Raw genomic sequence first — 72,089 nt, 5'->3', positions numbered from 1 at the left:
AGGGCTGGTGCTTTATCCACTGCACCACCTAGCCACCCCTGTTCATTTCTTTCAGTCATGTCCAACGCTTTATGACTTTATTTGGGGTGTTCTTGGCAAAGATACTGTAGTAGTTTACCTCTTCCTTCATAGCTAATTTTACAGATAAGAAAATGAGGCAAATAGGGTTAAATGATTTGCCCAGGATCACAGCTTTAGTAAATGTATGAGGTGACATTTGAACTCAGATCTTCCTGATTCCAGACCTGGCACAGTGTCACTTAACTGCTTCTCAACAGTTTTAGAATTAAATTTGAAGTTACTCTCTGATGATGACTCATGGATTCTATCATTCTGCACTTAGCCCATTCTTTTCAATACCGCTGAGCAATTTTCTTTTATGATTCCTGAAATATATTCTTCAAATTCTTCATTTCTTCATGTTGTTTTTGGAGGATGGGAGTTTTCTGAATAGACTCATCCTTTAAATAATTTACCTTCATTTGAGAGAATCCAAATCATGTTCAAATTTGTGCTGTTTTAATTTTGTTTTCTTGACAGACAACATCGTATAACAGAAACTTAGTTTTGGAGCTTAAACTAAACTTCTTGTGAGATCCTGAACTAATCACTTAACTTTTTTTTTAACTTATTTATTTTTATTTATTTATTTGCTTTCATCCATATGTACACATATATTTTTAAGGTACAAAATTTCCTTCCCTTCCCCCCCTTCCCTTCAGCAGCAAACAGGTTAGTATTGTACATACATATTTTTGATAAACATACTTACAGATTAGTTGTTTTTGGTATGAGGAATTAGGATTAATGTAAAGAGATAATTTTTATGAAGTGTTCATCAGATTCTAAAGTATTTTTTTTTGTGTTTTGTTTTGTTTTCTTCCTCTGGATAGGGATAACATTGTCTATAGCCGGTCTAATACAGTTGTCCCTGTTATTTGAACTGCTGAGAGGAGCTGCTTCCATCAAGGTTGTTCATGAGACAATGTTTTTGCTGATATTTACACTGTTCTCTTAGTTCTGCTCCCTTTGCTCAATATCAGATCCCATAAGTAATTCCATACTTCTCTAGAGGCCAACCATTTATGGTTTCTTATATAACAATAATATTCCATAGTATTCACATACTATAACTTGTTTAGCCATTCCCCAATTCATGGGCATTCCCTCAATTTCCAATTTCTAATTCTTTGCCACTACAAAAAGAGCTGCTATGAATATTTTGGAACATGCAGGATTTTTCCCTTTTTTGATAATTTATTCTGGATATAGACTTAGAATTGGAATTGCTGGGTCAAAGGATATGAATAGCTTTCTTTATTGCTCTTTGGGCATAGTTACATATTGTTCTCCTGAAAGGTTGGATCCATTCACAACTCTACCAGCAATGCATCAATGTCCCAATCTTCCCACAACCTCTCCAACATTCATCATTTCCCCTTTTTCTCATCTTGGCTGATCTGATAGGTGTGAGATGATACCTCATGGTTGTTTTAATTTGCATTTCTCTGGACAATAATGATTTGGAGGATTTTTTCATATGATTATATATAGCTTTAATTTCTTCATTTGAAAACGTCTATTCATATCCTTTGACTATCAATTAGAGAATGACTTGTAACCTTATAAATTTGATGCAATTATCTATATATTTTAGAAATGAGATCTTTATCAGAACTCAGTTGTGAAGATTGTTTCCCAGCTTTCTACTTTCCTTCTAATTTTGGCAGCATTGATTTTCACTGCAAAAACTTTTTAATTTAATATAGTCAAAAAATCATTTATTTTGTAGTTTATAATTTGTTCTAATTCTTGTAAAGTCATAAATTTATCCCCTTTCCATTGATCTGATAGAGTATTTCTTTTTTTTTTAGGTTTTTTTTGCAAGGCAATGAGGTTAAGTGGCTTGCCCAAGGCCACACAGCTAGGTAATTATTAAGTATCTGAGGCTGGATTTGAACTCCTGACTCCAGGGCCGGTCCTCTATCCACTGTACCACCTAGCCTCCCCTAGAGTATTTCTTGTTCTATTAAATTATCTATGGTGTGATCTTTATTATCTAAATCCTGTACCCATAATCACTTAACTTCTTACTGTTTTGGAAAAATTTTTAAGACTCTAAGTGGTAGAAAAGGTACAAATTTGCACTAGCAGAAGAAGGTTCCTCCCCTCTAAGTTTATTATACTAATAAATCACAGGACTAGTTATTCTCCCTATCTTTATTTTCCTAAGTCAATTTTGCATTTTTGTTCTCTATCTGCAGCATTCTAATCCTCAAAAAACTTTCAAATATATTAAGATTTTTCCATGATCTCTTCCATGTTCTCAAGTCTGATATTCTTTGTCATGTCTCACCTGGCTGCACAACTTTTGGACTTTTCTGATTTTTCCATTGTGCCCCCAGGAAGTTCATTATTGTGAAAACAGCATCGTTCATGAATCCATCAACCTAGACACTACTAGGTTGTTGCTGTCTCTGCTTCTCTGTCTATAGGGTAAAGTCAAGAACTCCAAAACTTTAATCTAAGAGATCTCAATTCAGAATATTTCTTTTCTCATCTTGCTGCACTACTTGGGACTTCTCTGACTTTTTCATCATGCCCCCAACTTCAAGAACCCTCCCTTTTCTCCCCATCCCAAGATTTTCAGGTTTCTTTTGTTTGCCTTTCCATGAGATTATAAGCTCCTTGAGGGTAAGAACTATCTTTTTTATTTCTTCCTTACATTTTTTTGTATTTATATCTCCAGTGCCTAGCAGAGAGCCTAGCACATAATAGGTACTTGATAAATGTTTATTGATTGATTTTCCCCCTCTCCCTTCATAAATTTTATATTGATCTTGAGAGATACCTTATATTTCTTCCTTTCTCCTAATGAATTAGTAATCATTCTAATTTCTTTTATTGAATCCAATTTTTGTTTTCAGATGTCATTATTGCTATATTGTTCTTCCTTTCTGGAGACCTCTCTATTTTCTTTCACCCTAAAATATGTATTCATTTCATTGTGGTATTTTTATCTTACTCATTATTTAGTCATTTATTGTATTGATTTTCCTTATGAGAATTTTCTCCCCCATCTTTTTTGTTGTTATTGTTACTTTATTTTATTTGAAACTTCTATTGCTGTTTTGAGGTGATAAAGGGGATAATAATCACTTATTCAATTATCCAAATGAAGAGATAGCATTGAAACAGTGAAAAGTGGGCTCAATTTGAAGTAACAGATTCTTTATTACATCCCAGATCTATCATTTAATGCTTGTTTGAACTTGGGAAAATAATTTACTCTTTGTGGTCCTTAATTTTCTCATCTATAAAAGAGAGCTTTCTACTCAGTGACCTATTAGATCACATCCAATTTTTAATCTTTGATCTTATGCTCATAGTTGAATTCCCCAGTACAAAGACTTTTCCAGACCCTCTTTCTACCCTTCTTGACTTTCACTCCTTCAAAGGGTCATCCTGAAGAAGTCATAAGTTAATATATGCTTTTCTTTAGAACTATTTGCTTTTTTCTCAAAAGACTACTGGAGACCCCAAACTAGATGGAAAGCTAACTAGGGAGATCCATACAGTACTTTATAGTCAGACTATCCAGTCCCCTAAAATATAAGTTCAGTTCTGCTAATATAAAAGATAAAGGCATGTGACTAATGAATTTTATAGGGAGAATTTTACTACTCTCATTAATCTTCCTTTTCTTTAATACTAATTTCTCAAGAGCATTTCCAAAGGCCATATCCTCAAAGGTGTACTATGAAGCTAAAATGATTATTTCTTGAGCCCATCAATGAGGCCCTGAATAGATAAAGCATGATTTTCTCTGTTGTTGTTTTCAATTATTAGCAAAATGTAAGATTATGAGTACTATACAGTCAAAGTAGTTACCACATCCTAGCATCAGAAGTCTTAGATTCATAGATTTTCAGCTGAAAAGTACCTTAGAAAATTAATTAATTACAACCCTTTCATTTTATAATTGAGAAACTAAATAACTTGATACATCTAATAAGTTTCTAAGGCTGGATTTGAATCTAGGTTTTCTTGATGCTAAATCAAATATTTTATGTACCACATCAATATGTCCCTAACAACTATAGTTGGGTCAATGAATTTTTCTTTGAAATCAAATTGAGAACTATCTGAGAAATATTTTCTATTAAACCTGAACACTTTGAAAAGTAAAATGGTCATGTTAATTAGGAAATGTTATCTCCCTTTATCCAGCTATAATTTTCCTACAATATGTGTTTTTATTTTCATTCTTAAAAAGACCTAGAATGAAGAATTGGTGGCTCATTACAATGGAAAGAGACAGTGATCAGAGTTCATTATAATAAGCTTTCAAGGATCACCCAACTCTTTATATGAGTCTAGGATTTTGTTACAATCAATACTATCCAAGTAGACTGAGACAACTTTAGGTTTGGGAATGTTTGTTTTTTTTTATTGTAATAACATTTCCATTTATAAAGCTATTTGTTGTAATTGTATTTGACCTGTATCTTTCTCTTCAACCTGAAATTGTAAATTAATTCCTTGAATGGAGCAGTGAAGCCTTGTTAGTAAAATCTGCCATTTTAAGTGGAAACAAACAAGCCCAAATCCTGTCTTACTCATGGTCACCAGAGAGAAGGTTAAATCTTCCTCAAGTAGAGATAAAGACATATTTGAAAATGCACCTTAAACCAGCAATTAAATAAAGTTATACAAGGAGATTCAAATTAATCATTCATGCAAGACTCAAGATGCTGTTCTTTCTGAGTTAATTTTAAGAAGTTTATCTGTTCCCTCCTGTGAATAATGAAATGAAGGATCAAAAGGGGATTAGCTGATATAAGACAACAGAGAGCTAGCTATTCCTTTGAATGTGAAAAAGAGTTTCCTTCCCTAATAAAATGACAGAGGACTATATCAAGGCTTTTACAATCTCATGGCTTGGATAGATGAGTAGCAATCAGACCATCAACCTTAAATTTCTTATACAAAAAAAATCTGGATAATAAAAGGACAAATTTTCAAATTAGCAATGGTGACTGCTATCTAATTAAATGACCTTGGGAAAACAAATCATGGCATAAGAATACTAATCATCCTAAATTGTCTCCCAAACTGGGATATGATATTGTCAAAAGCAGCATGTAAAATACAGATAAGCATCTAGTATCATTCACTTGCTCTGCTATTGCATGAGAGGACGCATTCTGATCATGCTACAAGTTTGTTTAGGGCTATTCAAGGAGAGGAATAGAAGGTGATATACTAGGTAAATATGTTTATTTTCTTTAAGTTAGAAGTCTAGAATAGGATATCATGAATAATCCTCATAATATTTAACTTAATTGAACACCCAAACAGGTATAGAGAGAGAGAAGAGAGAAGAGAGAGAGAAGAGAGAGATAGAGAGAGAATTTATTAAATATTCACTATTTGCTGGGTGCTATACTAAATACAGGAAACAAAGAAACAGGCATTAGAAAAGTATTTAAGGCCACCACTACCCACCTCAAAAAATATTTCTTGTTTCCCTAGGACCCTCATAGTTCCTTGAATATACTATCTTAGTAAAAGTTAGTTCAATTTCATTGAATTGAGGTGCCCTGCTTAGTATACAATATCTGGAGAAAGCTTAACATCTATGTAATAAAGTGAATCTTGTTATGTGTCAGCCTTTCTTTCCCAAAAGCTGTATATACTGATCAGTAAATTCGATATAGCCAGGACTAAAATCAGAAGGGAAAAAAATGGAAAATGAAATTCTAAGACAAATACCAAAGGGGTGGGGGGGAATGTAAAGGCTTATCCCAGAGCTTTGTTAGAGAGATTTTGAAAATGGAAGTCCTGGAACTGCTTATTTTCTTCCCCAAATCCCTAAATTGTCATGAGACAAATCAAGTGCTTTCATGCACATGCATGCACAAACACACACACACACATACACACACACACACACTTTAAAAAGAGATCAGCCCAGCCTGTTGTGAACCAACTCAGCTGACTCTCTTTTGAAGTTACATAGATAAACAAAAGGCCTTTATTCAGATAACCTTGAATTTGAAGCTTGGAAGATCAATTCCTCAACTCTAGCAACAGAAACAGGCATCTCAGAAAATAACAGTATCTGATCTTTGCGAGCTTAAAAATGAGCCTCAAATTTGTAAAAGATGCAAACTCCAAGTAGTTCTTCTGATGTCAAGTTAATCAAAAGGGAAGCTTTAGTTTTGCAAGCTCAACATTTTCTCTCTTCTAAGTAATACTTTACAAACAGAACAAAATGCTTTGATTTGGGAAAAAGAAAATTCAGCTTCCCACACTAATCAAGGTCCCCAAAGTAATTCAATTCAGAATTGAATTTTTCTTTTTGAGACTGAATCTTCCCATCTCACCCATATTGGAAGTAGAACCATCACTCCTAGGCTTGATTCCATTGCTAATTGGCACATTTTCTGATCTGGATCATCTTATCTAGCTGGTCTCCCCCAGCCCATCACCTTTTCTGTATTGCCCTCCCAGATCCCCACTATTGTTACTGTTTTCTCTCTCCTCAATTTTTCCAATAAAAAGGATGTTCATCTATATTGATGATCTATTTTGTGAAGATACCTGGTGAGTGTGCCTAATGCTGCTCATCCACTAGTTTCAATCTACCTAGAAGCAGAGATTATGAGCAAATGCCACCAATTCCATATTTATTAATAACCACCATTTGCAAGGCATGCAAAAGATACAAAGGTGAAAAAAATTATCTTATCTTTATGTAAATGAGCTTCCAATAGATGCTCTGACAATCTTAGGCTAGGTAGTATGCTAAATTTAAACTAGAAAGATGTATCCCCATCCCTGTCCCAATTCATCACTGAGAGTATACAGTCAAAGTTACAGTTGACAAAGATCAGAGCAACATAAAACTCAAAATTAAGAAACAATGTTTTATCATTCACTCTCTTATCTTCAACTTTTTCCTTCATATTATTCCTGCTTTCTCCTCTCCCTAATACCTAGTACTATGTCTGGCACAGAGTTGGCATTTAAGAAAAGCTTGTTAATTGAGCAATTGTTTTATGTTTATTACTATTTAAATATCTTTTTTCTAAACTTGTATTCAAGGAGAGGATTTCCAGCAATGTGTTAGACATTTCCATTTGGATGACTCTCTGAAACCTTAAAAGCAACATATATACTACCCTTCTACATTCTAACATTTTGAAAATAGCTCAAGTCTTAGAATTTATTATCTGACCATGTAGCGCTAAATTTGGAAAGAACCTTAGAGTTAAGTCAAGAATTTATGTGCTGGCACAGTGTCCCAGTGTAAGTAAACACTAGGATATAATACAAAAAGAAAGACAGTCTTTGACCTCAAGGATTTTACATTCTTTTTAAAATTTTTTTTATTTCTTTTTCCAACTACTTGCAATGGCAGTTTTTACCAATCTTTTTTTGCAAGTTTTTGGGTTTTACATTTTTCTTCCTCCCTCTCTTCTCTCCCCTGTCCCTCTGATATAGGCTCTACATTTGTAACCCATGCTAAATATAGATGCATATTGATCATGTTGTGAGAGTAAAGTCAGATCCAAATGGAAAAAAAAAAACATTAGAGAGAAAAAAATGACATAACACATAAGACAATTTTTAAAACTTGAAGATAGTAAGCTTTAACCTGCATTTACATTCCACAGTTCCTTCTCTTGATGTGGATGGTATTTTCCATTACAAGTCCACTAATTGTCTTTGATTATTGTACTACTGAAATGAACAAGTTCATCAAAGTTAATCATCACCCTATGTTGTTCTTAGTGTATTTAATATACTACTGGTTCTGCTCATTTCATTCAGTATCAATTCATACAAATCCTTCCAGGTTTTTGTAAAATCCTGATTCTCATGATTTTTTAATAGAACAATAGTTTTCCATCACATGCATATAATACAATTTGTTCAACCATTTTCCAGTTGATGGGCATCCCACTACAAAAAAAGAGTTGTTATGAATATTTTTGTACATGTAGGAATTTTATACTTTTCTATGATCTCTTCAAAATACAGACCCAGTAGTGATATTGCTAGATCAAAGAGTATGCACAGTCTTATTGCCCTTTGAACATAATTCCAAAGTGTTCTCCAGAAAAGTTGGATCAGTTCACAGCTCCACCAGCAATGCAAAAGTTTCTCAGTTTTCTACATCCCCTCCAACACTGATCATTTAAAGAGTTAATGTTCTAATGGAGAATTACAACACTTTTCAGAAATCTGAAAAGGAAGAGGAGTATCTGTGAGAGGCAGGTAAAGAAAGTCTGGACAGGAATGAGGATATACCTGTCAAGAATTTTTCAAAAAAAAAGAAAGACATCATGAGAAAAGGCAACCAATCAGATAAAGATCCCCCAGGGGCAGAGAATAATTCCACTGAAAGAAATTCAGTGGTGAAATAAACTTCTATAATCAGGAACCTTCTGTGGCATGATAAACAAAGTTAGAGATTGAGGTCTAGTCATAGAGAATCATTGACCTTAGAGATCATTTAACCCAACCTTCTCAAGTTACAGGGTAGCTAAGTACTGCAGTAGATGGATTGCTGAGCCTAGAATCAGATAAGACTTCTATTTCTGAAATCAAATTTGGCTTCAGACACTTACTAAATGTATGACCCTGGGCAAGTCACTTAACAGTGTTTGCCTCAGTTTCCTCATCTTTAAAATGATCTGGAAAAAGAAATGGCAAATCCTTTTGCCAAGAAAACACCAAATAGAAAAAATGATAATTCTGATATAACAGAAACAACTGAACAACAGCCTTGGGCTGTGGGTAGGTGAAAGGCTCTAATCTCGCATGAGGGATGAGCCTGTTCAACCTTTTCCAGGGCTTTTTCAGATTCCCAGGGCCTCAGAGAGACTGAAATCCCTTCTTTGGAGGCATGACTACAAAAAAGGATGATGAAGAGGAAGAGGAAGAAGGAGGAGGAGGGGGTACCTGAAGTCACAGGTTTAGAGGCCCCAAGTCCCCCAAGGACTTCACTTTTGACTTTAGTTTTGACCCTGGAGATAAGATATGTTTCCATAATAACTTTGGCTTTGACAAACTAATTCAGGATTTCGATCAAATTCTCGAAGACATGGACCTGGACCCTGCCCTCCTACCCACCCCACCCCCAGAGTTCTCAGACCCAGAGCCAGAGGCTCCAAATGAGAGATGCCAGGGGTTGGGGGTTGGGGGAGGGAGACCACCCAGGATTCAATGCGCACATATCCAGATAGTCATGAGGCTAGGATTTTCAGCCAGGACTTGGAGAGTGATCTGGGACCCTCATCTTCCAAAGTAGTTCCAGAATGGGCCTCTAAGAGACCTGTGCATGGGTTTGATGATGTGTGGCCAGATTCTGATGTTAGAACCATAAAAGAGAAGCATCTTATTTCCCAGGTCTCACAAAGGGCCTGGGTCAAGTTCAACAGCCCCAGCCTAAATCATACTTCAGAAGCATCTCCATTACTAAAATAACTAAACCAGATGGGATTTAGGCAGCTCACAGCCTCCAGACTTGGGGGGCAGCTCTTCCATCCTGGATACATTCCTAGGACAGTGGTTCTGGTGTTGGTAACTCAACTTGAATCCATAGAGGACTCAATCTCACCCCTCCTTTGCCACATTCCCTGCCATCTGGAGCTTCTGAAATCACTAACTGGCTCAGCTGCTCTTCTTGCCACAGTGAAGGTATCTTATGGGATACCTAAATCCCATCTGGTTTAGTTATTTTAGTAATGGAGATGCTTCTGAAGTATGATTTAGGCTGGGGCTGTTGAACTTAACAGGTAAAGAAAAAGCTAACTTCCACTCTTCCCCTCTAACCCATGCTGTCCCCCAATAAAATCTTTATTTATGCTATTGCCTCAGGCTTTTGGTGTGCCTAGTTCCATCTAGGGCCTATCCTTCACTTTTTGGTTTTCTTTAATCTTCCCCTATCTAGTAATGAAATAAATCAAATATTAATATTCTTGTACACGAGTCAGGTATGAATGTTCCTAATGAGGAAATACTTCACTAGGAAATGAGTTAATAGGATCAAAATTTTAAAAAATCAACATTCCTAACCCAGTAGGTTTAGTAAGAAGTAATTGTCAGGACAGCTAGGTGGTACAGTGGATAGAGCATGGGTCTTGGAGTCAGGAGGACCTGAGTTCAAATTCTGCCTCAGACCCTTAATAATTGCCTAGCTGTGTGACCTTAAGCAAGTCACTTAAGCCCATTGCCTTGAATAAATAAAATTTTTAAAAAAGTAATTGTCTTGTTATCAAATGTTGGCTATTTGGGAGGGCCTGAAGAAAAGAAGACCAGTGACTTTAAGAGAGGTTAAAGGATGTGATCTATTCAATCTTTGTTGTTTTAAATTTTCACATGGGATCATGGGTTTAGGAAGATCTTAGGGAGACCAAGCATCTTAGTTTTATTTATTTTGTACTTGAAACAAATATAACATACACATAGTAGATTGTGAAAAAAGAGTCTCTGAAATTCTAAATCTCCATTTCATACTGTTTGCATTAAAAGTACAGAACAAATTTTAATTAACTTCAAAAAAAAACTGAGGTCCACATGGTTAGAAATGACTTTCACAAAGTCATATAAGTATTAGGTGACCTTTGAAGGAATCCTACAATTCCAAATTCATTGTTCTTTCTACTATACTATGCCACCTTAAATCCTTTTTTCCTCAAAGACATCTTCACAGATCTCCCAATTTTACTGTCTCTAAACCTACTACATGAGCTGCTCTATGCAATAAATCTATTGCACGAGCTGCACAACTCAAATCTATTCTGTCTTGTGACATCATGTTTTGACAATCCTAGAGGACCAAGTTTGTCCATAATTAAATATTTGGGGTAGACTTTGCAGCTGGACGATAACTGAGTTTATAATGGAAAAGGAAGAAGAGAATAAGTCAGATTTTATTTTTAAAACTTCCAGAGAGCATTGAAAGATCTTAAACAGTTTCCCACAATACCCAGTCTTTGGTTTTAACACCAATGTTCTTATATGGCCTTACATAGCTACTATTAGTAGTAATAATTATAATTGCTGTCTGTCCTTCATTCATTTTTTTTGCAAGGCAATGAGGTAAAGTGACTTGCCCAAGGTCATACAACTAAATAAGTATTAAGTGTCTGAGGTTGAATTTGATCAGGCTGACTCAGATCCTCCTGACTCCAGGGCCGTGCCCTATCTACTGCTCCACCTAGCTGTCACTTGTCCTTCATTCTTTTTTTTTTTTTAGGTTTTTGAAAGGCAATGGGGTTAAGTGGCTTGCCCAAGGCCACACAGCTAGGTAATTATTAAGTGTCTGAGGCCAGATTTGAACTCAGGTACTCCTGACTCCAGGGTCAGTGCTCTATCCACTGTGCCACCTAGTTGCCCCATTGCTCTTCACTCTTAAAAAAGATCATGACATCAGAGAGATGATACCATGATAAGAACATGTATTAGATTTGAGTGAGGGGGGCTGACTAAGTTGCTAACCTCTCTTTCTCCTTCAGAACCATCTGGGTCCAGTGGCTAGATATGGATCAAGACTAGGAATGGCCCTGGATGTGAGGCAATGGAAGTTAAGTGACTTGCCCAATAAATAGACTTGTTCAAGGTTATACAGTAGTTAAGTGTCAATAACCTGAGATGGAATTTGAACTCAGGTCCTCCTAACTCCAGAACTGATGCTGTATCCATTGCACTATAGAGCTGTCTATTGATAATAATAGCTAGCATTTAAAAAACATTCTAAAGTCTTGCAAGGCACTTTACTAATATAATCTCATCTGCTCCTCACAATAACTCCTGTAGATAGATATTATTATTATTCCCATTTTACAGATAAGGAAACTGGGGCCTAGAGAAGTTAAGTGACTTACCCAGGGTGGCATAGCTAAAAAAGTGTTTGAGTTAAGATTGGAACCCTTATCTAATTCTGGCACCTAACTGTCCTTATTGAACAGTGTATATTCAAAGAATCAAACTTGTAGTTGGCAATCGCCAAATCCAAGGACCTTTTCTCACTCTTCATTCTCTGTGACCTTGCTGCTGCCTTTAACAGGGCTGATCACCTTCTTCCTTAATACTTTCTTTTTAGTTTTTCAGCACATCATTCTCTCTTGCTTTTCTTCCTACCTATCTAATTGAACCTTATGTATCTCCTATTGTTGAATTCTTCTCCAGACCACACTCCCTAACCAAGGATATCTTTCAAGGTTCGCTCCTAGGCTCTCTTCTTTTCTTCTATATTATTTCACTTGGATTCTCAGCAGCCCCCATGAATTTAATTACCATCTCTATGCTGATGCATTCCACATCTACCTTTCCTGCCCCAAACTCTCTGCGCATCTCTGTTTATATCTAGAACTGGACATCTGGTAGACAATTACTAGATCCAAATAGATCCAAAATCAAACCTTTCCTTAAGAACCTTTATCCCCCGCACACACACACTTCCCATATTATTATAGAGAGCAACATCATCTTCTCAGTCGCTCAGGTTCACAATCTAGAAGTTATTCTGGATTCATCACTGTCTCACATATGTACTGTACCTCCCTTTTCCTCCCCCAACAAAGCCTACTGACTTCACTTTGGTCATATTTCTTCAATATGCTACCTTCTCTCCTTTGATACTGCCACCATCCTAGGACATTCCTTCATCAATTCATTACTTGATTATTGCAATACTTTTGGTTCTGCTTGCCTCTAGCCTCTCCCTTCTCTACTCCATTCTCCATTCAGTCACTAACATGATTTTCATAAAATTCAGGTGAAATCATGTCTCTCTCTCTCTCTCTCTCTCTCTCACACACACACACACACATACACACACACACACACACACACTCAACACACTCTTACACTCTTAATAAACTTGTATCTTCTTATTTGGTCAGCTAAGTGGCACAGTGGATAGAGCACTGCCTCTAGAGTCAGAAGGAACTGAATTGCCTCAGATACTAACTGTGTGACCCTGGGTGAGTCACTTAACCTTATTTACTTCATTTTTCATCTGTACAGTGAGTTGAAGAAGGAAACAGATTTGATTATTTCTATCTTAATGATGTCCTTTATATTTATCTTCTCTGCACTCACAAGACAACCACCCCAGATCAAGATTTCATCAATATCTTTTTTTTTTTTGCAAGGCAGTGGGGTTAAGTGGCTTGCCTAAAGTCACACAGCTAGGTAATTATTCAGTGTCTGAGACCTGATTTGAGCTCAGGTACTCCTGACTCCAGGGCCAGTGCTCTATCCACTGCACCACCTAGCCTCCCCCATCATCAATATCTTAACAAAGAAAACTGGAAATGGAGTGACAGAGAGTCAGACACCATTGAAATGATTCAACTACAGCAACAGTCTTCCTAATGACTCCAAGTGAAGATACAAAATTCATTTTTTTAGGTTTTTGCAAGGCAAATGGGGTTAAGTGGCTTGCCCAAGGCCACACAGCTAGGTAATTATTAAGTATCTGAGCCCGGATTTGAACCCAAGTACTCCTGACTCCAAGGCTGCTGCTTTATCCACTATGCCACCTAGCCGCCCCTAAAATTCTTTACCTTCATATCATTCCAGGCTTCTTACATCTTGTTTCTTGTCACATCCTCTTTGATCCAATGAAACTGGACTCCTGGCTGTTCCACAAACAAGACATTCCATCTCTGGACTTGAGGCATTTTCTCTGGCTTTATCTCGCATGCCTAGAATTCTCTCCCTTCTCCACTCCAGCTATCGTTGACCTCCTTGGTTTCTTTTAAGTCCCAACTAAAATCCTACCTTCTCAAGGAAGGAAGCCTTCCCTTGTACCTGTTATTTCCAATGCATACCCTCTTTTAATCATTTCCTCTCTGTTGTGTGTGTGTGTGTGTGTTTATGCATATGCAAACATTTATTTATATTTACATACTGTCTTGACCATTGGATTATAAATTCCTTGAGTCCAGAAATTGTCTTTTGTCTCTTTGAATCCCTTGTACTTAGCACAATAGCTGGGAAGTGGTAGACACTTAATAAATGTTAAATGATTGATTGATGGAGAATCTCATAATGGACCTCAGTAAACTATAGCAAATTTCCAATGATGGTCCACATACAAGTAATGGCATAAAGGATACTATTCAGGAATTGTGAATCAGATTGATTTTGTATTGAGAGTAATTGTTGCTCTTGTACACACGGAGCTTTGAAAACATCCAGAGAAACTCAAAGAGAGAGAGATCAAAATGGATGGTACCTAAGTATGGGGAACAAGGAAAGACACAGAAATGAGAGATAGTGTCATGTCTATAAGGAATGGCAAGGAGGCCAATGTATCTGAATTTAAAAAGTACATAGAGGGAAGTGCTTAAAGAATGAAGAGATAGAAAATTATGAGAGACTTTAAATGCCAAACAGAGGATTTTATTTGATTCTGGAGATAATAGGAAACCATTAGAGAAGAGGGATGGCCTGATCAGACCTGGGCAATCAGAAAATAACTTTAACAACTGATGGATTAAAGATAGGAAAGACTTGAAGCAGAAATATGAAATGAAAAACTACTGTAAAAATCTAAGCAAAAGATGAAGCCTTGATCCAGAGTGGTTATCTTATAAGTGAAGAGAAGAAGATAAATATAAGCGATGCTATTAAGATAGAAAAAATAAGATTTGACAAGAGATTGGGGTGAGTGAAAATGAAATGGTAAAATAGTAGTGAGTCACTGGAAGGATGGTATAACCATTGATGAAGGGGAAAAAAGGAAGTTTGAAAGAGTTGAGAAGGTAATGTGTTTAGTTTTAGACATGTTGAATTTGAAATGCCTATGCAGCATCCAGTTAGTTGATAATGTTCTATGGTAGCCCAGGAGAGAAATAAGGTCTTGATATATAAGCATTAAATGTAACTCCCTTGGGAACTGATGATATTAGCAAGCAAGACAGTATAGAAAAGGACAGATTCCTGAGTAGAACTCTGAAAGACAATCTTAGTTGGGGATATGATATGAATGAAGAACCAGCAATAGGAGTGAATAAGGAATGGACAAATTGGTAATATGAGTGTCAGAAGGATATAATCATAAGAAAACCTAGAGAACAGAGATTAACTCACAGGAGAAAGCAACCAGAAATATCTATCAAATTCTTCCAGGAGATAAAAAGGAATAAAGACTAAGGAATGGTCATTATATTTGACCTTTGAGAGATCATTAGTAACTTTTGGGTTACATGATGACATTTTAAGTCAAACTGCAGAAAGTTAAGAAGGAAATGAGAAAAGAAGAGTTAGAGGTAGAGTGGAGACCTTTTCAAGGATTTAGTATAGAAGAGGAAGAAAGATATAGAACAATAAGCTAGTTTGGGTGGTAAGATCAAGTATGAATGTCTTTATAAGGATGATGAAAACATACATGTATTTGTTGTATTTGTAGACAACAGATAACAAAGATAAGGAGACAATGAAGATGGGAGAGAGGGAAAGAGAGGATGAAAATGGGAGCAGTCTACTGGAAAAAATAGTAAGGGACGAGATTTACAGTATACTTAGAGGTAGGTAGGTGAAACAGCAGATAAAGCACAAGATGAGTTCAAAACCTGCCTATATGGTTCTGTCTCTGTCAATGTCAATAGTGAAGAATAGACTCAAATAACTCACAATATTTTCCAGGGATATTGAAAACAAGTTCTTACAAAAGGCAAATCAGGTTGTATCAAATTAGCTTGGGCCATTATTGACGATCATTTGCTCCATCTATCAAACAAACCTAGCCATGTGACCTTGGGAAAATCACTTAAGCTCTGTTTGTCTCAACTTTCTCATCTGAAATATAGAAATAATAGTAACAAAGAATTATGTTTCTCAAATTAGATAATAAATGTAAAGTGACTGGCACAAAGTTAGCACTATTATTATATAGAAGACTTGACCTTGTTAAAGGGAAGGACATTTCTTCATCTGAGACTGAAATGAAGGAAGGCATAATTTAGGAATGTACCTGAATGATAGAAGATGAAGATGAGGAGAGAATAGGGGCCGCTTATTAAGTGGTCTCATTTTTTTTTCAGTGAAATATGAGTCAAGTTTGGGGAATTAAGATTGGAACTGGAAATATGAGGAGAAAGGAAAAGGTCTCAAATAGCCAATGTGAGGAAGACGAGTAATGATTCCTTCATTTGGAATATGAATTCCCTTATTGAGCAGAGACCACTTTTCCATCTCTGTCATCAAAATTAAGCCCAAGGCTTAACACCTAGTAGGCATTTAATAAATATTTTTTTTTAATTCACCAATTTGTGAACAGGTATCCCTAAGGTCAAAAATGATACTTGCAATGATACAGAATGTTTTCATCAAAACCCTTTGAGCATAACCCTATTTCTTTGAGATCTATTAAAATTTCTACTGGGCATAGGGGCGGCTAGGTGGCAAAGTGGATAAAGCACCGGCGTTGGAGTCAGGAGTACCTGGCTTCAAATCCGGTCTAGACACTTAATAATTACCTAGCTGTGTGGCCTTGGACAAGCCACTTAACCCCATTTGCCTTGCAAAATCCTAAAAAAAAAAATTTCTACTGGGCATCCAACCTGGCAGTTATGTTAATCTGAATGGCTGTTTCACAGAAGTTCAACAATATTTGTTTGATAGATAGAAGAAATGGTCCTCAATAATGGCCCAAGCTGATTTGATACAACCTGATTTCCCTATTGTTAGAACTTGTTTTCAATATCCCCTGGAAAATATCGTGAGCTATTTGAGCCTATTCTTCACTATTGACATTGGCAGAGACAAAACTATGTAAAATTTTAAGCATTCTTCTGAGGGAATAATATTGCTCCACTTACTATTTTCCCTTTATTCACTATGAAGGAGAGAACTAAAAATGGTGAACAGCAGGGTCATAGAAAGATTGAGAGTATAAAGGAGGATTATTAGTCACTTTTGTTTCTGATTACCTGTTATCTGAAGCTGATAGCTCCTACCTTTGAAAATAAAGGGGATAATTGCATTTTGTTCATGGGAAAGGATTCACAAATTTATAATATTCCAAGAAACAGCTGCTTCTCTTGTCTAGAGCTACTCTTTTCTAATGCAGAAAAAATCAGCTGGTAAGTATTACCAGTGTTAAAAAAAAGAGTAAATGCAAAACTAATAGTTATTATTTGAAAACAATTACTTCTTTGTTTTATAGAAAAGAAGAAGCTGACATTTAAATGATATATAATTAGTATAAGGAATAGAAGAGGAAATGATTTAAATCAAGAATGTTTAGCCTGCAAAGCTAAATTGTGACAAGTAATGCAGGCATTTGAAAAACCCTTTTTTATGGGCATAGAACCTTTGATCAGAAGTCCCAGAAACATTGGTATAAAATAAAATTCTTCCTTAGGCTGAAAATAAACTAATCTCACTGCCCTTCTTTGCCCATTTAGAATCAATTTTCTAAAAGAGTCCAGAAGTTCTTCTATCTCTAACCATCTAAGAGAAACATTTTTAATGTTTAACAATAATTGATATTAAAAATAACTTATTCATTCATTTTTTTCACTTTCCAAACTAGGTCATATTCTGCCTCAATTGGCTATGAATTTCTCCATCCATTTCCTCCTTCTTCTCTGACTTGTGTGCAAAGAGAGTAATTTTCATTTCTTGGGTTCCCATTTTATTTTAGTTTATTTTAGTTTAGTTTAGTTTTTGCAACGCAGTGGGGTTAAGTGGCTTGCCCAAGGCCACACAGCTAGGTAATTATTAAGTGTCTGAGACCAGATTTGAACCCAGATACTACTGACTCCAGGGCCAGTGCTTTATCCACTGTGCCACCTAGCCACCCCTGGGTTCCCATTTTCTCTGTAGAATTCTCCAGACCTTACCTCACTCTACATATTTTTAAAATAAGAAGTTTTAGACTAAAGTCCTCTCCATTTTTTTGAATCTATGATCCTGGGGCAACTAGGTGGCACAGTGGATAGAGCACCAGCCCTGGAGTCTGGAGGACCTGAGTTCAAATTGGACTTAATAATTACCTAGCTGTGTGGCCTTGGGCAAACTACTTAACCCCATTGCCTTGCAAAAACTTAAAAACAAAAACAAACAAACAAAAAAAAGAAGTCAATCTGATATAGGTTGTATTATGCTTTAGTGTGTAACATATTAGTGTTTAATATGTTTCCATATTAGTCATTTTGTAAAAGAAGAATTAGAACTAAGGGGGTCAGGAGGGAACAATATCATGAGAAAGAAAGGAAAAGCTTAAAAGAAGTTTTTAAAAATGAATATAGTATGTTTACTCTGCATTCAGTTTCCATAGATTTTTTGGAGATGCATCCATAATTGCATCATCTCACGATGTTGTTGTTGATATGTACAATGTTCTTCTGGTTCTGCTCATGTCACTCAGAATTAGTTCATGACAATCCTTCCAGGCTTTTCCATAGTTCATCCACTCATTATTTCCAGGTCTCTGAAATTTGTTTCCGAACTTTTTGCATTCCTTCTATGCATATTTTGTTTAAATGAGAAGTTATGGAATAAGATTCCTTCCATTTTTAGAAGTCTATGGGGAGGGGTGGCTAGGTGGTGCAGTGGATAGAGCACTGGCCTTGGAGTCAGGAGTACCTGAGTTCAAATCCAGCCTCAGACATTTAATACTTACTTAGCTGTGTGACTTTGGATTTGTCACTTAACCCCATTGCCTTGCAAAAATAAAAACAAAACAAAAAAGTCTATGATCCTACAATCTTCAATAGAAATTCAGAGATATAGAGGTAAAAAGGCAACTCAGAGACCATTTAACCCAATACCCTCATAATTACTAAAGTTCATGGAGGTTAAATGACCTGTCCAAGAATAATCATGTAATAGGCATTAGAAGCTAGATTTGAACCCAGTTCTCTGGGTTCACTTATCACAGAATGATACTATTTCCCCTTAGTCAATTTCCTTAAGTTTTTTCAAGTTCTTTCAAATTGGTCAAATAATTATCTACTGCATCACATATGGAATATTAGACCTGGAAGAGAACTTAGTGACCATTTAACCAAACTCTCTCATTTTATAGATAAAAAAACAAAATAAAATAAGGTCTAGGGAAATTCTGCTCTTTCCAACATGCCTCTTTCTGTCTGTAGGATAGGACCAAAATCTTTTGGATCTCTCTCCATCAAGTGGGATCCTACCCAGATAATAAACATCAGAGGTGGGAATCATGTGTGGGTCATCTGACTTCAAAGTCAAGGTTCTTTCACAGTAGATTAACTAATTATCTATACTAGATTAATTCTTAGTTCTCTCCATATGTGTGTGTACATATATGAATATTTTCCCAATAAAGGGAAAAATGGCAAAGTTATAAATTGTTCATTCATCTGCAGAGCTCAGATATTCTTATCTTTCCAGGTGCACTATTCTTATCAAGAAACTGAAGAATATTGGACATGGAGTCAGGGAAAAGTAATAGGGAAAAAGCATTTAGCAATATGTTTCACACACACACTGTTCTAAGCATTTTCGTAAACATTATCTTATTTGATCCTTTCAATAAAATCTTGTGAGGTAGGTGCTATTATTATCTAAAGTTTAAAGTTGAGGAAGTTGAGGCAGAAGTTAATACAGCTAGCCAGAGATCACACAGAAAATGTCTTAGACCAGATCTGAACTCAGTTCTTCCTGACTGTAGGCCCAGAACTCCATCTGCTCCCCTAGCAAAAGCATTGAATTTGGAGTAAAAAAGATCTGAGTACTTATCACTCTTCAGATAATTATTAGCTATATGACCCTTTGCAAGCCTCAGTTTCTTCATCTATTAAAATGGGGAGAAAAATAGTACCTACTTTCCAGGATTGTTGAAAGGAATAAAAAGTGATAACGAAATATAAAGTAATTTATGAACTTTAAAACCAAAAACAAATGATACCTATAAGTTTTATTATAATTATTCTTCTCCCAGGTTCCTTTTTTTGCCATCATATATAGTCAAACTCTCATATACAATAAAATCAAGTCTAACAACTTTCATTGTCCTAGAAATTGTTGTATTAAATATTGCTTTAACTGAGTAGGTCATCTGTTGGGGGTTAAAAAGTTTCTTATTATTGTTGTAAGAGCAAAGTTGTTTTCTTTTAATTTTTAAATGATCCCATTAAAAGTGAAATCAACCTGGGCATCATTATTGACATATTTCATTGAGCTATTAGATATCACTTAATAGAGATGTTTCCAGGTAATCTGAAGTTCTTTTAAAAATGAGCAGGTGTCTAATCTGTCCATTGGGTTTGTCACTGCGTCTGTTTCTATAACAGATTGCTTCATAAACATAGCACTCCAAAATGGGTTACATTGCCTAGTCCATCACCGTAAACAAGGAGCTTCCTCACCACAGGGAAAATCAGGTCGATGAATTCCCTCAATCTGAATTAACCAAGTACATCCCCTGAGAAAGCCTGAGAAATTTATAACAATTCCTTACTTTCCACCAGTGAGGGTTTCTTTGCATTTATAAGAAAGCACAAAACCTTATCCTAGAGTATATCCTTTACTCGGGTTTCTTTCCTATGATCCACACTGTTCAACAAAGTAGCTGGAGCATATTAACACACCCAAATAAATCCTGTCTTTCTGTAGTTTCCTAGGTAATCAGCACATAGTCACCCAAACCCAGTGTGCTCACTTGGAGGGGGAAAATAGAGACCCTCAAGCATTTCTAACTCTTTATCCAAATGAGCAAATGGCCAGAACAATTCATGATATCCAGCACATTAGAGAGCTGTCAAAGGGCTTCATTCCCCATTTTTATTTTTTATATGTCATACAGTCCATTTCCCAAGGGCCAGTTATTTATTTTCCTGGGCTGTGTCCATTTCAGTATTAAATGTTTTCACTGACAGTTTCATCACTTTCTAGAGAGATTATTTCTTGGTCCATTACATTCTAGAGCTATTGAACTACTCTCTGTCTCTCACATGCATATAACCTGCCATTCCTCTTTCTTCATTTCCCATTCTCTCTATTGATGCGATGAATATTTTCATCATCTTCCTTCATTCAATAAACACCTCCCAAGGAATTGTGAGAGACTATGCTAGGGATTTGAAGTACAAAGACTAAAGGAAAACAACCCCTGGCTTCAAGGAGTTTATATTCTAGGAGGTATGAAAGGTAAGTGGAAAACATCATATACAAAGATAAACGAAAGGCAGAATAAATTCAAAATAATTTCATTGTCAGTGAGATACACAAAAGATATGGGAGCTTCAAAAAGGTCTAATTAGAAAGGGATGCTTGAAGTATGCATATGTTAATGTCTTCCCTTTGTCATTTCAGAAAAAAAATTCTGAGACATAGAAATAATATTTCAATCAAGATACTTGAGCATAATTTATTAGCTTACCTAAAGTCAGCAAGGGTCAGAGGTTTTCCTCACTGCATGTGAGGAAACATGGATAAATTTAAATTAAAAATAAAATTATAATGCCAGAAATTTCTCTTTGTGCCACAAAAAATGGAGATTTTTGTGCTAAGAAAAGAGATTTATTATTGGAAGAAAAGGTAGTATGAGTAAGAATGATAATTGATCCATTTGGGTGTCCCATTGGCACTCTGGAAAGAGTTACAAGAAGGGCTCCATCCTGCTGTCAATCTATGGAAGAACATGGATACGATTTAACATAGGATGAGAAAATATGAATGGAATAGAGTAATGGATTTGAAACCAGGAAAACTTCAGTTGAAATCTAGCCTCACCTACTAGCTATGTGACACAAGCCAAATCACTTACCCTCAGTCTGCCTCAATTTTCTCATCTGTAAAACAGAAAAATAAAAGCTCACACCTTCCAAGGTTATTGAAGTATAAAATAAGCTATATTTAGAAACTTTAAAGTGCTATATAATTGCTATTTGTTATTTGTATTAGCATTGATCATAGAAGCACTGAAATCAGACAATACTGAAGTTTTACACCAAGAAAGCAATAGCACCAAATATTGAATAATTGAAACTAACCATCATTATCTATATCACAGAAAATTCTTAAAACATCCTTTAGGGGTAGCTAGGTGGTGCAGTGGATAAAGCACCGGCCCTGGAGTCAGGAATACCTGGGTTCAAATCTGGTCTCAAACACTTAATAATTACCTAGCTGTATGGCCTTGGGCAAGCCACTTAGCCCCATTTGCCTTGCAAAAACCTAAAAAAAAATCCTTTAAAGAGTAACAAAAAGGCAGGTGTATGCTGGTAAGTGTCTAATAACTGGCTCTACAGGAGGAAAAATTCCTGACATACTTTTAGGTTTAATCTGCATTATCAATATTTTCTCCATCACTTTCTTAAATCCATATAAACAGCAAAGCAATGAATCAAATCCTGATTTATAGCAATTGCCAATTTTTGATGTATAAATGTTCACACTAAAATTTAATAATCAGCTCCAAGAGTGGGTTCGAGCTGGCTCCATTGCAAAATTGAAAAAATTTTCAAACCTTGACTTGGGCACACAGATCATTTGTCCTGACACTGCTGTCACCAACAGCATGAAAAAGTCTACATAAGACAGAGTATAAGCCTCCCAAGAGAATCTATATCCAGTGCTTTGGGAATAAGTTAATAAAAACCATGTGCAAGCAGGATCTCTATTAGAGTTAGTTCTCATAACCATGAGCAATATGATTCTTTGAAGAAAAGCACTGGATATGGAATCAGGGGACTTGAGCCCTAATGGGCTACTTTATTCCTGTATAACTGGTTCAAGTCACTGCTCTTTGGCCAAAGTTCCCTCAAATATAAAGTGAGGGATTTGGAATAAATGATCTCTGAAGTTTCTTTTATTTCTAAGACAATAAACTAAATACAATGATTCTAGGCTATTCCTAGGATTTACATATTGTTCCAGGGAAGAACATGCATAAATTAGGGATTGTTGCTGCCAATCAAAAGTAATACTTTTATGTATGACTTATCTGGCCAGTTTACAGAAAAGATGTTGGCTTCAACATAGATCTATGGACCCTTTGCATGAATTCTGTGACCCATAAGTTTGAGAAGCACTGATTTAGATAATCTTTAAGGTTCCTTACATCTCTGACTAAATTTCTGATGATTTCTTTTCCCAAAATTCACAGAGCTACCAAGAAATTCACAAGCTTCTTCAAACTTCTATTAAGAATTCCAGATATTCCAGTGATAATTTTAGACACCAGATATTCTGTTTACATGTCTATTAAATTTATAACTTCCTACAGAACCTCAAACAGGATTCTGTATAGATGACTGAATGCTTATCAGAGTTGCCATTATTGATATTCACCACCAAGGTAAGTGATTTTATCCACAGCATTCAAAATTTCTCCATTTATTGTGACCAATAATTCCATGTATAGATAGTGAAGTACTAGTTGGTGAAAAATACTTATTTTCTTAGTGTTGTCAGATCAAAATTAGCACAAGCAGTAGAGAATCAATTAAAAATCTGTTGCATCTCAGCCTCAGAAGCTGTACATCATCCATCTACAAACAAAAACCAATCCTCTCTCCAATTTGATTTTGATTTGTAGGTTTTTCAGATTAAATAATTTACCATCAGTATGGAAGCTGACCTTGATACCATTTTTCTGCACATTAAAAGTATCAGACAAAAGTACAGAAAATATCAAGCTAAAAAGCAAGGGAGCAAGGACACCATCACACTAGAAAAGTGTGAGAAATGTGTCAGTCATCCAGAACCTGTACAAACATGCTATCATGAAACTGAGTTGCACAATTCAAGAGACATCTCCACCCCTAATGTTCTAATGGGCTACTTGTGGCTGACCTGTGGTATATAGCCTTCCAAACTCAAATAGAACTGAACAGAGACAGCAGAACACACTTTAGCAATTCCCACACTATGATGTCATTGATCATCTTTGTAAATGAAGGATGAACAAGAACAATGGGAACAAAGAGGAATATATGATTGAGAAGGGAATGAAGTATGCTATACAATGTAATCCTTCCTTAAAGCTTTTTAGACCATACTAGCTTTTTAATTTATCACTGCCATTCAATTAAATTCAACATTTATTAAATAACTGTTTATGCAAGGAACTATATTAAGAGTTGGAGGTGCAAAGACCAAAATAAAGCAATTCCCACACTATATTACATTAGGTACTACAGTGTTGTCATATAATACCTTTCACACTAGAATTGAAAAGGGTGTAACCAGGTTCAAATCAAGTCAATAAGCACATGGACTGAAAAGCTTTCTCTAGAAAATTATAATAGAAATCTTTGGTTGCAAATACTTTTTATTAACTTAATTCCCCAAAATGGGTCTTTTTCCTCATTCACAGAGAAAAGCACAAAAACTGGCTGATTGCTGATTATATGAGACAATCACTAAGTCAGAAATGACCACTGTAAATATTAAAGACTCCTTTGGAGAGTTTTGCATACATACTCAGTTCCAGTTCAGCAACAAAATCATCATTCATAGTAAGGAAAGGAAAGTCACAGAATAGCTGTGTATGTCTGAAACGGAGGGCAGGGTGGGACAGGGCCAAGATGGCAAGAAAAGGCAGGGACTTACCCAAGTTGTCCCCTGAACACCTACAAATACCTTCATAAAATGACTCTAATCAAATTCTAGAGTGGTAGACCCTACAGAAAGACAGAGTGAAACAATTTTCCAACTCAAGACAGCTTAGAAATTCGACAGGAAAGGTCTATCACACCTGGGTGAGAGTGGAGCACAGTCCAGTAGAGTCTAGGCCGACACAGCCCCAGCCCCAACTAACTAGGAGCAGGTTGGGGAGCCACTGAATCAGCAGCAGCAAAAGAAACTTCCAGATTTATCATCCATATAGCAAAAGGATGAGTAAAAGGTCAGAGAGAGAGAGAGAGATCTGTAAACTGTGTAAGGTCGGATGAACCTTTTCTGATCCTAGTCAAGGCAGACTTGGTAAAGAGTTGATGACCAGCTGTTTATCAAGGGTTGAGAAATGTTGTGTTTGACATCCCCAACCAGGAGCAAAGGTCAAAATTGTTGAGAAAGGTTTATATAGTCCCAAGATGACTCTAAACATTTGATGTGCAAGGAGACACTAGGAGAAAAAATCAGAAATCCTACATAAAGATAACCAAAGACATGGCAAATTGGAACTTGGCCAGAAGGCTAAATCTAATTGTTGTTTCAAAGACCAAACTGTCTCTAACTGATTTCATTCACTTCCCATCAAATGACAAGTAACTAGAAAACTTCACTTGTTCACCATTCCTTCAGCTGCAAAGTGCTTTGCTTGATTTTCCAGCTCACCCACAAAATATCCCCTGTTTCCAGCTTCTCTTCTGGGAGTACCTAGCTAATCAGATTCATCATTTCTTTCCCTCCCATTTTGCATACACTCATGCCGAATTGCAAATTTCCTTAATATTGTGAGGGTGGGGGAGGGGGAGGAAATTGCATCCAGTAATTCTGAGCTGAATCAAAAACTCAATTATCACCTCACCAGCTGATTTGTTAAAACTTTCCCAATTCACAGGAACTAAATGATTACCCTACTAAAATCTGTGAATATGCTGACCTTTCTCTGGAGCATACTTTCAGGGTGTCCTGGATACCCTATATTTTCTCTCAAAATTCCATCTCAGAAATTACTGAAAGTATATTCCCCTGTTCCTTCAAGTCACTTCTGAAATACAACTCCCCAGTTCAGTGAATGAACCTGTGAGAACCAAGGTTTAATTCTTCACTAACTCCATGATGAAAATCACCACAGCCTTGCACTGGACTTCAGCTTTGACTCAAACTGATCTCTAATTATAACCCGTAATTTAGGGTTAGTAGTATGTGTTTAATTTTTTTTTGGTTCCTCTTTGTTTTATCAAAAGCTATAATCCAAATTATCATCCTATAATCAAAGTATCATCCTATTTCAAATTGATTGATTTTATCAGTTGTGGTCTGTCAAAGTTTAATAGGTTTTCAAACTCATATTCCTGGTTAAAAAGAAAGTTTGATTTTCTTATGATTGTAAGGAATGAAATTTTATCTCTCCATATGTTAATTACAGTCTCAGGAAAACAAATGATTAAAAGTCAGAAAACTTTAAACCAGGAAAGAAGATAATTATATAGCCTCCTTTAGACAAGATATCATTGAGTAAGGATGAGCATTAACCTCCAAAGAGGTTTAATGTTTTCCTTATCCTTGTTTATATATATATACATATATATATATATATGTATATATATATAAATCCCTGTTCTTGGTCATTATCATAATGGCCTTCACCAATAGATTTCTTGATAAATTTTAAAGAAAAAACTTCTTATCTAATATTATGTGTCATTTTATTTTGAACCTAAATTATTAAGTTTTACAGGTCAAAGTAAAGGATTAACTAGGATTTCAAATCCAGATCTTTCTTCCTCTCTTTTTTCCCCTTCTCTTTTTCTGAGGTCTATTATATATTCCCTTTGACTGAAGTTTACTATATAAATTCTTATTATATTGTATTTTATTACAGCATAATATAATATATCTTTTTTTCTAGCAACTTAACTTTTGGTTTATACAGGTAATAAATAATTACAGTTTGTTGTTATGGTTGCAGTTGTGGTTCCTCTTAATTCCACCCTAGCATGCTTCATTGCTTGTTAAAGCTCCATAACTATACTCAGAAATTCTCAAATGTCCAATTACTTGCCAGGCTCACATACCATTAGATAAATGCTAAATCCAAAGACTTTCTCTGAGATCTCACTACCCTTAACACTTCTGCATTATAGTCCTCAAATAACTGTCCCATAAACTTCTTTGGGGGTTTTTTTTGAGGCAATTGGAGTTAAGTGACTTGCCTAGGGTCACATAACTACTGTTAAGTATCTGAAGCTAGATTTGAGCTCTGGTCCTCTTTATTCCAGGATTGGTTGGTGCTCTGTCTACTATAGTACTTAGTTGCCCCATGTCCCATATACATATGAAAATACATGTGATGTCCATGGCAATTGCTCATCTTCTGAAAAGACATACCTTCCTCCAGAATTTGGAGCAGCTAAAATGGATGGTACTAGATGATCTAGTCTCAGCATGAACTCATCAAGATATTAGCTACCATGATGAAGGACTGTAGCTCAAACAATGTTCCCCCTTGATCATTTTATTTATCTACACTCAGATGAAATCATATTATCTTTCTTCCTATTTGTCTCAAATATTTTTCTGCTTTAGTGTAATTCCTTGCCTGAGACTATTAGCATGGGAAAGGAAGAGGGCAATTGAATTTCTAATTTTGAGTCACCTTTAGACATTGTTAGTTTCAAACTGAAGTAGGGAAAAAATGATTCAAAGGATACATTCCCTTTAAAAACCCTAATGATTTGACCCCAAGTCCAAGTAAGTCCAGAGTCTACAGGTCTCCTGACTACATAACTTTTCTGAAAGTCCTTAATCAATTCTATTTCTCTTACTATGTGTCTTATGACTTTACTTTCTGAAGGTCTTCTTCCCATATTTTAAAATTCAGAGAGAGACTATCCTCTTAAAAGGGGACTCAGGAGAAGTGAATGCTGGTACCAACTCTGCAACTAACCAGTTGTATGATCATAGGCAGGCTGCTAAGTCTCTCAAGTCTCACATTTATTATCTGCCAAAATGAGCATTTTTGGACTACATTATCTCCATAGTCTAATACAATTGTATAAAACAGTGACTTTACTCATTTTAAACTCTTCCTGACCTATTACTTAAGTGACAAATTCAGAAAAATCGTTCATTTAAAGTGATGAGGTTTTCAAAATTGATGTAGACAACTTACACTGCTCCAGATAAATGATGGGGGAGAGGAGCGAAGAAAAATAGATTTTTGGGTTGGTTTTAGTTTTTAAAGGACAATCATACAAAAATTATTGATGTGATTTATGGAGGGAAAAGTATTATATCTTAAAACAAAATCAAGAAACCTATATTTCCAGTGAATATCAGGATATTTTTGTCCATTCCAGGACATGCTGGAAACATCTTGACAAAGCTCTGAGTTACCATTAATTTTCAGTATAATCGTATAATACAAATAGCTACTAGAATTTAGATAATTCCTATAATGTGCCAGGCACTGTGCTATGCATTTTTCTAAATACTATCTTATTGCATCCTCACAACAACTCTGGAGGATGGTGCTATTATTAATCATTTTGCAGATAAAGAAAATGAGGCAAAGAAGTTAAGTGCCATGGCCAAGGCCATATTAACTCCTGCCCCCAAGTCAATGCTCTATCCACTGAGCAACCTGACTACCTCTATTATCTCTCAGAAATCAATAAATTGTAAAAATCAGGGCTTGATTTATTGTTTTGCTGTTTGTCTAAATTAAGAAAATGTTAAAAGCATAAATTAAACTTAAAAGTTTGTCTTGTCTACATTCATTTCACCAGAGGAAATGTTTTTAAACATTTACCAGCACCTCCTCATTCTTTGCCCTTAAATTTTTTTTAAAATTTCATAATCCAATAGAAACAAGACCAATGGTAAGCATTGTAGTTTGCCCTCATTCATTAGAACTAAACTTGTAGAATGATTTAGTAGTCTATATCATTCATCACTCTTCTTAAGTCTTTCAAAGTTACTTTCCTTTACATTACTGTAATTATTGCATATAAATTGTTCTCCTAGGACTGATCACATCACTCTGATATACTTCTTATAAGCCTTCCATCATCTCTTTTTATCATCAGTTTACGATGAATTTCAGTTTCTTGAGGTCAGGGACTTTCTTACTTTTGGTGTTATCGCTTTGGTTTTTACGACAGCACCTCATATATAATAAGTACTTTTTTTCATCTATGAATATGCTATACTTGGCTTAGACGTTCCTAAATTGATGGTATCTGCTTTTTTTTAATTCTCCTCTGTAACAAAAAATACTGCTACATACATTTTTGTACATATCATACTTTCCCTCTTTCATTGATAACTTTGGAACAAAAACTTAAGATTATATTTTCTGGGGTGGCTAGGTGGTGCAGTGGATAGAGCATCAGCCCTGAAGTCAGGAATACCTGAGTTCAAATTTGGCCTCAGACACTTAATAATTACCTAGCTGTGTGGCCTTGGACAAGCCACTTAACTCCATTACCTTGCAAAAAAACCTAAATAAAAAAAAGATTATATTTGCTGTATCAGAAGACATGCATGACTTTTGGAATTCTAAATTATTTTCCAGAATTGTTGTATCAATTCATAGGTCAACAAATTGTCCATTAGTATGTGTGTCTAACCAGAGTCCCTTCAATAATTTCCTTTTTTCAGATCATCTTTACTAATCTGATGGATGTGATTTGGAAATTCAAAGTTGTTTTGATTTGAATTCTTCTAATTGTTATTAATTTGGACCATTTTTTCAACCATCTATTGATAAGTGGCATTTTTTCTTTTGAGAAGTGCTGATTCATAACTTATTATTCAATACTTATTCTTAAATATTTATAGACATTCCTAAATATCTTAGTTATCATTGTATACGAACATAAGTATCTATTTTTATATACATTTTCAATCTGTCCCACCCACTGACCCATCCCTCTTGAATTTCAGAAAAGGAAAGAAAGAAAAAGAAAACTCATCATAAGCATGCACAATCCAGGAAAATAAATTCCTATATTGACCATATACAAAAATTATTCTTTACCTTTGGGATGAGTGATGTGATTCATCTTCAGTATTATGGATTCATGATTTATCATTGTATTGACCAGAATTCTAAAGACTTTATTAACCAGTCAGTTCTTATTGTTTAACTTGTTTCCTAGTTCTGATCATTTAATTCTGCATCAGTTCATAGAAGTCTTCCTATTTTCCTCTGAAATGATCCATTTCATCATCTCTTATGGCACATTAATACTTCATTGTATTCTGTGTTATATTCTATTTATATTTTCTAAGCAAAGTTCCTGATTGCTTTTCCAGAATGGTTGGACCAGTTCACAACTCCACCAACAGTATTTTAATATACATTTTTTCCTACACAATCCTATCACCATTTGTCATTTTCAATAAATTTTGATGATTGAATGTGATGAGTATGAGGTAGAACAGGAGTGGCTTTTATATGCATTTCTCTAATTGGTTGGTTATTGTTCTTCAGTCTCAGAAAAGACTAAAATGATATCACTATGTTGGAGTCAAGATACAGTGAGCCTGACTGTGGCTGAACATATCAATATGAGCACAGAAGGCTGTTACACAGATGGGACACAAAAACATTAGGAATGGGAAGGTCTCTAAATTTGCTAATCTCATGTTTCTTTTGAGTAACTACAATTCTGCTTGACTCATAGAGTCAGTATCTTTTTTTCATGGGGGCACCATACTGGGTATTGTTCTCCCAGTGTTTCCCATGCCTCATAATTGATTCCAAAGTTCTTCAGAGAGATCTTAAGAATGCCCTTGTATTGCTACATCTAACCACGATGTGAACAGCTGTCTTGTGGGAATTCTTCTTAAAACACTCTTTTAGGAAAATGTACATTTGGCATTTGAACAGTTCTGGTGAGTTCCTCAGTGTTGCATTCTTTGTAGCAGAATTTGGCAGTTTAGCTCAAGAAAGAACTTGAGTTTTCAGTACCTTTTCTTGCCAGGTGATCCTAGTTATTTGGAACATATTTTCATGTAACTATCTATAACCTGTATTTCTTCATCTAAAAACTACCTTTTAACATCATTTGATCAGTTATTGATTAGAGAATTATTCTTATGAATTTGAAATAAGTCCCCTGTATATCTTAGAAATGAGACTTTTAGACTTCCAACCAAAAAGGTGGAGAGACAAGAGGCACAGTTCTAAAGTTTCTTGATCTTCCCTTATAAATAATATGAAACGAACCTCTTATCAGAAATCTGATTAACAAAACCCAGGAAAAAAAGCCAGGGGAAGAACATCCACCTCAGGATCTGTCTTCCAAGAACATGGGTGAGTCCAAATGCAGAGGGCTTACTCTGCCAGGATCACAGGACCTGGAAGCCTGGATCAGCCATGGATTAGCCTGATTAGTGGTGGGGCAGAAGCCTGGTAGTCTGAGGACCAGAGAACCTGATTTACTTGATCAGTTGCGGGACTAGAGCCTGGTCGACCTTGGCAGCACAGGTCAACTATGGAGCAGAGGCATTGGTGGTGGCACTGACCATTTGGAGCTGGCAAGCAGTGCTAGACGGGGAATTCCAGTAAGGAAGAGCTGCAGACAACTATCCCTGAGCTCCTCTGGTCTGGAGGAACTCAAAGATCACACCTCCATTTCAGCTGAAGCCTCTTCCCAAAACAAACAAAATTTCCAACTACTTCTGCTCCAGGCACAGGTGTGTGAGCTGCAGAACCACCTCAGCTAACAATAGGGAGAGGGATGACCTCAACCCAAGGTTTAGCCCACTATTGATCAAAGACAAAAGTATTTCACAGCTTCAACCACTCCCTCCAGGCCAAGGGAGAGGGACTCAATTAAGGTCACAGACATCCAGAGAAAGCAGCCAGAACTCCCTACTGGCCAACTGGAGATATTACACTCAGTGAGCAAAACCTCTAGCACAACCTACTGGCCAGCTGGAGATATTACATTCAGTGAGTAAAACCTCCAGGGATCCCAACACCAAACCTCTGAGAACCAGCCCCTCCCCAGAACAAGGACTTAGGATAATGAAGAAAGGCCAGTGAAAAGGAGGGTTCATAGAAAATTCTTGGAAGGAAAAGATACTAACTAGAACCTCTGAGGAGAATCTGACCTGCTCTCCAGCACAGAAAGATTTCCTTGAAGAAATAAAGAAGGAGTTTAAAAATCAATTAGAAAATTTGGGAGAGAAAATTAACACCTTGCAACAAGAAAACAAATCATTGGAAAATATAATTGGATGAATGCAAAAAGAAAATAATTCTCTCAAAGCTACACTTGGGGAAACAGAAAACTCTTTCAAAAGAATTGGAAAAGGAGTTACAAAAGGTAAATGAAAAAAATTCTTCTCCAAGAAAACGAATGGAGTCTGTGGAAATTAATGACTTCATAAGACAGCAAGAGTCTATTAAACAAAACCAAAAGTAGAAGAAAATGTACAATATCTCAACAGCAAAATCACTGACCTTGAGAATAGATCAATAAGGGACAACCTAAGAAATATAGGTCTTCATGGAAAAAAATGAAGAGAAAAAAAGCCTAAACTTAATATTACAAGATAAAGTGATGGAAAATTGCCCTGATATAATGGAACCAGAGGGCAAAATACTTACTGAAAGAATACATCCATCCCCTCCAGAAAAAGATCCTAAAATGAAAACACAAAGGAATGCTGTGGCCAAATTGTAGAACTATCAGATAAAAGAGAAAATCCTTCAAGCAGCCAGAAAGAAGAAATTTAAATACCAAGGAGTCACAGTAAGGATTACACAGCACCTGGCTGCATCAACATTAAGGGGTTGAAGGGCCTGGAATGAGATATTCCAAAGAACAAAGGAGTTTGGAATGTAGACAAGAATCTACTATGTGGAAAAGCTGAGCCTTCTCTTTCAGGGGAAAAGATGACCATTTGATGAAATGGAAGACTTCCAACAATTTCTGGTGAAAAAAACAGAGCTAAATAGAAAATATGGACATCAAACAGGAAATTCAAGAGACACAAAAAAGGTAAAAAAAACTGCTTTCCAATGAGATGAAACTGGCTATATCGCAGCATGGGAAAAAAGATTCTCATAACTCTTGAGAACTGTAACTCTATCAAAGAGAATATACTTAGCCAGAAGTGATGGACATTCATGACTTAGCCATGAGACTGTTACCCAATGGCATGTAACTGGCTATATCCCTACTTGGGAGAAAGACTCTGTGAATCTCAAGAATTGTAACTCTATTAGAGAGAATATACTTAGCCAGAAGTGATAGATACTCAGGATTTTCTATGACTCAGATGGAATAATTTAAAATCACTTCCTCCTTAAAAAGGGGGACAGGAAGAAGACAGAAGGATGGAGGGGATTGAATGGGGTAAATCTCATTACATTAAGAGTTACAAAATACCTATTGTAATAGAGGGGAAGAAGGGAGGAGGTGAGAAACACCTGAATCTTCCTCTCATCAGACTTGGCTTAAAGTTAACTTACACACACACTCAGTTAACTTAAAAAAAATCTTACCTTTAAAGTATTAAAAGGGGGGGGGGGGAAAGGGGAAAGAAAGGGGAGGGGTTGGATATAGGAGGTCAAATACACTGAAGGTGGCTTAGCCTTACCAGATATAAAATTATATTATAAAGCATCAGTCATCAGAACTGTTTGGTATTGCCTAAGAAATAGAGTGGTGGCCAGTGGAATAGACTAGGTGCAATAGCAGCAAATGATTATAGTAATCTGCTGATTGATAAACCAAAAGAGTTCAACTATTGGGATAAAAACTCTCTTCGATAAAACCTTTAGGGAAAATTGGAAGTTAGTATGGAAGTAACTTAGATTAGACCAACACCACACACCCTATCTCAAGATAAGATCAAAATGGATACAGGATTTAGACATAAAAAAACAATATTATAAGCAAACTAGAAGATCAAGGAATAGTCAGTTTTATGGAGAACAACAATAAAAACAAACTAGATGTTTTTGATTACATTAAATTATAAAACTTTTGCACAGACAAAATCACTGTAACCAAGATCAAAAGAAAATGCAGCAAATTGGGAAACAATCTTTACAACTAGTATTTCTGACAAAGGACTCATTTCTAAAATATACAGAGAACTGAGTCAATTTTTTAAAGAAAAAAGCTATTCTCCAACTGACAAATGTTCAAAGGATATGCAAAGGTAATTTACAGATCAGGAGATCAAAGTGATTCATATTCATATGAAAAATTGCACTAAATCATTACTTATTAGAGAAATGCAAATTAAAGCATCTCTCAGGTACCACCTCATACCTCTCAGACTGGTCAATATGACCAGAAAGGACAGTGATCATTGTTGGAAGGGTTGGAAGGTGGAGCTATGAACTCATCCAACCTTTCTGGAGAGCAGTCTGGAACTATGCCCAAAGGGCACCAAAAATGTGCATACGCTTTGATCCAACAATACCACTACTGGGTCAATACCACAAAGAGAACATGAAAAATGGTAAAAACAAAAATATTTGTACAAAAATATTCATAGCAGCCCTGTGTATGGTGGCAAAGAATTGGGAATCAAGTAAATGTCCTTCAGCTGGGGAATGGCTTAGCAAACTGTGGTATAAGTATGTCATGGAATAATATTGTTCTATTAGAAATCAGGAAGGATGAGAATTCAGAGAAGCCTGGAGGGGTTTGCATGAACTGATGCTGAGAGAGATGAGCAGAAGCAGAGGAACATTGTACAGCCTAGTAGCAATATGGGAGTGATGAGCAACCTTGATGGAATTGCTCATTCCATCAGTGCAACAATCAGGACAGTTTGGGACTGCCTGTGATGGAGAATTGCATCTGTATCCAGAGAAAGAACTTAGGAGTTTGAACAAAGACCCAGGACTATTACCTTTAATTTAGAAAGAACGAATCTTATTGTCTGATCTTGTTATCTCTTTAACTTCATGTTTCTTCCTTAAGGATATGATTTCTCTCTCATCACATTCAATTTGCATAGATATACACATATATATACATATATATGTATATTATGGAAACAATGCAAAGACTGTCAAATTGCCTTCTGTGGGGGTGAAGGGGTGAGGGAGGGAAGTAAGATTGGGGGGAAATTGTAAAACTCAGAATAAATAAAATCTTTTAAAAAAATGAGACTTATCAAAGAAACTGGCTCTAAAGTCTCCCCCCCCCATTTCCTGATCACAGTGCAAATAAAAGACACTTTTAAACATCATTACTTTTTTTAATTTAGAGAACAGCTCAAATAATTAGTGAACTTTGAAATTTCTTTCCTTAAATGGAGTTCTTTCACCCCCCTTGAAAATGATGTCCTTGATTTGCCATTCCATCCCCTTTTCCAGATTCTCTTTTCCCTTTACCCTGTAATATGGGGTGATTTCTTAGGCTCTTAAGACATTATTTTATCTTTTTGCTTTTAGTCTCTTTTTGAAGCACACTTTTATTTCATTAAGTAGATCTATTTCTTTTTTTCTAAGATTTTATTTATTTTGAATTTTATAATTTTTCCTCTAATCTTACTTCCTCCCCCCGCACTCCCCACAGAAAGCAATTTGTCAGCCTTTACATTGTTTCTATGTTGTGGTGGATCTATTTCTAAACTCTAAGTTCTCCCTGATTTGCCCTACCTCTGTACTCTTTTCTCTCTATCCTAGAATTTTTGCAGTTCAATTCTATAATCGCCCTTTTCAGAAAATCTACTGATATGAAGGATGTCTTCATCTTTTGTTCTAAATGCTCCAGTTAAACCTGATGATTTCTTCCTTAAAAGCCTTAATTTCTATTCATTTATCTTTAAGATTTGAAGCTAATTCTTTGATCTCTCTTCTGATTCATCCTTGGGATTCTTGGAGTAGATTCAAAGTCATGTGAGAGAACCTTGACAAATGTGATGTGCTGACTATGTCCTTCTTCTGGAGACTTTGATACATTTTCTTCATTGTAGACTACTTCTCCACTAAGATGGCTTTTTCCCCTAATGTTTATTCACTTCTTTTCCTCATTCCCCTTTCCTTTTGAATGGAATATTCCCACATAAAATCTTCTTAGGGCTAATATTCCTAATGAAGTCCTCTCAGAGTTAAGAAACATTAAGACAAGAACAGACTATTATTCTTAGACTATTCTTAGAAGAGAGAACTTACATTCCAAGCAAGGCACCTATCTAGACCTTCCATTTCAAATTAGCCACCTATCTTATGATAAAACTATTTTTAATTAGGAAGACAGTGGACTATTCTCGTGGAAAATCCTTGCAAGTCCATAAGCCTCCTTTTTTGATGAAAATTTTGAATAGGAGAATAGTAGACTTTTCTTAGAAGATCTTGCAGACTCAAACATTATTTCATTTATATAGACATAGAAGATCATTAGGAATCTTTTTTTGATAGTCTCACCATCTGGATGATGAGGTAATATTTTATGAAATCATTCTACTCTTCTCTTTGTTACTGAGTAGATTTTTTTTGCGCAAAGATTGTAACTCTGAAAACTCAACCAATTGGGTTAGATGAGATGGGGCTAGGGAGGGGGGAATTGATTTAGGCCATATAATCTTGCTTGACTGTCAGTTCGGGGCAGCTCTTTGATTCACCTTCAGTGTGATATCTTTGTATCTGTCCTTCCTGGAGAAAGACAATAAACAACTATCTGATTTGCTCAGACCCAGTCTCTGAGAATTTTTCTTAGTGTACCTTTTTGCACACATTCTTTAATTATCAATCACTCTGCAGGTTTTTCTGTGCTGCATCTAACCACTGAAAACATTACTTACTTAAAACCTTTTCTTTCTGAAGTGTCTAGGCTTTTATGCCTATTCTTTCCTTTCATATCGCCAGGTTCAGATAAGGTTTAGATCTCTCAGAGAAATAGGTTGGCCAGGTGTAAGTCTGTGATCAGGCAACTCCAATTATCTATTCTATTTGGTCCTGTTCTTAACTTTAACTAGTTTCATTATTCTGGAATTCATCAAAGATCCAACCATTCTGGAGAGTAATATGGGCCTATGCCCAAAGAATAATAAAACTGTTCATACCCTTTGATCCAGAAATTCCAATTCTAGGCCTATATTCAGAAGGCCTATATAATAAAACAATGGAAAAAGTCTCACATGTTCCAAAATATCCATAGCAATTCTTTTTGTAGTGCAAAGAAGTGGAAATCTGGGGGATTCCCATCAATTGGGGAATGATTAAGCAAATTATAGTACATGAATATTATGAAATACTATTGTTCTATAAGAAACCATACATGGTCATTCTCTAGAAAAGCATGCAATTAATTACAAGATCTGATGCTGAGCAAAGGGAGCAGAATGAAGAGAAAAATGTACACATGAACAACAACACTGTGGGATGCTCAACCCTGATGGATGCAGGTGCTCTCAGCAGTTCAGAGAACTAGGACAACCCTATTAGATCAGCTATGAACAATGCCATCCCCATCCAGAGGAAGAAAAGCAAAACAAATCCAAACAAAACAGAATCTTTCAGTATCTGATGAACACTACATTCACTTTTTTTTTTAGGTTTTTGCAAGGCAAATGGGGTTAAGTGGCTTGCCCAAGGCCACACAGCTAGGTAATTATTAATTGCGGGAGACCGGATTTGAACCCAGGTACTCCTGACTCCAGGGCCGGTGCTTTATCCACTACTCCACCTAGCTGCCCCTACATTCACTTTTTTAAAAAATCTCTTATGCATTTCTTTCCCTTAATCCTAATTCCTCATTCTGAAAATGACTAATCTGTAAACTTGTTTACACAAATGTGTATACACCATTCTGTAAACATGTTTAGCACAAATGTGTATATACAATATTAATCTTGACTTCACCACTGAGGGGAGGGGGTAGGAGGGAAGGGTGGAAGGAAATTTTGTAATTTAAAAATATACACATGCATATGGATGAATGCTGTAAAAACTTAATAACATGTATTTGGAAAAATAAAATATCAATTAACAAAAGGAATTCATCATTGAATCTTTAGCTTATTTTCTTTGGTTCCTAGGCTGGACCCAGATTCCTGGGGTGAGGGCATACAGCAGAGAGAAGTGCTCTAAGAGATTTTTGCTCTTTGATCTTCTTTTCACCTTTCTCACATTCTTGTTTCTTGTTTCTTCCTGTACTGTATTAAATATGTAGTTTGTGTGTGTGCTCTGACCTTCTCTCTCCCAGAACTGAAAAAAGGAATATTTCCCTTAAGGGTCCAAAAGGATATTTCTGAATATTTGGAAAGTCTCATGTCTATTGCTATTAACTCAAGTCCTCTCCATTTTTAAGGATCAGTTTTTAACATTCAAAGTCCATTTAACTACTTAACATGAATTAACTTTTACCAAAAATATATTTATTTCAAAGATACAGGAAACAAACATATGTCATCATAATTCTCTTAAAAATAAATTCCCTAGGATTTTCCATGTGCAAAAATTGCATTTGTCTCACAAATTTATTGTCTAAAAGAAATCTTTGCCAGATGAATGCTCATTCTTTGCAGCTACCACTGCGCTGAAGGTTACTCCCAAAACTAGTTCCTTTCTCCTTTGGGCATTGATGATACTATGCTGGCTGCAAAACCTGGCCTGAATTCTGACTGTTACATTCCTACATTTCACTCTCCCCACCAAATTTGTACTTTACTAGAACAGAAAAGAACAAATGAAAAAGTCAAGAACTATTTCTCCAGGTCATAGGTCTCAGGAGAGAAAAGATCCCTTCTAACTTAATCTCTCACCAGACATGAAGAGTGAACTAAGCACCAAAAAGACAAAGAAAAAGACTAAAGCCTTTTGCATCCAAAGACTCCCATTCACTCTGTGATTAGTCAATAGGAATAAGTTAAGGGCTACAATTTTTCCAAATTATTTCTGTTATTTATTATCATACTTCCCCTAGAAGTAAGCTTTCTGGCATCTTTCATGTGCAGAAGTCATATCAATGAAACGATCTGATAAGATCTGAGCATGAGGCAAACCCGAATTACAAATAGTTGTAACTTGCATTAAATTTAATGATCCCTTCTCTTGTTTTTTTATTCTCTTGTCCTCCAAACTTCTTATCACTGCATTTTCTGCTTTTTGTGCCTTGAAATTGATCTGCTTGACTATGAGTCTGTAGGTTTCCCTGTAGATACAATTTAAGATTAGACTCTGAAAGTCTATACCAAAACTTGCAATAAGCAAAAGGATCTTGGGGCTGATCCAAACCAGTTTGGATTCTTTGAAAAAGAACTAGAGAGAATGAGAGCAAGAGGGTTAGAAAAGATAGAATCTCAACTAACTCTGGGAAGAAGAACTATGCCCAATTCCAAATACACAAGACTTCCAAGGAGTTCACATTCAAGTGCTTTTCTTAAAATTGAAACATGCAAATCTCACTCAGAACTATACTGAACTATATCACAGATTGTGAGAGATGAAGAAGTTGAGGGGAACACTGGGAAAGAAGAAAAGGAGTTGGTGAGTTAGTCTTAAATTATTAAATTATTCTTTTTCTTTAAGAATCATTTGTGGTACTACCAGGACTATAATCCAAAGAGATCACAGAAAATGGTAAAAAAATAATATGTACAAAAATATTTAAAACAATTCTTTTCATAGTGCAAAAGAATTGTAAATTGAGAGGATGTTCATCAATTGGGGAATGGCTGGACAAATTGTGGTATATGAATGTGATAGAACACTATTGTTCAATAAGAAATTATGAGGAACGCTTTGAAAGACTTGCATGAACTAATGCAGAGTGAAGTGAACAGAACCAGAAGAACATAACTGTAACATTGGATGATGACCACCCATGATGGACTTGTACATTTCAGCTGTACATATCCAGAAAAGAAACTGGAGTTTAAAGGTAGAACAAAATCTACTATCATCAATTTTTTAAAAATTGTCTTATGTATTATGTCTCTTTTTCCTCTCTAATGGCTTTTTTTGGTTTGGATTTGATTCTTCTTTCACAACATGATTAATATGGTTCTATGCTTAGCATAGTTATACATGTATAGCTTATATTAGATTGCTTTGTCATGGGGAGGAGAGAGAAAAAAATGTAAAACTCGAAATTTTGCAAAAAATGATTATTGAAAACTACAGTTGCATGTAGTTAGAAAAATAAATGCATAAATTATATTTTTTAAAATAATTCATGGTATAACCTTTCCCCTTTATTTTTTATAGTATTGATTAGATTTTTTTGGTTTGGTTTTGTTTTTTGTATTTGGTAAACATAAGGATAGCGCTATCCTTAGGATACCTCCCATTCTAAAATCTTCCAAGAATTCTCACAGAAAATTTTTCGAATCAACCTTGGGCAGGTATCATGTGCTTTAATCATCTCTCCTTATGTCATCAATTCTTGACAAAAGTTCATAAAAGTGATAAAACCTGAGAACTCTCTTAGTCACCAAGGTATTTCCCCAGTGTCCTTGAACAATATAGATCAAAATGTTAGCTTGATTCCAGCATCATAGTAATGTTTGTTCTTTTTCTTTTTCATAAAATTCACCAGATCACCCAGCCAAATAAGCTTAAAATAGTCATCTTATCCCATTACATCCAATTATATTCTAATACCACTCAATAATGTTTCTATAAGATCTCCTACATCCATTTCTGTTACCTTTGTCTATCTAAACTATTATTGTTTGTCCCTCATTGTGGAAGAGAACCATGTTATCAGGGGATATGCTGCCATGACATGCAAGTAAATTAAATTTAAGTGAGGAAGGTCTGTGCAAAGTCACCAGCCTCACTTTCTTCTCAAAAGTTATCTGGGTCCATATATGGAACAGGGCGACTACACATAGCCTTGGATATAATTGTAAATGGTCTTTTAAGCTAAGGTCTTTAATACATCTCATTTTGGTTAGGGCATACCCATTCAGTAATTACACTAGGTAAGACAAAGATGAAGCAAAGCATGGCCTCTTTTACCAAGTCAAAAAAAAAAAAGATTATGATTCAAAAGACAAAACAACAATCTAAAACTATTAAAATAGCCTCTTAACTGGTCTTTCTGTCTCCATTTTCCACTGACTTCAAACTACATTCCCTAGGTTAGCAAGTACAACAGTTGCAATAACTCATATTAATATAGCGTTTTAAGGTTTGCAGAGATCCTGATTCTCATACCATTTCAAGGAAGGTGCTATTTTCAGATAAGAGATTTATACTCAGGGAAGTTTAGTAACTTGTTCAGGGTTACATAACCAGTAAATAAGTCAAAATCAACATGTCAAGAGACAAAATTCAGATCCAGGAATGTCTTGTTCCATGACCAGCACTGTACTCTTTACTTCATACAGTCCTATCATCTTTTGCCCAAAAGTTTTTATTTCACATGTTTTTAATCTTTTTTGTGAGTTATCTTGAATGCTTTGGCAGTTTGATTAAATCTCAGGAGGTTGATATATACACAAAATAAATTATATAAAGTTACAAAGGAAATCAACTATATTGAAATACAGTTTTTAGAATATTTTAAAGTTAAAGAAATTTATACAGACCCCAGGTTAAGAGCCCTCACTTGAGTGGTTTTTCAGTGCCGTCAAGTTAATATAAAAGTGAGATCAATAAGGTAATTAACTATGACATTTACTGAGGATCAAAGAATTGAGTTTTGGAACAATGCATTCTGTCTTAGATATGAAAGATCAGAAAGGGAGTTACAAACAGAGGCTATTTACATTTAGGACAGTTGACTAGGTAGGTAGATAGATGGAACAAATGGGTAGTTCCCAAGTTATTTATTGCAGAGTGATAGCACATCCCTAGAAAAATCACAGCTTCTGTGATTTTAAGTTGCTTCTAGCCAACAGAGGCAGACCACTGACCAGGCCCCAAGTCAGGATTATAAGGTCAACAAAATAGCTGAATTTCAGGAAAGGAAGAGTTGCAGAAGTGTCCTTTGGCACTCTCTCTATCCAGGAATAAGGTCAGTTAGAAAATTTCCTGGCACAGCAAAAATTCCCAGGAAGTTTATCTTATACATAAGGGATGATTAGAAATTGCTATCAGAATGGGCTAGTGGTCCTAGAGCTTTCCATGGGGATTTCTAGGGATTGATTATATCTACAGAATAAAGAACAAAATTCTTTGAATGGTATTTTAGATCCTTTCCAATCTGATATCTACCTTCCTTTTTCCAACTAGGTCCCTGTAAGTACTCCACACTACAGACAAACTGGATTTCACAATCTCCAAATATTTTCTATATTTCTATATTCTGCTCATATTTCTATATTTCTATTTCTATATTTCTGCCTTCTGTCTCCAGTTGTCCTCAATACCAATTCTGCCTGTTGAAATCTGACCTATCATTCAAGGCTTTATTCAAATACCAGATGGTAAACTATAATGGAAGGAAATCTAATCCAGAAATTAGCAGATGTTGATTCTACTCCTAACTGCCATTATCAAGTTCTCATATCATTTATCAAACAAGAGGGTTGAACTAGATGATTTATTTCTAATATCCACCTTAAGAATTTTCATTCCTCTCTGATACTTTCCTAATCAACCTTATCAGAAATGATTTCTTTTCTCTAGAAACCCATTATATTGTATTATTACCTCTCTAATGGAATTGTTCTCCCATTCTAGGGTATATTATAATTATATGTATTTATCTTCTCTCTCCTCTTTAACTGTAAATCTCTAGAGGGAAGACTTATGGCACATTTTTATACCTCATAGGTCCTAGAAGAGGGTCTTCCAAATAGTAGCTACACAGATATTTGTTTGATGGAGTATAGAAAATAATACCCTCTAAGTCATAGTAACAAAAAACCCATAATGTAGGAGTTTTTATATGATCTGCAATAAAGTGGTATTTAGGATTGAAAAGACAGTCAAGGTAGGGAGAAGTAAACTGCTTTTTCAGGCATGTTCATATCCCCTAATCCTTGGATTGGAATTTACTGAAGATTGAAAAAGACCATTAATCTGTTTTACATATGTATTCTCACTAACCAGAAATGTATTGCAAATGATATTTTTGTTTTGTCAAGCATTATGATCACGAAGAAAATTCTTAACCTGATGAGAATGGGCTTACGTTTGTGGAAAAAATATTTGGAATTCAATCCCCAAATTGGGTTCCTCCTCTCTATCACAAATGACATTTCTAAAATGCAACAAATGATTATTTTTCTTAATTTAAGTATAAAGCAGTACTGTTTTTAATACTTGGTTTCTTCCTTTATGAAAGTTTATACAAATAAAAACAGATGAAATTCCAATCCTAATAATGATAATAATGGCAAATATTTATATGACACAAAAGGGTTCAAAAGTGCTTTATATGTATTATCTCATTTGATCCTCAAAAAAATGCTGAATCTTTCTTTGAAGGGTCCTATGATATTTAGGTAAGATTTTATTGCATTCAGTACATGGGGTGTATGGGTTTTCAAGGAAGACTAGCACCTCTGGTGTACAGTCTAGAAAATCCCTCTTCAAGGTTGCTCATTCACCTCTGGCATTCAATTTTCACCTGTTTTCCAAGAGGTTTTAGCATAAGTAGTGACCACACCCTGGTAAAAAAAACCATTTTGGCAGATGGGACAACCAGGCTGAGGAATACTCAACTCATTGGTGAGTTAGAGGGTTGTCCACTCCCAGCATGTGAAGACTTCCTCTGCATGATGGATGGATGAGAATAATGCATTCCAATGATGATGAAAGTTGCTAAAGTAGGCAACATGGCGTACTTTAGAGCCTACTCAGGCACTTAAGATGCAAAGATTAGTCCCTGTGTCCCAGGCCACACCCAGTGGTCTTGACTTTTTATCCTACCACTGGTCCACAATAACTCTGGAAGAGAGAAGGAGGCTGTGGGCTTTGCACAACTGTGACTCCATTAAATTTCATCATGATCAAGTCAAGACATCACCCACAATGTCACTGGTTTTCTTCAAAACAAAGGTTGAACCACAATATTGCATTGAGTGCAGTGAAAGCAGAGAGCCATGAACTAGGTTTAAGTCCAAGCTCTATAACTAGTTGTCAGACCTTAGGCAAGGTCTCCCAGTCCTTCCTCTATAGCAGAGGTTGGGAGAGTGGAAAGGTTGGGGGAGAAAGAGTTAGAAATATAGGATCTATAAAATTGCTTTGTTTTAATATCCTATGATTAAATCACACCTGGCATATTGTATTCTATTTTAAATGCATGTTATAAGAAAGATATTGATGAGACAATGATTACCAGGATGAAGAAAACTCACAAAATCATGTTGCCTAAAGTTTGTTGAAGAGAATGGAATTAATTTGTTAGCCTAAAGGAGAGATGACTTAAAGAAGATATGAGAGTGAGAAGCAAGAATTCAAAAAGCTACTACTTTGAATTGATAATAGATGTTCTATCCCCCCCCAGAGATCTGTACTAGAAACAATGTCTAAAAATTATAAAAATACAAAAATAGATTCAATATAAAAGAATATATAGAGGAAAAAAGGTAAAATATTCTATCTAGAAATAATCCCAAATTTGTGGTCTGTCTTGAGAGTTGATTACCCTTCATCTTTACTATTTAAGAAGAGATTGAATGACCTTTTGCCAGAATTGTTGTAAAGGAGATTCTCTTTAGGTATGGAGAGGGTTACATAAACTCAGAGGTCTCTTCGAACTCTGAGATCAAAAGCTTGCATTAACCAAAAATAAATATTATATATATATTTTTATTCCTTAGAATAATTTCAGTTTATAGAGTGCACTGCCAATGAAATCTCTCAAGGTTCTTTAAAATTGTGAAATCAAATTCACCAACTAAGAGAATGAATTAGTTATAAACCATGAAAGCAATCATTTTTACCTTTGACTGTAACAAGCACAAAGCAGAAATGTTAAGTAAGCCAATGATTAGTGAGTTCATGTAAGTAAGAATAGCTAATGGCCAAATACCACTTCAAATGCCACAGGAAAAGATTCAAGGAAATGTGGATCACTTCATCTTAATTGGCCAACAATAAAACAAAAAGTCAGAAATTCTGAGCTTAGTAGCATGTTTCATGACTTATTGAACTATAAAACCTGATTTCAACTTTTTAAAAAAGGATGACCTCTTCCATTTGCAATGCCTGAACAATAAAATTCACGAAAAAGTGCTATACATTGAATTAATAATAAAATTATCCAAATATCAGAATGCAAATTCCTTTAGAATAGAAACCATCATTTCTCTATATTTCATGCAGTGACCTGGAGTTTTAGAACTCTACTAACACCCAATGATATGATTCTCTGTGTGTATATACACAAAATATTCAACTTGGGTTCATCAGAAGTTGTTTTGGTTGAAGACAGGAAAGATAAGAAGTTGTAGTATTTAAAGGTAGAGACAAATTGAGTTCTCTTTAAAGTAGCATGCCAATTTCTAACCAATAACAGGGATGCTAAAATCTTAGAAGAGAAAACAATCAAATCTGAGAGATAAAAATCACTTGGCTGGGGAGGAGAAGAGGAAGGAGGAGACCCTCAGTTTCTCCCCTCTCCCTCTCCCCAGGACCATAGGAGGATTTTGTGAAATTTAGAGGACTGAATGATTTGGATTTATCAGCATTCTTACAGTAACCACAGAACAGTGACTGACAATGGAAACCAGGGTCAAATTAGAAACAATGAGAAAAGTAGCTTCAAAGATCCCCAGAAAGAAAGACCAACATAGCACATCAGATCTGCAGAGACAATATGACTTGAAGCAGGGTAGTGATATACCCAATGGAAATGAGAGTTGCAAAGCCATGCAGAGAAAAGTAGAGACTAGTCTGAGGATATCAGCAAAGAACATTATCAATCTTGTAGCTTCAGAGGTAGGAGTTGCCTAGTCACAAAAGTGTCCTGGTTATGTAGGTTTCCTTACACATGACAATATAGCCATCAATGACATAGATATTCACTAGCCATCCATGCTCATTCCATACTTATCTTCCATATACATTTCCTGGACTTCCATATTCATTCCATGTATTTCCTTACCCAAAATAGTGTGATAATGAAGGTACAAAATGTGGATTGTGCATAGGGGTGAGGAATATGAATCTCTTGTTCTTTTCTTTACTCTGCTATTTAATTTTGCTTATTTGGAATAAGGCACTAATATGATGAAAGAACATATTGTTGGGACCTCAAGGAGTTAAAATTTTCATATTTGCTGATCCACTCAGTACCTTGATAAGTCCTGATGACTTTTCTGGAAGTTTCACATGTAGGGCACTATTTAATTTTTCAAAGAGGTCTTGTCAAATTGAGAGCCCTGTTTTCTAATACTTTTGTTTGAGTTCTAACAAACACTGGGGCATTATTTTAAATAGCTTTAGGCTCTTGTCTATCCTGTCTATGCCACTGATCCAAGTTATTAATTTTTAATTCTTAGAATATGACTTGCATTTCTTTATTTTAAAAAATAAAATAAAGATCTGGAGGCAAAAGCAATTAAAATAAATAAATCAATTAAAAAACCATATAATTTAGTAAGTATTTTTTAAGCACTACTATGGGTAAAACATTGTGATAGAGTCTAGAAACACAAAAACAAAACAAAAAACAATCTGTCTTTAAAGATCTTACATTCAATTAAGAGAATACAACGTATACACAGGCAAAAAAAAATATGATAATGTAGAGAAAGAGGGAATACTAACGACAAGGGGATCAGGAAAACTTCACATGAAAGAGGTCACCTGAGTAGAATCTTGAAGGAAGCTGATATTAAGAAGAAAAATGAGAGAGGAATGCATTCAAGTATTTGACAAAGGGTAAGTTACCCAAAGGGTACTGAATGGGCAAGCTACATGGTCATACCTGGGCTTCAGGAAGACCATTTTTAGAATCAGTGAATAATTAATTGGAGAAGGGAGGCAACTGGAATCAGGGAAACCAATTAAGAATAGGTCATTTCAGTAGGTAAAGCAAATGATGACAAGGGTCTTAGCTAGAGTGGTAGCTAGTTCAGTAGACAAAAGGGAGATGGATAGGAAAGGTGTTATAGATGGAAAATTGACAACATTTTGCATCTTACTGGATATAGGACGAATGAAAGAGAAAAGTCAAATATTAAATTATAGTAAATAGATATTTATTAAATACTTACTGTGTGTAAGATACTATTCTAGGTACTAGGGAAACCAGATAGAACTAAATAATTGTAGAAGCAAGGATGGCTGTAACATACTAATAAAATAAACCTGACTAGTGTCTTTCTAGAGTTTTTTTATTTGTCTTTTATTTTTTCCTGGGGTAATTTATTTCATTGTTCATACTTTCCTTGGATATTGTCTTTGTTTATCTTTGTTGTATTTCTGTTGTTGGATGCATTTGCAAAACAGACAATATGCTCACCTCTGAGTACTTCTTTCTTTTTTTCTTTTGATACATTTTCTCCAAATGCCTCTCTGTTATTGAACCTAAGTTCAGATTTGCAAGGTATTTCTCATTGAGATACATTTTGATCTCCTTTGCTGCTCAGAACATATCATACATTTTCTTCTGAGGTTTCTGGAAGGTGTAGAATAGTATTATGCTATTTGAATTCTTTTTCTTTTATATGTGTAGATCTTTCTTCTGGTTGCTTGAAGAAATTGATGTTTATTTATGAAATTGCTAAAGTTAACCACTGTGAGTTTTGGAATTCGAAGCAGAAGAATTTTTTTTGGAGTGATCTGTAGATTCTTTTGGTCAGAAGACTATTTTTTATTTGTTCAGATATTCTGGGCTATTTTCTTGTATTATTTCTCGCATTGTGGCATTTAGGTCTTTTGACTTGTTATATACTTACAGAAAACAATGACCTTGAAGCTGTCTCTGTGGATCTTCTCATCAAGATCAAAATATTTTGTTTGTATGGAGATCATATTTTATTTTAATTTAATCACATTTTGCTTTTCTTCTTTATTGTCCTTCACTCATATATGTAATAAATATGTATATAGTACATATATATATGTATATGTGTGTGTTTCCAATGAGCTATTCTCTTTTACTTCTTTGAAGGGATTCATGATTGTTTCAATTTTTTCTAAATTGTCTACAATACTTTCTATTTTCTATTTTTTAATCCTTTACATTTTGGAGATCATAAATTATGCTTATGGCATTCTAATTTTGCCTTAAGCCAGTTATTATGGTTCCATTCTTTCTTAGGAATTCACAGACTACCAGCTCATCAGGTATTGAGTCAATTTATTTTGTTTTGAAATAGTCAAAGATATTTGTATTCATTCTGATGTCTTAGACTGCTTCTATTTTTAATATCTTCCATGTTCAATTATCTTATTGTGCTGGTGATTTTAATAGAGTTTTCATCCTCCTAAGATTTTTGGAAATTTATTTTTTTCCTTTATATTGCCCTATAGTGTATCATCTGATTTCCCCCTATTATTAGGTTCCATAAGGGGCTAGATCTCAAAACTCTCTTAGCCTCCTCCCATGCTGGAGTATTTACTTTTCATTGAATTCAGTCCCTGCTCCAAGTGAATTCTTTGGAAACAAAACTTTCTCCAACTAATCATTTTGGGATGTGTGGAACCACATATCCATCCTGGCACCTTACCCCTGTTCCCAGTGCTCATTGGCTGAGCACTGCTGCAGTATAGGCAGCTGCCTCACCAGAAAGACCATGCTTCTTTTTCCTACACTTTCACATCTTATATACATGATGAGAGAGAGAGCAAAGGAAGTTAAGTTCTATTACTTGCTGCAACAGAATGCTGAATATACTGGAAGAGACCACAAGAAAATAGCTGATTTGATCACAGACCACAAGATTATGAATCCTGTTATACCAAGCTATCAATCTTCAAACCATGGTGCAATATTAAGCACTGAGTTTAGAGTCAGGAAAATCTGGGTTCTAATGCTGCCTCAGATACTTTCCAGTGTGTGATCCTGGGGAAACCATTTAACCTCTGTTTGCTTCAATTTTCTCAACTGGAAAGTTAGAATAATAATAGCATTTGCCTCACAGGGTTAAATTTTTATTTTTAAATAAAATAAAGGTAATGTATATATAAAATATATATTGCAGTGATGAAAATTAGAAAAAGGTCTTGTTCTCAATCTTGTTGGGTATGTTCATGCTAATATAAGAAATTTATATTATCTAAATTAATTTATAAATTCAGTTCCAGTACCATACCAATGAATTATTTCAGTGTTATTTTAAAGAACTAAAGAAAATATTTCAAAATTCATCTGGAAGAATAAAAAGTCAAGAATTTCAATTATATAATGGGAAAAATGGAAATAGAGAGGAATTACCATACTATATTTTACCTAGCCTAAAAAGAAGTCATCATCAAGGCCATTTGGTACTAGTTTTAAAAAAAAGTTTATTAATTCATTACTTATACAAGATCTGAAAGCTATTGAACATGTATTATGGTATTTATTAAGGCCAAGAACACCAATTATCTGGGTAAAAGACTCCCTTTTCAACACAAACTCATTTGAACATTAAAAAGCAGTCTGAAAGAAATTAAGCTTAGAATGACATTTCACAGCATATACCATTTCACAGCATAGCTCCAAATAGAGCTACCTGGAAAGAAAAGATCAAAACAAATGCTAACTAAAGGACAATGAAAGAAATACCTTTCACCACTACTATGGATAAAGGGAAGTTCTTGATGAAACAAGGAATAGAGATGATCACACAAAGTAAAAATGATGAATATTGATTACATAAAATTGAAAAGGTTTTGCAAAAGCAATACATTTAGAATGAGAAGGGGGAAAGTCTTTGCAGATTTCTCTAATAAAGGTTATGGAAATGCTTGTTTTGCTTCATCAATTAAAAATAAACAATTTTTAAAATAAAATTAAAAATAAATGTTTGATATCATATGTTTAGGAACTATATACTCACCTAGAAGAACTAGAAACACTTTTTTTATAGATAAATGAATATTCATTTCCACAGGAAAGTCCAATCTCTCAACCAACATATTAAAAGAAAATGCTCCAAATCATTAAGACTAAGAGAAATGAAAATTTAAATACTCAAGAGGTTCTACCTCATTCTCATGATATTTGCAAAGAAGACAAAAGAGGAAAATAGTAGTTACCGAAGGGGTTCTGAGAGGAATATATACTAAAGCAGTATTGGTAAAGCTGTGAATTGATTCAACCACTGTGGAAAGAAATTTGTAACTGTAACCAAAGTTAATAAACTTTGATCCAGGTATACGAGTGTTAGACATATAATCCAAAGAGTTCAAAGACAGAGAAAATTATCCCATAGGTGTTAAAAAATATTTATAGAAGTACTTTGTGTTTTAGAAAGAACTAAAAACAAAATAGGTTCCTGTTAATTGAGGAATAACTGAGCAAACAATGTCTTATTTAAGTAATGGAACATTATGGCACTACAAGAAAGAAACAGATTCAAAGTAAATTGCCAAGTTTTTATGTATTGTGGAGAGATGTGAGTAAAAGGGAAAGCTATGTATGCAAAAAATACAATATTTTAAATAAAAACAACACTGAGTGACTAAGGAACTCTGATCATTGCATTGACCAATTTCAAATTTCTAAAACTGGAAATGGAATATATTTCCCATCTCTTGATGTAGTGGTGATAGCCTGTAAGTACAGAATGAGGCATACATTTTTCAGATACAGCAAATTCAATACACTCTTTGTTTTTCTATAGATTTTTATCATGAGGTCTTTTATGTGTCTTTTTGTTTTTGTTATGAATGGGGATAGGAATGAGGAATGGAATGGAGGGAAGATAGAAATAATCCTGCCAAAAAAGAGAGAAAAGATAAAGGGCATGCCAATTGAATTATTTAAAAGTAAATTCAGAAAGGGATACAGATAAGGTGAACAATTTTGATACTATATTTCATGTTATAAGTTTATAAATATATAAATGTATGCATATTTATATAGAAATGTATATCTATGCATACATACATTTTTTAAAAAAACAAACTTGTAAGATTCATAATTTCATATATAATATACTTTTTGGTCATATATATATATATATATATATATATATATATATATATGAAACTATCCAGGATTGTTAATAATTTTCCAATTCATAAACATACATGAAAGTAATAATAATACTAAACAATGTATAATAAATAAAAATATATGTGGAAGTAATGGTATGTATATATAGTAAATGAATAATGATATATGTATGAAAGTAATAAGCATTCAAGTAGCATTTATATAGTATGCCCTAGGAACTATAAAAAAGAAAATTATAAATATTATCTCTTTTCATATTCAAAACAACTGTACAGATTGAGCATTATCATTATTCCCATTTTACAATTGAGACAGCTGAAACAAAAAGATATCACTATACTGCAATAACACCTGCTTGAGTCTTCCTCTTTCATGTTTGTACTTCATTCTCAGAGAATGACACCAGGGAGGTGATATCATGACAAGCATATGAATTGGATTTAAGTGAGGGGGTGCTTGGCTAGATCACAAGCCTCACTTTCTCTTCTGGAGCTATCTGGGTCTAGTGGCCAGATATGGAGCAGGACTACAGGAGATGGTCCTTAATTCAAAGCAAATAGGATTAAATTACTTGCCCAAGGTCACACAGCTAGCGACTGTCAAATGTCTGAGGCTGATTCAAACTCCTATCCTCCTGATTGTAGGGCCAGTGTCTAGCCACAGCAATCACCTAGTTGTCCTCCACTTTCATAGAATTGAGGTCTTAATGGGGAGGCTTGGGAAACCAGAGTTACACAGGCACTAAAGCAGAAAGAGTCTGAGATTAAAAACAAAATCTTTAATTCGTAAATCAAAAAAAAAAAAAAAGAAAAACATAAAAAACCTCTATGAGGATTGATGAGATGTTAATATTTGCTACTTTTGAAAACTGAAGAAAATGTTCAATTATGGCAGGCATAAACTTGCCTAGGACCTTTAAGTTAAGTCATAGTTGACTATTAGACAACTGGAGTCTGTTACCACACTGGTTTGCAACTCACAATTTAATTACACCTAATTTGAACTGTCTATTCAAAGAAGCTGCTGTTCTTACTTACTTCACAATATGGCACAATCAGCACTGCCATTTGATCCATGTCTAAAAAGTTTCCTTCTTGATCTGTGGAAAATAAATGAAGACGACCTTCTTAAGGCTGAAGAAAATAAATTATTAGCCCTTAGGACTGCAGAAAATAAATAGGGAGGCTTTCTCAGGGCTAAAGAAAATAAATTAACCATAAAAGATGCTATTCCAGGGACAAAGATTTATCATTTTAAAAGCTTGGTGAGAGCTAGACTAATATTACAAAGTTCCAAAAAGGAGCTCTTCATTCCTTTTTTGGCAAGATCCTTTCCATACAAAACTAAGATTCCCCTTCAGAATGGCAAAGAAGCCATTTGAGTACCTTCTGGCTTGTCATTGGGCTTGGACTTCCAAGAATAAATTACCCACTCTCTTTATGGAAAATTATACCTCACTATTCAGTCTCCTTTGCATATAAGAAGTAAATTGTACTGTTTCAGCTCCAAGGCTGCTTGTGATAAGTATATTCAGATTTATCTTCTCCTTACTATATTAAATCTCCACCTGAAAATGTCTCAGTGTGGTTGGCAATATACTATTGCAACCTCAATATGCTTCACCTTGTCAATGACTGTTGAAGAAAGTCAGCAATGGATTATAACTTGATGAGGTCTGTAATGATATTATAAGTGAGCAGAGAGGGAGGAGGAAGGAAGGTGTTTCGGGGAGTCTTTTAAGAGCTTTAAAGAACAAGTAATTATATGGGAGAAGGCAGATGGGGATAGTTTTAATAAAAGATGTCAGAAATGTTTTTTAAATGACTTCAGAAAACTGAATAGGACAACTTTGACTTAATTCATAGATTGGACTAGATTGGGTTCTAAACTGTGAACTTATTTTTTAATAGTTTCCATAATCAGATTTCAGTATAATTACTTTCTTTTATAATCTAAATATTTATATATATATATATATATATATATATATATATATATATATATATATATATATACACACACACACACAATATTATTCTGAGGTTTGACCAGCCTGCCAACTGGTTCCATAAGAACCTTTGGACTAGATGGTCTCTATAAAGTCCTTTATTACATAAAAGAAAGAAGCAGATGGAAAGCCAACATAGAAATGACTAGGAATATATTTAGTTCCTATTTTATGAAGTAGAACCAGACTTTTTAGAATAGAAAACATAGAAAATCGAACCCCTCAAAACCAAGCAGTTCTCCAATATCCTAAAGTCCATGGTATGGACTAGACTTTTATTTCTTTGGTACAGGTAACTCCCAGAAGATGAATTGCCTCCTTCCAATATAGATTGATAGATTTTCTGCAGTTTATAGATTTGGAAATTTCTTTGGGTGTATAGAGAAGTAAACAGTTATTTGCCCAGCATTATGAAGCCAATATGTAGCAGACGTCAAATTTGAACTCATCTTTGTGGTTTTGAGGAAAATTTTAAATTTCTTATATATCACTAAACAAATTATGGTTATATCCATACCAAAATAATGTCAAAATGGGCACAGGATTTAGACATAAATGGTAGCACCATAAATTAATAGATCAAGAAATACTGTATCTATTTGAACTATGGAAGGGACAAATTTATGTTCAAACAAGAAATAGAGTACATTATAACCTTCAAAATGAGTGATTTTGATTATATTAAATTAAAAATGGTTTACTCTAATAATAATCAATACTGCCAAAATTAGACGGAAACAGAAAGCTGGGAAACAATCTTCACAAAGAGGGGTTCTGATAAAAGTCTCATTTCTAAAATATATACAGAACTTCATCAATTTTATAAGGTTACAAGTCATTCCTCAATTGATAAATGATCAACGGATATGAATAGACAGTTTTCAATTGAAGAAATCAAAGCCATATATAATCATATGAAAAAATGCTCCAAATCATTATTTATTAGAGAAATTCTCATTAAAACAACTATGAGGTATCACCTCACACCTATCAGATTGGTGAAGATGAGAAAAAGGGAAAATGATCAATGATGCAGAAATTGTGGGAAGATTGGGACATTGATGCATTACTGGTAGAGTTGTGAAAGGATCCAACCTTTCTGGAGAGCAATATGGAACTATGGCCAAAGAGTAATAAAACTGTTCATTCCCTTTGACCCAGAAATTCCAATTCTAGGCCTATATCCAGAAGAAATCATAAAAAATGGGAAAAAATCCTACATGTTCCAAAATATTCATAGCACCTCTTTTTTGTAGTGGCAAAGAATTGGAAATTGAGGGGATACTCATCAACTAGAGAATGGTTAAACAAATTATGGTACATGAATATCATGGAATACTGTTATTCTATAAGAAACCATAAATGGTCAGACTCTAGAGAAGCACGGAATGAACTGCAGGATTTGATGCTGAGTGAAGGGAGCAGAACCAAGAGAACAATGCACACATTAACAACAAGATTGTGAGATGATCAATCCTGATGGAAGCAGCAATTCTCAGCCATTCAGAGAGCTAAGACAACCCTATTGGACTGCCTTTGGATAATGGTATCCCCATCCAGAGTAAGAAAAACAAAATAAAACAAAAAACTTTCCTTCAGAATCTGATGAACACTACATTTACTTTTTAAAAATTATCTCCTATGTATTATTTTCCCTTAATCCTAATTCTTCATACCAAAAATGATTAATCTGTAAACATGCTTAACACAAATGTATATGTACAATATTAACCTGACTGTTCATTTCTGAGGCAAGGCAGGGTGGGAAGGAAGGGTGGAAAGAAATTTTGTAACTTAAAAATATACATAAGCATATGAATGAATGTTGAAAAACTTACATAACATGTATTTGGAAAAATAAAACATGAACAAATAAATAAACAAATTATGGTGATAAATTTATTGAAGTATTATCATAGCATAAAAAGTAATAAATTTGAGAAATTCTGAGAAATTTGTTATTACCCATATGAAGAGATGTAGACCAAATAAAACAAAGCCAAAAGAATAATTTATGCAATGACAAAGACAGCATAAAGGAAAGCAACAAATTCACATTAATGCAAAAGTCAGTTTAGTCTTAGATACAGTGGAATGAATGCCAGACTTAGATTGAGGAAAAGCTGAGTTTAAATCCAGCTTTAGAGTCTTGCTGGTTGTAAGACCCTAGGAAAGTCACTTACTCTCTATTTGCTTCAGTTTCCTCAGCTGGAAAATGAGGATAATAATAGCATTTACATTACAGGATTTCTTGGGGGAATCAAATGTGATAATATTTATAAAGTGCTTGACACATAATAGGTACTGTGTACTTACTTCCTTTCCCTGTGTCCCCAAATTCATTGGAAAGTCCATAATCATAGCCTCCTTAAGAAGACCTCTACCCAAAAGAAGTAATTAGAGCAAACTATACTGTTTATATCTTAAAATCAATGCTTTTGGGCAATGCCTCCCTCCCCACCTTTTTTGTTTTTGGTTTTACAAGGTAATGGAGTTAAGTGACTTACCCAAGGTCATACAGTGAGCTATTATGTATCAAGCATTTGAGCCTGAATATGAATTCAGGTCCTCCTGATTCCAGGGTTGGTGCTTTATCCACTGTGCCATTTAGTTACCCCTGGGCAATGTCTCTCAAACATTTAGGTCTCAAGACTCTTTTCTACTTCTATAAAATTATTGAGGACTCCAAAGAGCACTTGTGTGGGTAATATCTACCAATATTTGTCATATTGGACAATAAAACATCTTAGTATTATCATGAAAATAATTTTTCATCTGTTTTTGTTTTGTCTTTCCTTGAAGATCTCCTCAAAAGATCTCAGGAATACTTGAGGGTCTCAGGACTATGCTCCAGGAATCACTGATTTAAAGTTAAGAAAGTTTCCTCACTCAATTATTTCCATTACTTTGGAGGTTCGCTGCAGAAAAACATTTCACTTAAGTGAATACATTATGATGATAGCAATTATGATAATGATAGCACTTTATATATCACACTGGAAGGTATACAAAGAACTACAAAATTCTAATCTGAACTCACTATAACCTTTTGAATTCACTATAACCAATTTTACAGTTCAAGAAACTGGCTGAGAAGGCTTAAATGTCTTACCCAAGGTCACATAATTAAGGAATGTCTGGCCTAGGATTTGAATTCGGATCTTTCTGACTCCAAAACCAGCATATCAAAGCGGTCATCTAAAAATAGAGTCCTACTTCTCTGTCTTTTTTTTTTTGACACATGACTGATCTTCCCATAAATCTCAAAGAAGCAGCAGAGCCAAAATAACATTATAAGCACCTGCCTTCCCAGCTTGGAACTTGGCAAAAGACAAATTTATGAGGTTCCCCCAGCCTAGTAGTGTTTAGAGCACCAGGGTTAGAATCAGGAAGACCTGAGTTTAAATTTTACTTAGAACTTACATGCTGTGTGATCTTGGGCAGGTCTTTTTCCTCAATTGAAAAATGAAGATAATAATAAGCACTACCACCCATGACTGCTTTGAGGATCAAATGAGATAATAATTGTGAAATGCTTAATGTAATACCTATCACATAGTATGTGCTCTCTCTCTCTCTCTCTCTCTCTCTCTCTATATATATATATATATATATATATATATATATATATATATATATATATATATATATATATATATATATATAATATTAGTTAATTCATTTATAAAGAAAGATTGTTTTTCTTTCCACAGAGGATGAATTGTAGCAAATCATTCACATTCCTAACAAACTCCCCTTAAGACTGACAACAGAGTTTATGCATGTAATCCAGAGCTAGATATAGAATAGATCAACTTCTTTGAGCAAAGTTGATCAGTAAATCCATGGCCTTTATAGCCCTAGCAAGGGTTCTACCCAATAGAATTATTTTGACAAAGCTACAATTTCCATATTATTAGGTCAACAAACATGTTTTTTGATGCATTAGGATTTACAAACATTTCCTCACAGAAATCCCAATTATTTTCATTTTTATTGCACAGACAAGGAAACAGGTTCAGAAAAATAAAAATGTCCCTGGGACATGTTGCTCTAATAATAATGAAAATCAGTATTTGAACTCAGGTCTCCATATTCTAAGTCCCTGATACCATTATTGCCAAGTGAAAAATGATTTAGGATTTACTGTGTAGTGTCAGAAACAGTCAACCTCATACCTGTCCAGAGGTATCATACTCAAACAGAAATTGAGGCCACTGAGCCATATTGTAAGTATTTCTGTGAACTGCCTCTTAGAAAAACAGATACTAATATTTTCTATGTTTTGTTTTATTTTTATTTATTTTTAAAATATTTTACAATTATATTTTAATCTGGGTCTGGACACTCACAAGTGTTGTGGTCTATAAGCAGCCTATGAGTCACATATTTGACATATCTGTTCCTGCCTATCCAACAAGTTTTACCAGCAGCTAGAAACAATTAAGCTTTTCACTTGATTTAAATAGTTAAAAATAGGAGGAGAAATAGTTACAAATAGGAAGCTAAATGACCTGTCCTAGACCTATACCAGTAAAATGGCTCTACCATTCTGCTGTTCCCCTTCCCCCACTGGGTACACATACCCTTGGATTTGAGGTCTCTCTATTACAGCCTCACAATACCCCAAGGTCTCTTTCCTTCAGGAATATGTTCCCAGGTCTAATTCCCCCTTGCCAAATACAAAATTGATTTGAGAGTATTTTTGACTTTGACTAAGAAGACTTTTGGAAACTTGCCCTAAAAATCAAAATTGCTAGTTCTGGTTCTTATCAAGAGTGACTACATCACGGGGGCGGCGAGGTGGCACAGTGGATAAAGCACCGGCCCTGGAGTCAGGAGTACCTGGGTTCAAATCCTGTCTCAGTCATTTAATAATTACCTAGATGTGTGGCCTTGGGCAAGCCACTTAACCACATTTGCCTTGCAAAAACCTAAAAAAAACCTAAGAATGACTACATCACATTACAAGAAGGAATGGAAATGAAGAATCCAATTGTAATTGAGAGAGAGAGTTTAGAAGATTGTATGGCATCACCCTCAAGTGAGCCATGATCAGGACCTTGGGACCAAATATGATAGTTTGGGAGAAATTATAGATGATATATCCATGAGCAGTCTAGACTTGGTCCCATTAGAAAACTGGGGCACTGTACAATAAAAGTGACATTTTCTCTGTTTACTCATCAAACAACAATTAATCCCTCTATAATACAACTCTTTTCTGCCTGCTATTCTCTAAATATTGATGTTATGATAAAACTCTCACTTTTCTCGCTGTAAAGTATGCTAGTATTGATTGTGACCATATGTGTATAATTCATTCACGTGCACAGAAATAAGTGATAAATAAAATAAAAATCAAGTCTATGTAAGATAAAAACATAAAATAAGGAGACAGTTTTCCATTTTCCCTGAGAATCATTATCCAGAATTCATGGCTGAACAAAAAATGTTTTGTTTGCCAGTTTCCATTGCTGAAAAGCAGATTCATCCCTATTAGTCACTTCTTTTCCCACTTTAGGGGGCAGTATAAATGTACAGAATCCCCAATAGTCACATTAACTGAAACCTCTTAAATGGGTTATGCCTTGCCTCAAATATGTTTCTCAGCAAAACATCTTCCTCTGCTGATTCAAATTGGCAGGAAAGGGATGCTGGATCTTGAAAACTATTCCATGAGAGCACTAGCTGCTCTGGAAATGCCAGTCTGGAAAAGTTTTGGAAATGACCCCAGTAACAGCTGTCTTTATTATTCTAGGTTCAGTCTAGTTAAGTCTGAAAAAGCTCATCACCAGATTAGAGGCAGGGGGATGATTTTGTCATTGTCCTTGTTATTCTAATTGTTCCTAGAATCATTTTCAAAGACCATCTGCTGAGGCAGAGTGGTGTTGTCATCTGTCGTGATATTATCACACAACCAACATCACAATGATAAAGAAAGAAAGGAAGGTAGGATGGCAGATAGTTGACACAGTGGATAGAGCACCAGTCCTGGAGTCCGGAGGCCCTGACTTCAAATCAAATCTCAGACATTTAGTAATTTCCTAGCTGTGTGACCTTGGGCAAGTCACTTAACCCAATAGTTTTTCAAAAACTTTCAAAAACTTTCAAAAAAAAAGAAGAGGAAAGGAAGGTAGGGTGATGCCATGGTTTGGGGTCAGGGCAATTGGGTTCGAATGCTGGCTCTACCATTCATTATCTTCATCACTGCTGTGGACTCAATGTCCTAAAATCATAGATTTCAAACTGAAAAAAAGATATATAGGAGTCTTTAAGTCCAATCTCCTGTTTTACAGATAGAAGAGAAGTTAAATGACTTATCCAGGATCCCAAAGTGATAAGTGCCTGAGGTAAGTTTTGAACCTAGGTATTCTCTGCATCAAGTGAAAATACTATTTTTTTCTCTTTGAAATAAGAGGTTTGACTCATTGACTTTTCCAGTTCCTTTTAGTTCTGATGCTACTTTACTAAGTATGCTTGCCATGAAGATGAACATTTATGTTTTGAGAAATCTTTTCTGTTTAATACAGCAAACATTGCCTGTGAATGAAGACTAAAAAATTCCCTAAGGAGGTCAAGTTTGGAACAGTTAAATCAAAATTTCTTAATGTAATATTCAGCCTGGAAGAAACTTTAAAGATCACTGGTCCAATCACCTCCATTTACAGATGAAGAAACCAATGATAGGTGATCCTCCTTTTTCAAAGTTACATGACAAGTATGTGGGAGAATCAGGATTCAAACTCAATACTTCCAATGTCAAACCCAAGTGAGAGAAATCCTCTTGCCATTCTGCCACAATTCCTTTTAGTGTTTGGCAATGTTTGGTAGTATTTGGTTAAATCTGAATTAAAAGGGATCAGACAATATACCCACTACAAGGCACCCAACCTTGAAGATCTCCAGTGAGGAAGAAACAATGATAATAATAATAATTATTATTATTATATTATTATTATTATTTATATAATGCTCACTATGCCCAGGCATTGTACTAAGCATTTTATAATTAATGCATTTGAGCTTCACAATAATTATGATCCCCATTTTACAGATGAGGAAACTGAGGCAAGTAGAGGTTTGGTGATTTGCCCAGGTCACCCAGCTAGTAAATGAATGAGGGTTTATGTGATCTCAGGTGTTCTGACTCTTGACCTAGCCCCTTTGTATACTCTACAGTGGCCACCTATTAGCCCTTACTCTCTCACAGCAGTCCCTTCCACTTTTGCTCCATGTTAATTGTTAGGAAGTTTTTCTCAAACATGAAGCCTTAATTTGTCTCTTTACAACTTCCCCCATTGCTCTGAGTTTACCTTTTGGTGCCCAAACTAAGCAAGTCTAATCTATGCTATATGATAGGCTGTCATAAATTTAGGATTTGTACTGTTGGTAAAGAATCGGCTTAGAGCAACTTTTGTTAAAGGTTAGAACTCTTTACAGAAGACAGATGGGTAGGGAAGTTGGAGTAGTGATATTAGTGAAAATGAAAAAGAAATAAATGAGGGGAGAAGAGAAAATGGAAGGGGGTGGAGAAAAAAAGGGAAGAAGGGAGGAGAGGGGAAAGAGAAATAAGGAGGATAGAGGGAAAGGGAGTAGAGAAGAGGAATTGCCTAAATCAGATCTCTTTACTTTTTCCCCCACAAGAGTGGCATGAGATGTTTGATCATTTCGCCAATGGCCAAGTCAACCAAAATCACCATTTCTCTGATTTCTTCATTTAATAATAGAAAGAAGGAAAAGGAGAGAGAGAGAGAGAGAGAGAGAGAGAGAGAGAGAGAGAGAGAGAGAGAGAGAGAGAGAGAGAGAACCTGGTTATTGGCAAAGTGGTCAAACATCTCATGCCATTCTTATGGGAAAAAAGTAGAGATATTTGAATTAGATGGTTCCTTTTCTCTCCTCTCCTTCCATCTTTCCTTACTATTTCTCTTCCCTATCTCTTTCCTATTCCCCTGACATGAACTTTTATTATTGTTTGGTTCTTCATTTCGTTTTTGTTTGTTTGAAGCTGTGCTGCTTCTTTGTAACCATCACATCCTCTTCTAGGAATATTACCACTCATGTCTTTTACAATGTATTCTCTCTCTCTCTCTCTCTCTCTCTCTCTCTCTCTCTCTCTCTCTCTCTCTCTCTCTCTCTCTCTCTCAAAAGTTGGGAAAACATTTGTATCTTTCCTGTTCTCTGAAGGGGACTGAGGTCAACTCTAACTGATTATTAAATCATTAAATTTTCAGTTTGAGCTTTTTCACCTCAGAAATCAACAAGTGCTCCAAATCAGAGCTTTATTGTTTGGTTGATTATCTTGACTAGAGTAAAGAAAGTGATGGGAAAAATATCAAAACCACAAATTCAGTTTTAAAATGTGTTGTGTGCTACTGGCAGAGTTGGTTTTTGAACCACTTACTAGCATATCACTGCTTATTGTCCAATGTCTTTCATATATAACTGACAGTCCATAATCACATCTAGTAGTTCTTTCAGTTTCCATTTATGTGGTTCATATAGACCATTCTAAAAGGAAATATACATGCTCTCTTTCTTGCTCCTTACTTATCCTAATTAGCTATTCCCCAGTCCAACCCCCTTCTCCATCATTCATTTTTATTTTTGGCTGAGAAAAATAAAAGTAAAGTAAGTATTGGGAATCCTTCTGATTTGATCCACCATCAATAATGATTATAGCCCTTCTTTAATCTTTCTCTTCCTTCAATTTATTTTTTCTTTCCTTCAATTTAACATAAATAAATCAACCTTTATGTTGATTTTTTAAAATTTTGTTTACTTAAGGCAATGGGGGTTAATTTGAAATTTGACTTGCCCAAGGTTACACAGCTAAGTATTAAGTGTCTGAGGTCGAATTTGAACTCAGGCCCTCCTGACTCCAGGGTCAGTGCTCTATCCACTGTGCTACCTAGCTGCCCTGCACCCCCATTGTCCTTTATTAATCCTTCTCAGCTAAGGGTAAGCTTTAGTTCTGCTAAATATTCATTTTGTTGCCATACCTTGCTTCCATATTTTGCCCATATATTTATAAAATCTAAGACAGTCTGTGCATCTATGTTGGTCTCTTCAGATAGCTTCCATTTTTCTTGCTGATTGGAAATTTTTTTTAGTCTTCAGAATTTAATTTTTAGAAATTTTCTCTTTCCTCAACTGATTTAACCTAAGTAATTTTAGTCCTTTGAATACCACTTTTCTTTCTTCTAAATCAGGGATTCATAATGTGAAATCTATGAATGTCATGGATAACAGATAAATAATTAGAATGATAAATAGATGACAGACAGACTGACTATAACTCCATATAAATGTGTTTTTCAAGCTATTAAAAGCATTATTATAATAAGAGATCCATAGGTTTTACTGTATTGAAAAAGAAGTTCATGATAAAACAAAAATGTAAGATTCCCTGTTCTAAATTCCTTGAAATCTACATTCCTAAAATTTAGATTGTATGTTAAAATATGAATAAAAACTCCTCTGCTTTTTCCATTACAGATACTAGGAAGGTGTGCTCACTTTCCCCTAAAGATTCCCACTGTTTCCACCTGAGGAGCCAGTTGCTGTTACTGAGAATTAGATTCAGAAGAGAATTTCCCACCAATTCTTCTGTATTTTGAAAAATGACAAAATCATTAACATAAGTCAAAAAAAATTGTTGGTTCATCTTTTTTTCAGGGAAAGTTCTAAAAAGTGTCTACCTAAGTGAAGTCATTCATCACTACTTAAAACATATCCCTAACCAAGCTTATAACATTAGTTTCAAGATCCTCATCTATTTGTTTTCCCCAGGAAGTCTTTAACAAACAGCAACAATAAGTTTACTTTTCTTTGTTCTATCATTGATCCTCCCCTGGATATATTCCAACATGCTTTTACCATTTTGGCTCCTAGATTTCTTCATGTGAGCATACTCTCTAAATATTCAATGTTTTCCTACCCTTCCTACTTTTACCCAATTTATTTCTTTTGAATAAAGTATACAGTTATTTCTTCCACATTGCAATTTTCCCCATCACAGTTTCATTGTATCATGGGTCAGCATAAGAAAATAAATGGGAATTTTGGAGGAATTTTGAAGAAGCTGCAGATGACACATAAAAGCTAGTAGATGGCAGAGAAAAAGTTTAGAAACTCAGAAATTTATAAAATACATGTACAGTATTATCATCAAATACTTAATCCGAATTTTATAATAAGATACTGTAAACATCCCTTGAAAGAAAAATATAAAAAATAGACTTTGGGGGTCAAAAAATTTCATGTGGATTTTCCATATTTCAGAGGTGCCATACCCCTAATGCCCATGATGTGGAAGAAATAACTATGTAATCATCTAGATCATCAGTAATGAATTTCACCTCAGCAAGTGTCAGTGATGTTTATGAAAGCTTTCTGCATTAAGGAATTTACCTTCTTTAATTAGAACTTCTAGTTCTTGTCTGTTAACTAAATTGTATACAGTTGAGACTATCGGTTTTACCATGATTTCCTTTCCTGGATTTTAACTTCTTTGATATTTTTCTTAGGAGATAAAATCCTCTATTATTGTATCCTCTATTAAACATCTCTCAATAGTATCTAGCCTACAGAGATATACTTAGGCAGTGTTCTCCTACCCCCATGCACTTTTTTTTTTAATTTTAGGGTTTCTTTGATTAAACTTTCAAGATATCAGTAAAATACTTAACTTTTGTTAAGTAAACTATATGTAGACAGAAATTGAAGCCAGCCAGGAGTCTGTCATTACTACTAACCTTTAAGCCAAGGTTATGAAATCTTAATCACTTTCTTAGAACAATTTTCTTAATCAGTTCTTAAATCCCAAACCAACTTCTCTTTTCTGTATCCATTGCAATGGATGATGTCCAGCAATGATAATAAACCATTTGTATTAATTTGGTAATAGTTTCCTGCCTAAGACATTGTAACCTTTAGAGATACTTTTTAGATACCTTTAGGAGGTATGATCTGTGTCCAAATGGGTCACCAAAAATGGGTGATAATCATTGCTTTCCATATGTCTTGGGGTATTCTGTTATGTATTGGATACGTAACCCAGGAAAGCATCAGAGTTCTCTGTTGTTATCAGGTTGACAAATAGCTACCTCATTTTCCAGCAGCTAGGAGTAAGTAACCAACCATTAGCAGTATTTTTTTCTTCTTTCTCTTACCTTTACTAGACAATATCCCTTCTAATAGCCCCTATAGATTCACATCACTGTTCCTAGGGGGAAAATAACTGTTTTTCCCTCAGAGTACTCTGTCCCCTTCATTTTATAAAGCTCCTCACATTTGTTTCTTGATTCCAAGCATCTAATAGTCCTTTTTTTATGCAACATTCTACTACTCTTCAAGTGCCTGAGAGATTTCTCCCTTACTTTTATGATCCTGATTTTTTCCCTTCATTTTTTCTCAGGCCTTTTTCCATTGATTATAAATGCCTCAGAACAAAATATAGAGAGAGGCTTTCCATTAGTCTCTTCACTTCTTCTGGGAGGTACACCTACTTACATTTTATGCATAAATAGCAGTTACTTGACTATGACAAAAAAGAAAATATGGATTCATCTATGTAATTCACTGCAAAATCTTCATATTGATATTTTAGAATTTTTTATCATTTCTTGATGTATTTTCCCTGTTTAAATAGAAGCAGGGCATAGGAAAATGATGTAATCTTAATCCACCTTGGACTTGAAGGTCAGACCTTTTAAGGCAGGAAAGACTTAATAAGTAGACCACAACTCACGCACATTGAGTACTGTCTTAGTCACTCCTTGGGACTACCCCTGTGGCATAGGCATTGGAATTAGGAGTTAATTTACTCCCCAGGTACCACCCTTGTCCCACGTATGGGGAAATTCATTTAAGCAAACATTCACCAAGACAAAATTCTCTTCTCTGAACTCCAAGCAGAGCTGCTCCTTTTCTCTCTAAGTTGGAACCAAGTGAGCTGACCTATGCTGATGAAACAATGTACCCCAGCTCCATGTGGCCAGATCTATGTTGATCTAAGTTTTTCTCTCTCTTTCTCTTGTTAACTTCACCACTTCTTTCCCAGCCCATAACTAACAATATAAGTCCAGCTTCTGGCTAGACCCACTGGAGTCTAAGCCCAGTCATTTCTTATGACTTTCCTATACCTTTCTTTCTCCTTAAGCATTTTAGCTTCAATTTTTGTTATTCAGCCTGTCCTCTAGTAACTTGCTGTCTCTCCAGATGAAATTTAATCTGTAAACTGTTAGCAGGTTTGTGAATTAAAGTCTGAGCTTTCTCATATTTTCCCAGTTATGAGTTTTTCACTCAAACAAAACCTGATCTTTAATCTCTTTTTCTAAGGGCAACACCACCCATTTCCTGTCATCAAAATCACTTTATAACTCAGTGGCTAGAAAGGTTGACCTACAGTCAAGAAAACCTGACTTCAAATCCAGTCTCAGATATTACTAGCTGTGTGACCTTGCTGAAAACATTTGATCTGTTTCTTCCTTATTTTTTTAAATTGTAAAATGGGGATAATATGACTTTTGACAAATTCTTGTTCTTCACTGGACCTCAGGTTCCTCCATGATAAAATGAAGAGGTTTTTCTCAAAGGTCTCAGTTGTTCTTTCTGCTTCTAATAAGTCTGATCATATGATATTCTCTGTATCTTAGCTTCTCCATCTGTAAATTTAGGAATTTATATTATCCCCCAAATATAGAACTAAAATGAAAATCAGCAACCATCCAGCCTAAGTCAGACATTCTATATCTTAAGGATGTACCCTACTCTACCCTTTTTATTTTTTTTTACTTGTCCCTTTTTCTTTATTTTTATTTTAAGATATTATGCATGTGATTTAAAATTGTTGTTGTTATTCAATTATTTTAGTCATGTTCATTTCTTTGTGACCTCATTTGGAGTTTTCTTGGCAAATCTCCTGCAAGTAGTTTGCCATTTGCTTCTCTAGGTCTTAAAATTACAATTATATAAAATCACAACTGGCTTCTCTTTTAAATTTCGGATATTTAGCACCTTACATTTGTCAAAATATATTCCCTATTTATTATTATAATAGTAATCAGTGGCGATCTTAGCTGGTGGCAGATTTCAAATAAAGTAAACTGATTCTCTACCCTAATGACTGTTTTAAGTATATAAAAAGATAAGCTGAAAGGTAGTTTATTATTTCATGCATTTCATATTCAAATGAGAACAACAGAAGAAGTACAGAAAACTAGATTATGTTATATTAATCACAGTGAGTAAATATATCCTCATGGAGCAAAAGCAGCCATGTGATCACAGTAATCAATATTAGAACATGTGCAGAACCAAAACTCATTCTACCTATTCTAACTTTTTTTCTACTTCCATGGCTTCTGAAATAGGCAATAAGATAACCCTTGAAATCTATTTTTCTGTTGGTTCATTGTGTCCCAGCTTCCTATTAGTTTCACCATTCAGGGAAAAGCAGCATGCTCATAATAACTCTGGGGAATTTGGGGTGTAACACAAAGTAAAAACAAATGAAGCTTGTCCCTCCCTAGTTGTTTGGCACTTTTTCTCTTTACATTATGTTCGTTTACTGAAGTAACAAAAACAAGGAAATTAAAATGTAGTATTTCATCAAAGGCATAATGAATTTAAGAAGCTAATAAATAAATAATATCACCATAGTTCCATCAACTTGCTTTCACTTATAGACAAAATGAATATTACTATGGGTTATTAGAAAACACTGTTGCACAGATGAACATTAAAAAAGAATAAAGAATTGGTGATTTCCATATTGAGTGGCTGCCCAGGTATGCATCTTAGAGAGAACCCTAATTACAAGTGCCATTTTATAATAGGTTCGTGGAGCTCATCATAAAATTGGTATCATTTTTGCAGAAAAGTTGAGAACAGGCTGAATCCCATCACTGCAGAGGGGGGGGGGGAAGATTGTGAGTTTCTTGAGGAGAGGCTCTTTTGCCTCTTTTTGTTGCTTCAAGCACTTAACACCTTGTCTCACATACAGTAGATACTTGATAAATATTTATTGATTATTTCCTTTTACCACACTTTAACAACCATGCCCAATTTTCATTTCCTTCCTTTACTAAATTCTTATCTTGTCATGCAAATTCAGTCTTTACCTAGCCTTATCTTTTTTAACTTTGAATTCTTTTCTTCAATCCTTTTCCTCCATCAGATTGAGAACTCATCAGTCTACTGTTACATCCAATATTAGATGACTTCAGAAATCATCTAATTTAATCCCCTTACTTTGCAATGAAAAAATTGTGACCATAGGAGGATTAGTGATTTGTCCAAAGTCACAAAGATTTAAATTTCAGAGATGTATTGGATCCTAGTTCCACTGTACTATATGGTATTTCTTAGTTTCCTTTAGTTGCCTTTCCTAAAAATCTCCCAAATTCTCCAAACTTCCTCTTAAATTCAGTCTAATTTTTTTGTTAATCTAATCCCCCTTCCACTCAAAGGCACAACTTAATAATTTCATTCTCATTATTCACTTCACATCTGACTCATTCTTGGGTCCAAACTTCCTATCTGGAAGATTTAATCTATCACTAGGTTCATTCAATAATAAATTGACCAGAATTCATACCCCACTGATATTGGAGTATCTATTATCTATCCCCTACTGCCTTGGAGTACCCATGTTAACTTTGATATCACATCAAGAGTAAGACTTTAGTAAACAAGGTAAAGTAGTTTATTCTCTAATTATCATGATAGTTCCCCATTCATTCATTCATTTTTCATTCATTTAATTAATGTTATTTATTATCTAAGGTGTGGAAGACAGTGGGGCAGAGATAAAGATGGAAGAACTAAGTGGTAAAGCAGGAGAGTACAGTTTCATGGCATTGAACAAACATTAAAGAAGGAAATTAGGTTTAGGGTCACAATTACCATCCTTAGTAAAAGTTGATTAATACCTTTGTGCCTTACAGTCTTCAACAGTGGTAGCTCAAAAACATATACTAGATAAAGACAAGTTCAGTGTCCAGGGATTATTCAAATATACACATAGTTAGGGGATCCGACAAGAAACGAGAAACTAACAAATAGGGCTTAGTAGCCCGCCTTTTGAAAATGACAGCAGTCTGGCAGTGACTGTGCTCAACATGGGGAGAAGATATTCCATAAAACTTAATAAAGCCATTTTTTCTGAGTTTGTGCACCATTTATGTTAAGAAGATACAAAATAGCACGATGCTTTAATGAAGTCTCCTTTCTGTCATATTTTTCCTGAAAGCTGCATGGTTCAAAATTCATGCAATAATATTTTCAATATTGATTGAAACTCACACTGACTGGCCATTTTGTCCGGTTTACAGGTTTCTGATAATAAAAAATATTTATCATCAAAATAAAATGCTACTATTTAGAGTGAGGTGGGTAGCAAAAATATCATGACTGTCTGAAAAAACCACTCATCTGCAGTTCAACATGGTGAGATGTCAGATTTGGGAACCCGTCTATGCCCTCAGATATGTCAGAGTAATAATTTCAGTGTTTTTGGCCTCTCCAGGAAAACTGGACCCATTTACTAGGCAGTGAGTGACTGCTTGTTCTCTTGGCATGTCTAATGAGAATATTCCAGTGTCAGCCAGTTTCCTTCCTGTTTTCCTGTAAGGTATCTTGGCTATGCTTGAGTGGATTCAAGATTGTGTTCAAGTAATGGAATTAGGCTGCCAGCACAGTCCTGCTTAATGTGTTTTTAAGCCTGCCTTTGTTTGAGGGATTCATCTTTCTTCTATTCTCAGTACCCTTCAGCACAGCAAGAACAGAATAACATTAGCCAGGCCTTGTCATTAGATCACTAGTTAAACATATCCTTCTTTCACAGCAGAAAACCCCAAGCCAGGGTACTCATTAACTGATTCCATTAAAACCTTGACAAAAGGCAGGTTGGACTATGAAAACTCATTTACACCTGATGTAAAAGGATCATTAGTTCCCTGAATGATTACAGAGAGGGTTAAGTCCCTTCCTGGAAAGGACAAGGGCTGAAGAGAATTTCAGTCTTTGAAGTAAAAGCAGTTTTTAATGTTGGTGACAATGGTATTTAAGAATTTTGAAACCAGTTAGAATTTGCTTTGGATTGGGACTGGGACTGAAAGGACTTCACCCCTGTTTCATTGCTATAACTTTCAGTCTAAGAACTAGAAGACTCATAGATAGTGAATAGAAGTTTGACCCTAAAACCTGTAAACCTTACAAACATAGGATTAAAATAAAATAACAGAAAGATAGATTAGACATGAAGTTCTATTTTCTGAGATTTACCATCTCAACCTTAAGGTGGAGATCATCTATGCAAAATGAGCACCTCGACCTGAGAAAGAAACTTGGACTTTCTAGAGAAACATAGAATAGGGAAAATCATTAACCATCCTTTAGTGGTCTAACCATGAGAATTGTACAAAATCTCAAACCTGTTCCTCAGAGATTTTCATCTTTGAACAATATCATCTGAACTCTAGTTGTCTGTTTCTGGGAGGACAATCCCAACATCCTTCTCATTGTCCTCCTAAATTTGTAGTTAACATAGAGAGAGAGTTACCTTGGAGTTTTAATTTCTTACTAGATTTGTCAAGATTACTGTTAGTTCAGACTACAGTGTCCCATTTCCTGATGTTCCTGATGTAGAAGTCAAGATATTACTTAAGAAGATGGTTTACAAAGAGTGGTTAAACTCAACTGAGTATGTGTTGGGGAAAAAAATACATGCATCGGATGCAACTATCTTGGATATAAAGTAATCATTTTATAATCTATCTCAGGTATGTGAAATTACTAAAAAAAAAGGTAGAGTAAGGGGATATATATGGTAAAAATATACACAAAAATAATATATAAGACCTATAAGGCAACTTACTCATCTAAAAAAAATTTAAGATTTGTATTGTATTGAGAGCATACTTGACAAAATTCTGAAATGTAATATAAGTTTTTTTGGAAAATGATCTTTCTTTTTTGTTGTTATTGTAGGTAATGGAATTAAGTGGCTTGAAGGAGATCACACAACTAAGTATAAAAATGTCTAAGGCTGGATCTGAACTCAGATCCTCCTGACTCCAGCTTCTATGCTCCATACTACTTAGCTGCCCCTGAAAATGATCTTTCATTATAAAACATATCTCTGCATTCATACAATTAGCTGAGAGGTGAAGAGTACATGGTTTCATTTTGTATAATTTAATGGGTACAAAATAAAATCATTTGACTTAGTAGAGTAAAATATAATGTTTGGGGAGTTTTTTAATTGAAATTTTATTTTTCCAATTACACACTATGCTAGTTTTTTTCAACATTCATACATTTGCAACTTTATGAGTTACACATTTTTCTATCACTTTCCCTTCCTTCTCCCTTCCCCAAGACAGTAAATGTCTAGTAAAAGTTGTCTGTGTTCATTTGTGTTTAACATAGTCACATATTAGTCATTTTGTGTATAAGAAATTGAACTAAAGGGAAAGAAATAAAACAATGAGATAGGAAAGAAAAACACAAGAAGTTTTTTCAAAGAAAATGGAGAATGCATTCAGATCCCATGGGTTTTTTCTCTGAATGTGAATGTCATTGTCCATAACAGGTCTCTCCAGGTTGTCCTTGGTCTCTGAACTTCCAAGAGGAGCTGCATTCATCACAGTTGATCATTTCACAGTGATAATGTAAATTTGTACAATGTTCTCTTGTTTCTGCTCCCTTCAGTCAGTATCAGTTCTGTGTAATTCTTTCCAGGCTTCTCTAAATTCAGACCACTCATGATTTCTTATCAAACAATAATACTCCATAATGGTCATAGACCAGAACTTGTTTAGTCATTTCCCAATTGATGGATATTTTATAATTTTCCAATTTTTGCCACTACAAAAAGAGCTGCTATAAACATTTTTTAATATATGAGACTTTTCTCATTTTTATGATTCTTTTGGATATAGGCCTAGTTTTAATATTATTGGATCAAAGGGTATGATAATTTTTATTGCTCTTTGGGTATAGTTCCAGATTGTTCTCCAGAATGGTCGAATCAGTTCACAACTCCACCAACAATGCATTAATGTCCCAATTTTCTCACATTCTCTCCAACAGTAATCATTTTCTTTTTTATGATCTTAGACAATCTAATTGGTGTGAAGGGATACCTCATAGTTGTTTTAATTTGCATTTCTCAAATCAATAATGATTTGGAGAAAATTTTTATATGACTATATATAGCTTTAATTTCTTCATTTGAAAACTGCCTGTTTATATCCTCTGAACACTTATTCATTGGGAATGACTTATAACCTTATAAACTTGATTCAGTTTTCTCTATATTTTAGAAATGAGTCCTTTATCAGAAATACAGGCTGTGAAAATTGTTTCCTAGCTTTCTGATTTCTTGCTAATCTTGGTTTCATTGGTTTTATTAGTGCAAAAAGCATTTAATTTAATGTAGTCAAAATTATCCATTTTGCAATATATATAATGTTCTTTATTTCTTGTTTCGTCATAAACCTCCCCTTTCCATAGATTCAATAAAGTATTTCATGCTCATTCTCAAAGAGGACTATGAAATCAGGGGAAGTGATGCCATGACAAGCACATGAAATGGATTTGAGTTATGGAGTACTGTGCTAAGTCACCAGCCTCACTTTCTTCTCAAAAGTCATCTGGGTCCAGTGGCAGATATATTTCAGGACAACTGGAGATGGTGCCAGATACAGGGCAGTCAGATCTTTTTTTTAATTATAAAGATTTTATTTATTTTGAGTTTTACAATTTTTCCCCTAATCTTACTTCCCCCAACCCCACACAGAAGGCAATTTGTCAGTCTTTACATCATTTCCATGGTATACATTGATCCAAATTAAATGTGATAAGAGAGAAATCATATCCTTAAGGAAGAAACGTGAAGTATAAAAGTTAGCAAGATCAGACAATAATATATCAGGTTTTTTCCCTAAATTAAAAGTAATAGTCCTTGGTCTAGAGCTCCACAGTGCTTATTCTCCATTGCAGACAGCCCCAAATTGTCCCTGATTGTTGCACTGATGGAATGAACAAGTCCATCAAGATTGATCATCACCCCCATTTTGCTGTTAGGGCGTACAATGTTTTTCTGGTTCTGCTCATCTCACTCAGCATCAATTTATGAAAATCCCTCCAGGCTTCCCTGAATTCCCATCCCTCCTGGTTTCTAATAGAACAATAGTGTTCCATGACATACATATACCACAGTTTGTTAAGACATTCCCCAATTGAAGGACACTTACTTGATTTACAATTCTTTGCCACCACAAACAGGGATACTATGAATATTTTTGTACAAGTGATATTTTTACCCTTTTTCCTCATCTCTTCAGGGTATAGACCCAGTAGTGGTATTGCTAGATCAAAGGGTATGCTCATTTTTGTTGCGGGGCAGTCAGATCTAATTGACTTACCCAAGGTCTCATAGCTATTAAGTGTCT

At 35.0% G+C, this 72,089-nt stretch overlaps 1 long non-coding RNA gene and 1 pseudogene across 1 annotated transcript; both read left to right on the top strand.

Annotated features, from left to right (window-relative positions):
• Positions 1-8,839: 8,839 nt before the first annotated feature.
• Positions 8,840-9,598, top strand: LOC141511309 (HCLS1-associated protein X-1 pseudogene; annotated as a pseudogene).
• A 22,943-nt stretch (positions 9,599-32,541) lies between these two features.
• On the top strand, positions 32,542-62,222 carry LOC141511308 (uncharacterized). Its single transcript, XR_012475308.1, has 3 exons — positions 32,542-32,639; positions 58,926-58,979; positions 62,125-62,222. It is a non-coding gene; the product is annotated as an uncharacterized LOC141511308 (long non-coding RNA).
• The last annotated feature ends 9,867 nt before the right edge of the window (positions 62,223-72,089 follow it).

This window comes from Macrotis lagotis, chromosome 2, assembly GCF_037893015.1.
Source record: "Macrotis lagotis isolate mMagLag1 chromosome 2, bilby.v1.9.chrom.fasta, whole genome shotgun sequence".
Classification (NCBI taxonomy): Eukaryota; Metazoa; Chordata; class Mammalia; order Peramelemorphia; family Peramelidae; genus Macrotis; species Macrotis lagotis.
This window is presented reverse-complemented; position numbering and strand designations above follow the sequence as displayed.